This window comes from Carassius auratus, unplaced genomic scaffold (genome assembly GCF_003368295.1).
Source record: "Carassius auratus strain Wakin unplaced genomic scaffold, ASM336829v1 scaf_tig00215397, whole genome shotgun sequence".
Lineage (NCBI taxonomy): Eukaryota > Metazoa > Chordata > Actinopteri > Cypriniformes > Cyprinidae > Carassius > Carassius auratus.
In genome coordinates, this window is record NW_020528065.1 from 1 (window position 1) to 50719 (window position 50719).

General features: G+C 37.0%; 3 protein-coding genes across 4 annotated transcripts; 2 read left to right on the forward strand and 1 right to left on the reverse strand.

Annotated features, from left to right (window-relative positions):
- Window positions 1-1255: 1255 nt before the first annotated feature.
- LOC113094482 (semaphorin-4G-like) lies at window positions 1256-18450 on the reverse strand. 2 transcript variants are annotated; one of them, XM_026260092.1, is made up of 9 exons: window positions 18203-18450; window positions 14526-14827; window positions 6105-6256; window positions 5956-6018; window positions 4605-4703; window positions 4395-4485; window positions 4202-4315; window positions 3705-3859; window positions 1256-1423 (listed from the first exon to the last, which is right to left on the reverse strand). In XM_026260092.1, the coding sequence occupies exons 2-9, from the start codon at window positions 14653-14655 to the stop codon at window positions 1256-1258; spliced, it is 972 nt and encodes a 323-aa protein (XP_026115877.1). In that variant the 5' UTR covers window positions 14656-14827; window positions 18203-18450. The 2 variants fall into 2 exon arrangements, with proteins under 2 accessions (XP_026115877.1, XP_026115878.1); XM_026260093.1 differs by having other exon boundaries at window positions 14526-14865.
- Window positions 18451-19715: 1265 nt separating this feature from the next.
- On the forward strand, window positions 19716-29652 carry LOC113094478 (transmembrane protein 180-like). Its single transcript, XM_026260088.1, has 9 exons — window positions 19716-19864; window positions 23160-23414; window positions 24099-24178; window positions 24262-24711; window positions 25547-25667; window positions 25780-25876; window positions 26494-26665; window positions 27393-27586; window positions 28233-29652. Exons 2-9 carry the CDS (start codon window positions 23250-23252, stop codon window positions 28466-28468), a joined length of 1515 nt encoding a protein of 504 aa, XP_026115873.1. The 5' UTR covers window positions 19716-19864; window positions 23160-23249; the 3' UTR covers window positions 28469-29652.
- Window positions 29653-31227: 1575 nt separating this feature from the next.
- Window positions 31228-41580, forward strand: LOC113094477 (E3 ubiquitin-protein ligase TRIM8-like). The gene is made up of 6 exons (XM_026260087.1): window positions 31228-33055; window positions 37252-37347; window positions 37682-37915; window positions 39149-39180; window positions 39296-39411; window positions 39540-41580. The coding sequence occupies exons 1-6, from the start codon at window positions 32483-32485 to the stop codon at window positions 40178-40180; spliced, it is 1692 nt and encodes a 563-aa protein (XP_026115872.1). The 5' UTR covers window positions 31228-32482; the 3' UTR covers window positions 40181-41580.
- The last annotated feature ends 9139 nt before the right edge of the window (window positions 41581-50719 follow it).

A 50719-nucleotide genomic window follows, 5' to 3' on the forward strand; every position in this document is an offset into this window, starting at 1 on the left:
GGTTCTGGAACTTTCCCAGTGTATTCCACTCCATTTTGGTGTCCTGTAGTTCCATGTACGGCCCGTCAAAAGCTGTCTGGACATCTTTGAGTGAATAGTGACACACTGCAGACATCTTAACATTTCTCCTGGCAGTGAGAAAGAGAATGACATAAGAATGATGAGAAGTAGGTTTTCGTTTATAGTCAGAAAGAAAATGTGAGTAATTTTTATTGATCACAGCACATGGTGGAATTTTAAATGCCATTTTCTTTTCACTACATTTATAATAATGATAGTAGGAACAGTTTTATTTTGTTCCAATTATGTTACATTCATTGAACCTGTATCCTTATGGAGAAAAGTAGAGCTTATAAAGCACACAAAAACAAACCCATTGCATTTTTCTTCTTTTCAGCTGAGGGACATAACTCTAACATTAAAAAAAAAATGTTATTACTCCCTTCAGGCTGATAAAAGGGTTTGCCAACTCAGTGCTCGGTCCTGTTTACTACCCGGAAACTGGTTTGATGGGAGAATTTGGTCACCAACTAGTCTGTAGACATTTAAAAGACAATTTAATGTAGCATGGCATACTCTCTGCTACTCTCCTCTCTCTCTCTCTCTCTCTCTCTCTCTATCCCGATTCTGCCAATTCAAATATTGGCCCAGGGCCCTGTGTACTATTGTGAGTGTCCCTGCTATAGCGAGAAAAACACATGGGAATATTTAGAGATGGCTCTCATGCTAAAATCCTTTAGTCATAAAAAATGTTGAGAATGAAGATAACAGGGTCACATGCTAGAGGATTAATGCTACTTCAGTTCACATCTCATTTAATGAGACTGCAGCACCCCCTCTCACTGTAAAACATTTCAACCCACTAAAACTGAAGGCTATTGTTTAACTGCAGCCTTAAACTTAAAATCTATCTATCTATCTATCTATCTATCTATCTATCTATCTATCTATCTATCTATCTATCTATCTATCTATCTATCTATCTATCTATCTATCTATCTATCTATCTATCTATCTATCTATCTATCCCTTGCCTTCCTAGATCAATCCTAGATTACATTTCTATTTGATTTATTTTAAATTATATTTCACTACATTCAAGTTCAAATTGCAATTCTGCACCCTGTTTGTTACCATTATTCAAATTCAGCAACTGAATTGGAATTTAAAAGGCATTCACAACTCAATTCTGAATGGTACACAGCCTTTCGCAGGTTCACAAATTCAATCTCAATGAATTTTCTCACCACTCGAGTCAAAAAACACCATACAAGACACTGTCGTGTACGCTGCTTCCCTCGACGACAAAAACGCTGCGGAGCACGTTGAAATAAAGCTCATAATCAGGAATGGCGCACACCAGTCTGGCCTTGAGAAAGGACGTCCACTTCCTCTGAAGAGACCTCTGCCCTCCAATGTCCCCCTGTGAACGGAAAACGAAAACAAAGCAACTGATACGAAAATCTAAGCAAATTACATATAAAATTATGGCTCATATTTATTAACTCAATAGTGTAGTAGGAATGACACGATATACATAATATGCGTATAGTCTGCAGTTCTTTTTAACTCCTCAGGAACATGAGTCACACTAAAGTAGCTGTAAAAATATTAACAAATAATGAACACAATATAGCCCCATCTTACAATCTAATGGGATGTGACATAATTGAGTTTAAATGATAATTACAATTATATAGCTTTGCATCACACCACCCCTGTCAACTTTCAAATCTGAGGTATACTGAGAAGGAAAAAAATATTATCTGGGGAATTTCTACCAAACCACCCCATGGCTTTTTGCATAATGCACATATTCCCTTGAGAGTAGTTCACTTGCATCAAGCACTTGAAATGACACAGTTGTGGGCACAAAAAGCTGTCCTAAATGTGCAAACAGCGTTCTGCTCAAAAACATGCTCCATCTGACTTTAGTAGTTACATGAGGACCTTCAGGCTAATTGTGGTGTCAGTTCACATTCAGGCGAGGGGAAGAAAGACCAGAACGGAGGACGGCTCAAATTTAAGAGTAAAGAAAATAGAGCCTTTTGTACAGCTTCTCCATAACAAAAGTTATTAGCGATGTTGTCACATGATCTAAGTATCAGATATGTGTTTCACTGAAAAATGATAGAATGTCCTTCTTTTTATTTCTAAAAATGTACACTGTAATACATACAAAATATAGGGATATATAGTATGTATGTATAGACAAACAATGTCAAATTTGAAATGTAGAGAAACAGATTACAAAGGAAAAAACGGAGCTAATGTACAATGTTACATAATGTATGCTCATGATGGCTGAGGAAGACATCTGGGGCAAATAATCATTTCCCTCCTGCTCTTTATTGCAATTATCACAGCAAGGCATGCTTTGTTAATTTGACAGGAAATATTTTCTTAATTAATATGGAATGGATTTATGATGTGTAAACACTGAAAAGCAATATTCAGAGTAGCTTACATATAATTGCTATTTAGACTTTATTTGTGAAAAACACATTTCTTCGACATAAATTTTTTTAAGGGTCATAGCATGGTGATTTATAGGGACACTTAGTATTAATAGTTTGTTGCTGTACTTAATTAGTAATTCGATTAACTTTTATTGTTGTTTTGTGCACTAATCTCTATAAGGGTGATTACTGTTCCCCTTGGTGAACCTGCTTAATTAAAAGAATTTCTCACCCACTGAACACAAGTCAACAGAAGATTTTAATGTATAGCAAGTAAGGGTTGGCTAGATTTTTAAGATTTTTTCTTTTTTCTTGATTGAACTTACAACAAAACTTTTGTTTATTGGGGTGAGACAATTAAAATGCTAACAAAGTTTATCACGACTACTACTAATTTTATTTAGTGAACCTAAAGGCTGTGAACTACTTACTAAAACCTTTAGAATTTTTTTCAGTGACGGTCAAGACATTTACAAGATTAGTAATGCTATTTCAAATAATACCGTTAATGTTTCCATGTGACACTGAAGACACTGGAGTAATGGCTGCTGAAAATTCAGATTTGCAATTACTGGAATAAATTACATTTTATAATACATTGAAAAATAGCAAATCACAATTCTACTGTGATTTTCACCATTCAGTCTTGGTGAACATAAGAGGCTTCTTTCAAAAACATTAAAAATACAACCACAAACTTCTGAACAGTAGTCTATAAGCATGGATGTGTACATGTGTGTGATCGGCCATATAGGTGTGTGTGTGTGTGTGAGTGTGCATGCAGTGTGGCCTACTTTGGACTGGAGCTTCTTTCTCTCCTAACTCAGTACGTCAAACAGTAAGGGACCTGACCTGCTTCACAGAGCCGTTAAGTCTTAGCTGCAGAGTGAAAGCAGGTGTGAAATAAATGAAGATATAACGGTGAGGGGAAAATGCTGGGTGGTTTATCCGATCAAAATGAAGACACTAAATGAGATGAGAGTAATGCAGGTGGGAGAGCATGTGTGGGAGAAGGAAAGCGAATGAGAGAGATAGTTTGGGTAGTGGGGCTCTATCTGCCCGGCAACAGTGGCAAACCGTAGAAACTCCAGGAATGTGTGGCGACATGAGGTCAGGCTGCCACTGTCATAATTTTAGCTTATTTGAATTGTCCTTAGGAGTGAAAATGTCTTGTTAATGCAAATTTGAATACCAGATTTGAAAAATACAAATCTGTTCCTCTTCAAAATATATCTCAAACATTACCTTACACACACGGGCCACCCTGGCCACATTGGTCTGGCTGGAGTAAGCTGTCGGTTCTATGTTCCTCTCCGTGAAGAAGAAGTAGAGTTTATCATCATCCCCGATTGAGCTGTTGATGCTCTCTCGGAGTAACGCTGAGCCGACAAAATTTGACTCTACGAGAAAGCACAACAGCATTAACTGCTGCCCACACCACAATGGACCAATTATGGGCCTTACAGATCTTATTGTGTGTCTGGGAAGTACAATGTTTATTGATTAAAATAGCGTGACTCTTTTGGGATCTTGCGTTTTAACTGAATCAAAACATTTTGCCTAAAAGTAGTGAATTGTTAGTGATGCTTACTAAGGCAGGAGTGCTATTACTTTTTTGATTCTTTGAGTAAAAAATGGCTATGACTTTTTGACCATCAAATAGCAATGTGTTAAAAACCACAAGTAAAAAAGCACATTAGTAACCATTCTTATTCTTCTTTTCCAAAACATTTTCAACTAACCCAGCAGCCAACTTGTTGGGGAATCTTCTGTCCGTAAATTGGGGAAGGGAAAGTTGCGTCGTATATCAGGGATGTTACGAAACTCATATTGGGAGGCAGAGTACATCTCACCATCTGAAACAGCAAATCTTATAGGTCACACTAGATGAAACCTGCAAGTTATGGAATAAGCTTATGAATCCAAGTCATTTACCTGTTATGAAACCAGTGTAGCCCTTTGTAGGGTCATAAGGACATTTCTCCTTTCCCTCCTCAAAACGCACAAAGGTAAAGCGTGCCACATCCTGAGCAAAACATGAAGATTTATAAGCACCATGCTCAATCTTTTGCTAGAATATAAAACATTTATGATCAAAATTTCTTTGCAATATGAAGTTCAGAATGAGAGAGGTAAACATCTCACTATGTAAGCACAGCGTGGTCTGAAGGCATGCGTCCCGCAGGTGTACAGGTGAGAGTCATTGTATCTGTCCAGGAACCGCACATGATTGTAGCATTCAGTCTGTGATAAAAAAAGGAAGAATTTATTATATATATATCTTTATATTTCAAAAACAAAAACAAACAAAAAACGCAGACTGCTGTGTAGAAAACCAATAGCCAATAGTCAAAAATGTTTATTATTGTTTAAGAGTCCTATTTTGATGCCCCTCATCAGAATACTCCATTTGAACAGTCGTGGCGGATTGTAGATTCGGGAGTAAAATGCCCACTGGTATGATTGGCTAACAGATGTTTGACAGCCTGCGTCCTTCACATATGGCCGCTGCTGTGATTTAGGTTAAAATGCATAAATACTCAGTACATATCAAACTGAACAAACAGATCCAGCAATAGTAACCACGTAATAAAACAGTTACTCATACTTGTGTGGTGCGACATTACTGTCAGATCCAATATAGCTGGCACAGCATCATCTTTTAGTTTCAATGTTTCTGAAAATCTTGTCAAATTGTGCCCTTGTTTGTAAATGAATCCGCAGTGAAATGAAGTGAACAAAGGACCAAGTTGTGACTGACACAGTCTGGATCTTCATTTAAAAAAAAGTAAATTCACTCTTTCCTAACGTTGGAATCAGAAGGAAGGCAATGCAAAGACTGTTTTTCCACAACTTGGCGCTATAAGGCACCTTGTTGTCTTCAGAGCCATATTTATGGTTTGAATTTTGCACAGATCTGCATTCGCCCCTCTTTTTATTTGAATCAGTGCATGAATCAGTGGGTGGGGCTAAAACCGGCAGTGATTTTTGATTTCTCATTTCAGCTAGTTGCAAAGGCAACATATCAAAAGAAACTTTGTGATTCTTATTATTTATATCGGTAAAACCGTTTACCGGTACTTTTAGATTCCAGTTTATGCTCTCATAAAGCAGCATTTTTGGATTATATTGGATAATATTTTCCTCTCACTCTCACTTCTTTACACTAAAACCACCATCAGTTTTGCTTTTGTCAAGAAAATCAATGTTCATCTTGTTTTGTGTCAAATGTGCACAAGAACCTTTGAGTATGTCACATATGGTTTCCTAGATGTTATCTACAGTATGTATCACAAAAAAGTATACCTCTTCATTCTTTAGATGTGGTTTACCATTTATATATCCATTTGGAAGAAACATTTATCCAAAACAGCTTAAAAGTGAATTCAGGCTAATCAATTTTTCCAGTATTTGTTCCTTGGGAATCATTCACATGACATTGAGTTGAGCTGTGGGATTTATGGGAGGATATCCTACACATCGAGAATGGCAATACCTGATTGTTCTTTCCTTTGCTCAGGCACTGCCTCTTCTGTTCTGCAGATGCTGCCCATTCAAGCTGTTATACAGACATGAACAACAACTATGATCAGCCCAGCTGCATTAGAAAGAGGAATGAAACATATTGAAAATATTGTGACTCACAGAAACAGAGATACTGGTGTCAGAGATGTTAGAGGTGTCCAGTTTGTAAATGGCCTCTCTGGCCCCAACATACAACAACCCTGGTCCATCCTCCAGTAACAGAGAACTGTAGTTCACTGCAGCTCCACGGAAATGATTACAACCCAGCAGCCCTGCGAATGGAGAAAGAGACCCAGTTAGAAAAACAGGGACAAACATGACTAAATCGTGTCAACAACATAGAGACCCACTCATAGCTCTACACTCATTTGTCTATTATTGGAACTATTTGAACAGGGATGAACAGATGGAGAGCTAAATCATTATCAGCAAGCTATGAATAAACTGAATGGCTATAAAGAAAACATGACCATGAAAACAGAATAATAAAGCTTCATTCAGCAGCATGAGAAAGTATGGAATGAACTGCATTAATGTGACATAGCTTGGCCACAAACTAAGATCAGACTTCACTGTAAAAAAAATGACAGTATGCTGGCACAATAAAAAGAGTCAGAGAAAGCAAAAAAGGTGCAGTAAAAAGTACTGAATTTAACACTTCCTGTTTTCATGTGCAATCATAAAGTGTCTTTCTGAGACATTGACATATTTGGGTGGTTTGCTTCCTCAAATTAGGGCATAAAGTAAACCCAGACACATTCTGAAGAATAAAGGACTTGCACTGCGTGCTGAGATTTCCTGCCACATACTGAGAGATGGGTGGGCTATGCTGATGAGACTTGGCAGTATTAGGCCAAATATCAACCATGGTACCCTCAAATGCCCCTTTCTTACCTCTCAAAACTCCCATCCCCCCAAACACAGTGCTAAAGTCAGCATCAGCAACACTCTACAGTAAATCCAGCATGCAAGCATGGAATACCAAGGTATTTGGGACTAGAAATTTAAAGAGAATTGTGCCCCATCATATTTTCCATTATATTTTTTTAAACAAAGTACAAAAAGAAAAAATTGTTTAAAGACTTAACACCGGAATAGCATACCAAAATACTCAGAGAGATGCCGCTACTAAATCATCAGCACAAAACAAATAGTGTGACTAGTATATTCCTGATTACAGAATGAATAGCACTGATTGGTGAATCAAAAGCATACAGAGAGTCTCTTTCAAGGAAAATCTGATTTTTGCAGCATCTATGAATGCTTTTATTTGAAAGGGGAAATCCTGAAATCTCAAAAACTGCTTGCCATACTTACATTTAGAGAATATTTCAAATTAGCAACAAACTCTTAAATAAATTGTCCCATAAATGTTGTTTCTTATGCTTAAATAGCATTAAAAAAAGCTTCTATTTTAAGTTGGTCCAGCGAACGCACTTGTGCAGCCCTAAGTTTCTGTTTCTATAACAACCATAGCCTCTAACAGCAACTGCATGACATGATGACTATTCACAGCTGATTGGCTCTTTTTCTGTAAGGCGTCACTTTTTCCACCATATTGCCAGTAGCACTTTTTCCCATTCATAATAACATGAGTGCACTGTTTTGGTATATCTACAGTTTCTAATACAGAGCAACCAGTGTTTTCATTTTCCAAATGAATGACTCTTATGAGACGATTCTTCTTAATGAACCAAAACCATATATTTATCAAAAGCATACAGTGCAACCAGTGTGGTCCAGTTTCCAACTATAGCTTCCAACTAACTCGGACTTACATAAATATAGTTACAGACTGGTAATTTATATAACATTGCATGAAGATGCACATTATGAGCTATGATCATTAATACTAGTAACTTTTAAAACAGCACAACAAGCAGTACTCGTCTAGTGTCTGAGCTAGCATGAAAATAAGTGACAGTATAAACCAAAAAGTTAAGGTCATGAGGCTCTAAACTGTCAATCAAGGAAAGGTCGGAACAGACCTACGGGTTGCTGTGCATGGGGGATGGCCAGAGGCTAAAATTACTCATAACAGGAAAGAAAATATTAAGTTATGCAAACACGATTCAAGACTTCAGGCTAAGTGACGACATTCTGTGTGTGTTGTTAATCCTTGTGTCTCACTGTGTAGATAGAGAAAGATAGTGACTGTAACACACACACAGTGATGAGTGCAGATCTGACGATAAACCGAGGGATCACACAAAAGCCTTTGAGCTCAAAGCACACTATGTGTCCTTGGACCATGTACACACACAGCCACTTACACACACACACACACATCCACAGAAATACCACTACTACTTTTATAATCACTTATCAGAACTTAGGTTAAGCAAAAAAGCAGAAATTTTAATATACATTTCCAGCAATAATTAGAAAGCCTTATATTATGAACATTTGACACGTTTGTCTCTGGAATATTTGATTTTGGTCAAATATATTTTTAGCTTGTTTTCATATGAAGAACTTGATGCTGATTGTACTGCTTTTTTATTTTTGAGATGGATTTCTTTGATTAGAAGTGCTATACAAATAAGATAATCTTAGGCTTAAAAAAACTAATTTACTCTAGGATAACATACACACTATGTATAAATAAAATACATTTTCATCTGTCTAATTATTTGCAGCACTGCATGATCACAATTTCTAATAATTCATACCATAACGGCTAATAAGGGTCTTATGAAAAATAGCCTCTGGTCTGCTAGTGCCCTTCCACACCAGCCTATAAAAACAGACCGACTCTGTGCATCACTGAGGGAACAAATCCATGAGCAGAGTCAACACAGCGCCCAAGGCCTCCTGTTGTATTCTTGCAGTGTGTGTGGTTTGTTTACTGTTCCCTAGAATGAACACTGGAACCAAGTTTCAACCACACAACCATCGTGCCAAGCTGGTAATATGCCAAATTGCACATGCAATGTCTGTATGAACTTGCATTCTTCTTATATTCAAGTATAATTGACAATGAAGATATGACATATGAAAAAATGACAGTGTGTGGGTGGCTGTGTTTGGCTCAAGGACACACTACAAGGGTTAAGTGTTGTAGCTCTCACCTCATGCTACAAACACATGCATCTTTGTAGCATCTGTGTATGTGTGTGTGTGTGTGTGTGACTTGACTGTTGACTCACTCCAACCATGGTCCAAACAAACTTGGGCGGGCAGCCGCGGTGCTCATGTGTCCAATCCGAATTGTGTTTGCTAGGGGGCTAGCGCTGACTAAATAAAAACTGACACTGGGTGAGAACAGTCAGCTTCAGACGTGATCAACATTACACAACCGCAGTCATGCTTCGTTATATTAAATATATCTAATCTTATTAGTAATTTCACAGTACCACTACATACCGCTTTATTAATAACAGAGATCTGCATTGTACTGTGTACCAAAATAAAGTAATATAAGCACAGATCTTTCTTCGGAAACTTGAGTTTTATATTTGAAAACATTAAAGTCCACTATACTTGATTAAATGACTTTACATTTAATAGATGTTTTTCGTCTCAATTCATTGAAAGTGAGATAATTATAGATCTGTTTCAGTAATCTTTTGATAAACACTCTGTCAAAAAAGCAGTAATGGTCATTGATTGGTTCCAATCCTTGGCAGAGAATTGATCAGAGTGGGCGGGGCTATCAGAGGAGATACGATACCTCAAAAATAAAATTGAGAATAATAACAGAATGCAGGGATTTTGAGATGAGTTTTAAAATGTTGGCAATTTTTCAACAGTTGCTGCATCCAAATATGCTAACTTCCATGGCCAAAAACAGTACGTATGTCCAAGTACATAGTATGCAGAAAAACATCAGGTGAAAAGTACATAATTTACCTACTACTTCCACTAACATTCTGTAGTTTGCATTCAGTGGATACTTTACCAACCCATGATGCCAGGGAAGAGGAGTTGTGAATGGCTGTGAAGCGACACAACTGACGCTGGTAAGTGTGTCTGAATTTAATTAATACTAACTTACTAACTTACTAACTAGGGGTGTAACGAGATCTCGTGGCACGCAAGATCTGACTGTTCTCCCGAGAACGCGTTGATATCCTCCCAGATCTTTCAAATATATTTGCATTACACTTGCCCTTTCACCAGTGGTGGTATGTAAGATATTTTATGTTCACTCAGGCAAGTGGACTCATGATAAGTGGGAAAATTACACAGTTTAGTCTTTATCCAGTCATAAAAACAGAATTCACAGCTTTACGCGGAATCTCATGGAATTTTCCAACTTTAAATTAATTAATCATTTAAAAGTAAAGACAGATCATTACACTTAATTCAAATCACGATATGTACCTATAAATATATAGCTGCTAAATTAAATTTAAATATGAATCCTGCGTGTTCTGCGTGTCTCTGTTAATGAATGGCGCAGACACGAGTTTCATTTACTACACAGAAGCATGCCTGATGCTTGTGGTGATTTCAGCATCTGCGTCTCTCTAAATGAGGATGGAAACACAGGAACAACGTCTCCAAAACTGCTCTGAGAGTGACTTCATGAGCATTTTACCGTTTGATTTGAGTAAAACTAGCATCACTTACACAGAATTGTAAAGGTATTGGCGGCAACCCGTCAAAATAAGAGTCCGGTCACGTTACTATTTTTCAGTAAAATGTACATAGCCAGCTATGTAATCTACTGCTATGCAGTTACTTCTACTACTACAAAAATGAAACACAACATTTTTTCCGTGGTTTAATTTTAAAAGTAAATCCCCTTTGTTGGTAAAAATAATTTTTCAATAATTAAATGATTAAATGACAGTTAAATGTGAAAATGTATATGTTTCATGATCAATTAGACATGCTTTTTAATTGATACAATTTTATTTAACTATTAAAAATGAGTTGAGAAAAATTAAAACTGAAAAAAGCAATAAAGAAAAATCAAAATCGAAATTAATTGTGAAAAAAAAAAATAATAATAATAATTTAGGAAAAATTAAATGGATTTCATAGGGCCCTAATTATCCCTCAGCCTTGCTGCGCCCCCCAGTTTGGGTACCACTGCTTTATTACTTTAAATACATACATTAATCATGTTAATTATATATACTTTTTTTTTATTAAAGTGGAAATCAGTTTACAAAATAATAAACTTGAATGAGTGGTTCACTTCCACTTTAAAGGGATATTTGTGTTGTTTATTTTTATTTATACTATTTAAAATTTTTGTGCAATTAATTTTCAGTTGAGTTTGTGGCAAAGCCTTCTGCAGTGTTTACATAGTGATTATTACGTATTACATGTTTAATTTCAAAAAGTTGATTTCAAAATGTTGCTGGTTTTCTATTCCTCCCTGTATATTTCCTCATTGATGATTTCTTAAAAAAAAAAAAAATCTTGTCTTGTCTCTCGTGAACCCAGTCTTGTGTCCAGTCTCGTCTCGTAAGATAAGTGTCTCGTCACCCCTAATACTAACCAAATTCTGTCTTATTAAGAACATATTCTTTTAAAGGTTACCAAGTTAGTTTCAATTCAAATATTGTACTAACAAGACAGTATGCAGTTTCAGACATAGCTAGTGTCTTAAAAAAAGTGAAACATCTAGTGTTAGCATGCTAATTAACAGTAGTAAAACAAAATAATATAAGAAAAACATCTAGATAAAAATAGCCGATTAGTCAACCATCGTGACTCATAGTTATGACGTAATACGTAAAATACAAAAAGAACTTCAAAGAAGGAGACAGATGTTTTTTAATGTTGTTTCTTGTCAGGGAAATTTGTTTTTCGGTTGGAAAGGAAATCAAAACTGGTTTGAAAAACGACCAGGAAGCATATGTGTGGGGAAAAAACAAAAACAAGTAATTCTTTCCCAGAACAAAAAATCCATCTCAGACACACTGAACCCTTTTTGCATAATGTAAAATGTAATCTGTAGCATAGTGCCAATGTAAGCAACCCCAAATGTGTGTATATTATTGATGTTATTTCTGTATTAAAAGAAAGAAGTAGATGGCACCGCTCAAATCCTGTCACCAAGACAACAGCAACCCCCACGCAGATAAAACCCCCTCCGTCAGAGGGCTGGATTCCGTGGTTTTGGTTTATCCTGCCTACCTTTTATGAATCCCAGAGGAAAGCGTTTACTCTCAAAGCATGTTTAAAACAAACAGTGAATGTTAGATGTGTATTTTAAGTCCCTTTTCTGTAAACCTCAGGGTTTTCAAGAAATATTACCTTTCTACTCGAACAGTAAATATAGATCTAGCTTTTTTCCACAGCAGTTGCCTCGACTGAAATCTGTCCTGACCTTACACGATAACTCACATACTGTGATTTTGTTTAGAAAACTTTCAACAGAAACACACCTTCTGACCAACGAATTTCCAAGACTGCTTTAGTTGTTTGCAATAGCTGGATAAGGATTTATTTTATAGAGATTATTCTCACAAAGGATTAAATATATATATAAAACATACACATGTTTTAGAAAGAAACAAATGCTTTTATTCTGCAATGGTGCATTAAATTATATAATAAAATTTAAATTAATAAAAAATAATCTATAATAATATTGATTTTTTTAAATATAATATTATATTAAAAATAGTTCCATTGCTGTTAAAATAGAAAACAGCTCATTTAAATTAAAAGGTATTCTTTATGTATGTGTGTGTGTGTGTTTAACTTATCTATTTTAACAAATTAATTAATTAAAATTACTGTACATGGAACATCTTAAGTTATTATACATTCAATATACAGCCATGCAGCAGACAGATACAAAAATCTCTAAAGACCCTAGATGCACTTTTCTCCTTGTCCTGCTACCCCAGATGAATTACACATGTATACATATTTCATTTCAGAGTTACTTCAGGTCTGCTAAGCAGTACTAAAACCCTCGAGAAAACACACCATGTACTCAAACCCACTACAGCAAACCATTACAACAAGTCAGCACCTTATGTTACACCCACAAAATTATCTCTTCTTGAATTCAACATTGTAGCTCTCTCCCCGAATATACATATTGTAAGACAAAAGCTTGATTTAGCGGAGATTCAACACCCTTACATACATGTCTGTACACTCCTACTTCTTCTTCTGTATGCTCTAGCTCTGTCTCTCATCCCAAGAGAGCCTAAATATAGGTCAAGGACTAGAGTCAACCAGGGCAAGGAAAAAAATACAATAATGAATGCAAATTAAAATGAAAAGATCTGCAGTGTCTGAGCACAAATGAACCGTATGAGCCATTATGCAGCAGCAAACTTTAGCAACACTTCAGTTTAAGCACCTGAGTGGGTAAAGATGTCATAACCTTCTCAATCATTTTACAAGTATGTCAATTATCTTACATGCAATTAAGCAAAAAAAAAAAATGCTTTCCCATTTCAAATTCTCATCATGCATAGGCTAATTCCACCTGAAAATGTGAACACTGGCTCTATGGTGCTAGCAAAACATTGCTCTATTTGTTCGAGCATCCTGACCAGCCAGAAATAGTGGCTGGCTTAAACCATGGTGTGAGTCTGTGGTGATAAATACACATTTATCTTCATCAGTGCAGTCAGAGGGCAAATCTACTCTTATGAGAACATTCAGCTTTAGAAAAAGCTTGGGCTTTATTCCAAATTGCAGACATTATTCATCAATGACGGCTATTAATGTTCAACTACAGTTATTGGGAACCCATTTGGTGCACAAAGCATAAAGACAACAAGCTTTGACAGATTTAGGAGCATCGGTGAGGTCTGGTGCTGATAAAGACCGGTTTAATGAGTTTGTTCAGGCCTCTCAAGGTTTTCACACAAACCGTTTTACTAGTTACTGACTTCTTTGAAACACCACACACACCTTTGGCATGTAGTAGCCACTATATCTCAAGGATACAGTTTAAAACCGATTTTTTGCTGAATAAGAGTTCAGCATTTATATGAAATAGAATGCTTTTGTAACATTGTAAATGTCTTCTGTCACTTTTGATAAATTTAAAGCATCCTTGCCAAATTAAAGTGTTAATTTCTTTCCAAAAAAAGACACATACCTGTACACGATCAAATTTGTCACACACTGAGAGCCCACGTGGTAGTCCAGGCTAACCTCACAGAAGTGAATGTGACCTAACCTTACTTTATATTCTCACGGCATCTGCTGTGTGAATCTTATGAACTGGGCCAGGACAAGTGAGAAGGGCTGTTTAATAATATCCAGAGAACTTCCATAGCCTCCAGCACTACAGGCAAAGTAGTGCCAAACACGCCAGTGAATGAAGCGAATATACCTGATACTTTTAATGACTATGGAAAATAAGTAGGCTAAATTGTAAAGTTAATGCTCTCATGATGTGAAATTCAATGTATAAAACTTAAACAAATCATATTTTAGGATAAAATAATAAGCTGTTAGACCATACCAGTTGCATACTATGTAACACTACAATCAGATATTAAGTAATTATATGATATGAGGAAATTGAAAAATCTAGAACTCACAAAAAGCATTCTCAATTCAGTTCTAAATAATGCACAACACTGAAATACATGTAAAGAGTCTTACCTTTAACATGTACAGTTGTCCTGGGGGTGACATCCACATCAAGAACCGGTCCAAATGGAAAACCCCAAATGACTGGTATTAGGTATCCAAGCACAATCAGCATGAAGCCGAGCTGTTTGGTCTGCCGCATGATCAACAGGATGTACTGAGGTTCTGCTGAGATCCAGGCAGGTTCCTCCAGCAGTACTTTGCTGAAGATAATGTTGTTGTGTAATTGATGCTGATTCACTAGAACAAGCTCCCGCTTCCAGCAGTGCAGTCATGGGCTGCTAACTCATCCTTGCTCTGTCAAAGGTTTCCCGCTGCATTGGCAAGAAAAAATGAGTGAGTCTCTTCCTTCCTGAGACACACATCAAGAGCAGATGGCTTGATGAGAAAACACGTCATACACAAATGCATCCACTAAACATTTGATAGTGCAATGTACATCTACTGTATCACATGCTATTATCAAACTACACAGAGTTATGAAAAAGCCTAAGGCAATCGCATAAAAATGTGCAAGACTATTAACATTCCTGTAGCTGGTACAGCGTGGTGCTTGTTTTTTGGGAAGAACACAACCTGATGAAATACATACAAAAACGTTGGATAAAACTGCAACAAATGTAAAAGAAACAAACTTCACTTTCCAAGAACATGAAGAATATAAGATAGCAATAAATGCTTAATATTAAAGAGCTGACTTCGAATAAAACAAAACAAAGCTTTCGCTTGGTCACGCTGAGGTCTAGTCAGTCATTTTCAACAGAAAAATTGCTGAAAATGTACTCATCCCCATGCCATCCAAGATGTAGATGAGATGAGATGGAGAAATTTTGCATTGCATCACTTACTCACCAATGGATCCTCTGCTGTGAATGGGTGCCGTCAGAATGAAACTTTAAACAGATGATCACAATAATCCTACTACAGTTTTGCAACAAACAAACATATCAAGAAGATTTTAACGTTGCTTCTGGTCAAAATATGAGCTCTCTTTCCATAACATTGCTTTCTTCATCAAAAAAGTAGTTTTGTCTGAATCAGGAGAAAAATGTGCACAGATCATGCAGAATTTACAAGCAAAAATGGTTCAAAACAGTTAGACACTAAATAGATTGTGATGTGAAAGGACAACAGGGGATGGACTTTTTCACTGCTACTGCTATTATGGATTATGGAATTTCTAATTCAGCCAGAAGCGATGGTTCAAAGTTAAAACAAACTAATGTTTGATTTGTTTACTTCAAACATGCAGCTTTTCACTTCACAAGATGTTAATTGATGAACGGGAGTCATGTGGATTGCTTATGAATGACTGTATTATTTTTATAGGCTGTTTGGACTCTCATTCTGATGGCACCCATCCACTACAGAGGATCCATTGTTGAGCAACTGATGTAATGCTGAATGTAAACTTAATTCCATCTTGGATGGCATGAGTGTTCAGCAGATTTTCATCTTTGGGTGAACTATTCCTTCAGAATATTTTTTTTTCTGGCATGATGCACTATGTGGAGGATGCACATTTTTTTTGGCTCTGGAGAACTGCCTCAAAAGCAATTTTTGTAGCTTTTGATTCACTTTATAGTGAGAAAACCTCATTTCAAAACACTTGGTGAGCCACAAAAATTCTTTGTATGAGGTATTGCTTAAATGTGTTGTCTAGAAACACCATTATTTGATGGTGGAATGGATATGGATGCAGTGGATATAGATACAATAGATGCAGCCACTATATACACCATTGAAGTGAATATAAATGGTTTTGCTTTGCTCCAATTTCTTGTCCCCCACTTGAAGGCTGCTTGGTTCATGCATATCACTTCATCTATTCAGACATATACTGTACCATAAACGCAAAAGCATTAACACCTCTCCTGTTACAATAAGCACCCTGCTCGGGGTAGTATGGACAAGAGACACGTCAACCTGATCACATCACAGGCTGGGAAAGTAAATTTGCCTGCATAATACTGTAGTAGATAGTACATAGAGAAGCATCAAGCGCAGAGTGTCATAAAGGGATCATTTCTGATATAGCCATCTGTCAGTTGAACAATATAAATACTATATATCCAGTCTGACATTTCCACAGATGGTGAAGAAATACCTCCAATCACACAAATGTGGGATCTTATGGCATATCTCACTAATTCTCCATCTGCACTTAATCTAGTCTAGCTGCACTGACAGAGTCGTGAGAGATTTTGACTTAATAAGAATTTTCAAGTCTAATTTCCAATACTGATTACTGCATTCTGAAATGCTACTTATAATTATGCATGTCAAAACAGTTCATGCATCCATTCCATCAGACATTATAACTAATTCCCCTATGTAGGCTGTACAATAGGTTTCTCCTGTATGCTGAGATAAGTAAAATAACATGTTTGATTTGACAATGGAAAGAATGAATCATTCAAGAATTCATTAGGCCTTCTGAGTGCGTTAGGGACAAGATTACTGTTAGACCAAGTTACTGTTACTTTGATGCCATTAATGAGCACATTATCTGTCTTACTTTGGTTAATTAAATCAAATAACAATGGCACTGTTTCTGAAGACGTTTTCATGGTTTGTTTGTCAAACTAATGCTTATAAGAGTTAAGATAACCCTCAAAAGAACAAGACAACGGTGTAATCACTTCTGATAACATGGACTAACTAATAATAAATATTACCCACTCCTACCATACTCTGGCACGGATATGCAATTTGACTTGTATTATTATAAAGTATATAAAAAAATAATCATTTAATACAGCACAGGCAAAAAGGACATAAACAGTATTAATCCAACCTCTAGTCCAACTAAATACAACACAAATCAAATGCATGCTAAAAATGTATTAAGTCTACATTTTATAAATAATTAATATTAATTTAGCAGGGTTGTATTTATTAAGTTTTATCAGAATCAGAATCAGAATCAGAATGAGCTTTATTGCCAGGTATGTTTACACATACGAGGAATTTGTTTTCGTGACAGAAGCTCCACAGTACAACAGAATGACAGCGACGTAACATAAAACACATAATAAAAAAATAAAAAATACAAATAAGTAGATAGTGAATGACAATATACAAACTGACAATTGTAGGCAGGTATATTACAAAATGCAGTTATGTATGTACATGTGTATTATGTGCAAAATGTAAGTGTATACTAAGTATCTGTGTTAGATAAATAAAGTGTATGTGTATATAAATATAAAGTGTAGTGTAGTGTGTTCGCAGTTTATATAAGTAGACTTCCTAATAAAAATGCTACATTGAAGCAAATCTGAATTATATGCATTTTTCACCCCCTGTCAACTTCCAGTAAAAAGAAGAAGCTCAAACTGCTTTCTGTGATGCCTCTGATAAATCACTCAGAACCGTTCACTTTATACATATCAGGTTTCAGAGCACTAGATTTGTTGGTGCAAAGCATACACCTGCAAAACACATTTACTGGATAGATAGATCACACATAGATCTAGATTAGATTGCACACCACTGCAGTATTTTTAAAGGGCACTTCTGGCACTCATTCCCAGTCACCTTCACCTGCGTGTAGCGATCCCAGCAGGCTCCGCTTACATTACAACAGATTATGCGCAAAGATACCTACTAATGACAACTACACAGATGTAATAAAAAAGCGTTTGCAAAATGTTAAGGATACATCGCAAGCTCTGTAGTTAAATTACCTGACTGTTTCAGAACAAGTAAGCATCAGTCATCCTGTGTTTCCACTGGATTCCGTGTTGTGCTGCTAATGATGCCTTTGCTTCAGTGATCTGACTGTGTACTGCGCTGCATGCTTGCACGCTCCTCAGAGCAGTCCCAGGTGAAGCCAAGCCACGCCTCTCTGGGTAATATTCATGAGAGACCACGCCCAACCGCTTTGTGTCGCAATGTCACTTCACTAATGCATAGGTTTACATGATCTTATATTATTAAAGTTTTTGAGAATGCAACGGACTTGTGCATTCATCAGAGATTTATGTACGACCGTTGCGACACAGATACAGCCGTTTCATTTGTATCGGTTGCCATCTAGAGGTTAATATAAAAAATGCAGCATGTAAGGGCACGCCGGGGCTAGTTGTCACATGGGAGGCAGGACGTAATGGCTGTATTTCAGTGACAAGTCATTACTTGTTTTTTCTAGCAGCGATTTTTTTTCTTAAATTAATGTTAGATTCCATTTTCTTGCCCTTTAAAAAAAAGTCCTCTATAAAATAATATCAATGTACTCTAAAATAATACAATCTTATTTGTGCTTATTTGGATAGGCCTATATATAAAAAAAAATTACACAATAGATATATTTTGCTTGAAGGGTATATTTCAATGTTCCTGTTTTGGAATTGTTTCAAGTGTTTACAATTTTACTATGGAAAATAATTTAAAATATTGTCGAGTTATACATACATTTAATAAATAATACATAAGCCTATATTTTAATGTGGAAAATGTCTGACTCTATTTTCTTCATATTTATGGTATTTTTTATGGTTTAACATAAAAATACCAAATAATGTGACAATATAAATATATATATTAGTCATGACTGTAAAGTATATGTTATTATTCTTTATACTACAATACAAAGCTAAATTCATACTGTTTAATTGAAATTAATGCTATATATAATCATGATAATTTATCATTATATAATATAATTAAAATATAATTTGGTTTGGCTGAAAAAGGCCTCTGTAAGGCCTGAGCTTTACTTTACTTCTATCTTTATTTATGAAATTTCTTATTACGTAAATAAAAAATAGGGTAACACTTTATTTTAATCTGTTCTTGTAACACGTATTACATGCACTCACTATAATAAATTAGGCTATAAATATTCATAATTACATGCAAGTAACCCTAAACCAAACCCTAATCCTAACCATAAAGTACAGTTAATTAATATAACTTAGTGCTTAAATGCAAAATTACACTGTAAAAATGACACCTTAAGATAAAGTTTTACCAAAATTAGCTTTAGTTTCTCGCATGCCCATACAATATAAAAAAACGTGGCCATTATCAGCTTGGAATAGTGCATTCATGTTTGCATTTCCTCCTTATTTATTTTACAGACTTTACTGCTATTGAAAATTGTGTGCCATTTAAATGGCCACAACAACGTAGCATCAATATTCCCAGGTTACTAAATCAGTGTGTGGCTGTCTATGTGTAGATGGCAACTGGATGATGATGAGGAGGAGGAGCAGGGAAGACTCATGACGTCACGGGCTTCCTCGTCCAACACACGACACGTTTCGATGTAACTGTGAAACCTAGAAACGTTTACAGCGCCTGTTTTGATCATCAGGTGATTGCAGCTTTGATATCAGACTCACATGGTAAGTGTCTAAAAGCCTATATGTCTAAAATCTCCGACTCGACAGTTCGTCTGTTTTCTGATCAGCTGGTTGAGTGGGTTCGTCTGTGGGCTGTGACTTGGTAACTTACACGTCGCATTGCTTGATATGAAAGCGGATAGCCTGCTAGCGAGCTTAATTTAGAGCAGGATTAGTAGTTTAAAAGGTTAATTTAGGTTTAAAGTGTCACGTCGCGGCTCGAACTCATAGTTTAATAAAATATTAGTGATTTTCCTTCAGCTATAATGATCTTCTGATCAAATTCAAACACTCGCAGTTAAGCGAGGTGAATTACTATGAGTAGAGTCGCTAATGTCAGCGGCTAGCACAGCTCTGCTAGTGAAATATTGTGTCATTATGGTAGTGAAAATGTAACAACGTATCATTCAAGGCGAAGACATTCGGTTATGGAATGTGTTTTTAAACATGTTCTGGAATATTAAATGAAATATCGAAGCATAACCGTCGAGTTGAAGCAGCCATTCCAACGTTTTCAGTTTCTCTTTTTTAACCGCTCTGTGTTTTAAGTGTTTTGAATCGGTAATGTATTTATGCCTCTATTGAATATTTACTTACAGGTTCAGGAGTCTGACAGTGTGATCAATGGCTCTTTGAATCATGCTTCAGGGGTAATTGTTTATTAGGAGAAGATGGAGTACGTGCGATGAGTTGCATACATTAATGTTATTTTACATTAATAAAACACATATTTTGGTGAACAGCTTTAAATAGATATATCAAGGAAAGGCTTAATTCTACTTAATTATAGGTTATGACAAATAATAATAATGTTATGTGTTTTTGATACATGGAAATATAAAATAGTGGTCGTGTTAGTTATGGGATTTTAAAGGAATTATTGTGCCCTTTAAGATCCATCACTCTACTCAACTATAGCTGATGACAAATAATATGTGTGGCATGTTTTTTTATATATGGTAATATTAAATAATTAAGAAATTGTATTATTCCACATTAATTGTTGTGCCCTTGAATTAATAAATACACATAAAATAGTGCCAATGCTCTGATGACATTTAAAAAAAGGCTTCATTCTACTCAATTATAGGGTATGACATAATATCTGACATATACATACACACACACACACACTCACACATGTTTGTTTTTGTGAAAAGTGGGGACATCCCATAGGCGTAATGGTATTTATACTGTAGAGACTGTATATTCTATCGCCCTTCACAAACCCTACACCTAACCCTAACCCTCACAGAAAACTTTGTGCATTTTTACTTTCTCAAAAAAACGAATTCTGTGTGATTTATAAGTGTTTTGAAAAATGGGGACATGGGTTATGTCCTCATAAGTCACCCTCTCCTTGTAATACCTGTGTCATACCCATGTCATTATACAGAGTTGTGTCCTGATATGTCACAAAAACAAGAGCACACACACACACACACACACACACACACACACACATATATATATATCTCCTATGTGGCTCTAATGGTTATTCTAACTTTGCTACATAACTTTACATCTTCTGACTGAAAACAATACAGACAAACAGAGTTCTCTGAAAGCTATTTAGCTGTTGGTTTTAGTGCTAAAGCATTTGTGTATAAAGGGTGTGAATGTTCGATGTTTCGGGCAAATAAATGACTTTTCCATCTATGTGAGAATAGTTCCCACGCATCCTGATGCTCTGGAGAACAGACACAGGTGGACAACCTGTCACCGTAACAAAGCGCTGCCAAAACGTTGGTCTTTTGCTCCGTGGCACTTGATCTCTTGTCGGATCAAAGATTGCTGAATCGTATCGGCTGGGAAGCAGCCACCTGTCCTTTAGAAATGAGATGAGATTAGATGAGATGAGAATCAATGCATGCAACGCGATCCAGTGACATGTGTTTTGCTTCTCCGCTTAGATCAGATGGAAATCAGGCCTGGAGTAACAAGTTCACTCATATGTTTATGGTACTTTAACTGTGCAGAACTGTAATTCATTGTTCTCTCAAAGAGCTGGGGGGCAAGGTTATTTTAAAGTTGTTTTAACTATAAGAGGAGGGTGTTTTCAACGAATCCCAGGACTTGTGTGAGCTTGCTAAGCATGTGAACATCAGATGTGCCAGCCAGAAAGCATTGTAATTTACTTTTTGCTCTGCCATGTGTGCCAGGTCAAGTTGGTGATATTTGCAAAAGGTTGTCTGTCACGGATGTCCAATGTTAAAGAAATAAAGGATTCTCTGTGCATGAGGAAATTCACATGACTCTGGCACAATACAGTCTGCTCCACCCTTCTATTGGAAAGTGTTCAATATTTGATAGGAATCGCAGGCCCCAGCCTACACGAATGCTGCTCAGGTTACATCTCTCATCAGACCCCAGAGGAATCTCTGGACTGAGTAACAATGTTTGTTATTGTCATGGTTGAAGCTGGGATGAGATCATCCAGCTCATTAAAATCTAAAGTTCATGTGCAATTACACTTCTCCGTGGGATTTATGGTGACTTTTCTGCTAGGAATGGTTTTACAGGCACAGTGTGGAGGTGTGACCCGGAAAGTACTGAAGAATTGCTCACATGACACTCTATGAAGCAGTCCAGGCTGTTTTTGTTATTATGAATATGGAAAATGGGCTGCCTTCTTCCCAAATTCCCCATAACACTCTTCATGGGAAAATAAGTAACCTTTTTTTTAAGAGAGAGCCTATTTTTTTATACTGGTATTTTCTGATTCATTTTTGATTTGAGAATAGACTTGTTTTGAAACGAATTAAACATGTTTTAGTATTTCATACCAAAAAACCATAATTTGCTTGACTAACCTTGTAAAAGTTGTGATTTTAAGCATCTTTGGTGATGTTTTTCCCCTGACTTTCCCCGACATTGTTCTTATTTTAGCTCCGAAGGTTTCTGTCTTATCTGGCTTTAGCTTGTTTTTCCAGATTCATATCCAGCAAAAGTGCTGAATCATTAAAACAAAGCAAAAGCTGCTTGATAATGTGCAAGTGAACATTGCAAGTGAACGACGCCTTGCTTGCCATCCCAAAGAAGTTAAAAATCACTCTCCTGGACCTTTTCCTGGACTGTGCCCAGCTGGTGGAATGACCTCCCAATCTTAATTCATATTTTCAAGAAACATCTAAAGACTCATGTTTTTCGCCAGCACTTAGCCAACTAATATTAGCACTTTTCTTTCTTTTCATATATATTCCAGTCTAAAAACAGCCGACAGACATTACCCAGACTCATATTTTACACAATAATAGACTGCATGTGTTTGAACTGGTTGGTTTGTGTTTGTTTGCAGGGGTGGATAAAGTGATGAGCCCCCCCTGCCCGGCCTGTGGGACCTGTAGAGCGCTGCGTGGGCAGGAAGAGCGGAGAGAAGTAGTAAAGGATGGGAAAGAGGGTATGGGGCCTCTGCCAGGGCGTCTCAACGGCTGTGCTTTATGGCTCCCTGGCTCTGTTCGTCTCCATTCTCCACAATGTCTTCTTACTGTATTATGTGGAGACCTTTGTGTCTGTTTACAAGATTGACAAGTTGTCGTTTTGGGTGGGAGAGGTAGGTTTGTTTAATGGCTTCTTCAATTACTTAAGATTCTTAAATTGTAAAAAAAAATTCTTAAAAATGTGTATGTTAGATCTATTATTATTATTTTAAAATTATATATATATATATATATATATATATATATATATATATATATATATATATAATATTATTATTATTATATATTTTTTTTTTTTTTTTTTTTTAAATGTTTACCATTCCTAAGTTTGGGGTCACTAAGGTTTTTATTTATTTATTTTTTTAAGAAAGAAGACTTTTTAGGAAACGATTAATTAATTAATCTAGAGTGATGGTAAAAATGTTTTACACAATTTGACAATAGCTTTTAACATTAATAATAATAAGAAATGTTACTTGAGCTCCAAATCAGCATTTTAGAATAATTTGTGGAGGATCATGTGACACTGAAGACTGGAGTAATGATGCTGAAAATTCAGCTTTGCCATCACAATCAAACAATATGTAAAAAATAGAAATCAGTTATTTTTAAATTGTAATAATTTTTCTAAATATTTCTATTTTTACTGTGTTCTTGATCAAATAAATGAGAGAATATGAGACTTAAAAAAAATAACAGACCCCAAATGTTTGAAATTCTTATTCATTATATTCGACTAAAATGCTGCTGTTTTTAACATTTTCTTTTCTGTTTGTTATATCATTTCTTTATCCCAGACTGTGTTTCTGATATGGAATAGCCTGAACGACCCTCTTTTTGGCTGGCTGAGTGACCGCTCATTCCTGAGCTCTCCTCAGTAAGATTATTCACTCTCTTCAAATTGGAAATCCATATTTCAGTAGGTACATGTCTCATTTAAATCTTTGTTTGACTGTTCAGGTCTGGGTCCCAGATCACGTCCCCTGAGGTGGTCCTGAAGCGTCTGCAGGCACTCTCCCGTAGCGGGCCTCTCTTTGCCCTTTCGTTCCTTTCCTTCTGGGTTGCCTGGACCTGGCCTGGACTGCAGTTCCTCATCTGCCTGTGCCTTTACGATGGCTTCCTCACGGTGGTCGACCTCAACCACAACGCTCTCCTGGCCGACCTGGCCGTGTCAGCACATGACCGCACACGCCTCAACTTCCACAGTTCCTTGTTCAGTGCGATGGGCTCTCTGTCCGTCTTCCTCTCTTACTCCTTCTGGAACAAGGAAAACTTCTACTCCTTCAGGCTCTTCTGCGTGACTCTAGCCACTCTCTCAATGCTAGGCTTTTTTGTGGTTTCACGTCTCCTGCGGCACCGGTTTCAGAACGAAGTCCAGCTACGCAAGGACGAGAGCCAAGCACTCACTGAGTAAGAGCATAATTTTTTTTTTTTTTTTGCGTGCTAAATGTTACTTGTCGTTTAGCAGTTACTTTTCATCGGAAGCAATTTATACCACACTAATTGCAGGGCCGGTCCCCGTGGAGCAACCTGGGGTTAAATGCCTCACTCATGGGAGGAATGTTGAGAGCGCTGGATGTGAACATTCAGTATTTGTGTTACCAGTACATCTTCTCAAAGGAATATTTTACCCATCATTTACCACATATTAATCACATACCTATATTATTTTATAAGACAGAATATTCAAGAAAATTACGATTATTTGTACAAAAAAGAACCATATAATTACCTTATTTTCCAGACTGTAAGTCGCACTTTTTTTCATAGTTTGGCTGGTCCTGCGACTTATAGTCAGGTGCGACTTATTTATCAAAATTAATTTGACCTGAACCGAGAGAGATGAACCGAGAGAAAACATTACCGTCTCCAGCCGCGAGAGGGCGCTCTAGACTGCTCAGTGCTCCTGTAGTCTTCCACTGAAGACATAGAGCGCCCTCTCGCGGCTGTAGACGGTAATGTTTTCTCTTGGTGCTTGGTTCTTAATAAATGCGATTTATAGTCCAGTGCGATTTATATGTTTTTTTCCTCGTCATGACGTATTTTTGGACTGATGCGACTTATACTCAGGTGAGACTTATAGTCTGAAAATACGGTAGTGTATTACAGCCTACACCATCTTCACATAATGCCACATATGAATATTTGGCCAAGATACAGATTAATAATCTGGAATCTGAAGGTTTTCTTCTCTTCTCTTTTGTTGCCTCCCATTTGATTATTCATCCTCATGACGTCCTCATAGACTGAGTGTCGGTCAGGCTCCTTTTACCTCACCTGAAAAGCCAGTCACTCTTGGGAAGTATCTAAAGCAGCTGTCACACCACAAGAACTTTATGTGGTTTGTTTCTATGAACCTTGTACAGGTAAATATGAGCAAACATGCACATAAGACCAAGCTAAAGTGGTATATCCTGTTATCATTCAGTTAGAGAACCAATTATATGTGTTTTTTTCCCTTTACCCCACCATCTGCAGGTATTCCACTGCCATTTCAACAACAATTTCTTTCCTCTATTTTTGGAGCACCTCCTGTCAGACCATATCTCTGCCTCAACCGGATCCTTCCTGCTGGGTAAGACCAAACCAAATCATTCACGTGAACGCAGCAACGCCGGCTATGTAATATCATCTTTTTGAAAGAAGTCTCTTAAGCTCACCAAGGCTGCATTTATTCGATGAAAAATACAATAAAACAGTAATATTATGAAAAACTATCACAAGTTCAAACAACTGTTTTGTGATTTAATATATTATTAAATGTCATTTATTCCTGAAAACTGAATTTTCAGCAGCCGTTACTAAAGTTTGCAGTATCACATGATTCTCGGGGGTCAAGAAACATAACTTATTATCAAGGGGACATTTTTTTTTAAATAGAGCTGAATAAATAAGCTTTCCATTGATGTATGGTTTGTTAGGATAGGAAAATATATTTGAAAATCTGGAATCTGAGGGTGCAAAAAATATATACATTATATATACATATACATATATACATCTTTGCTTAATATCCTAATGATTTTTGGCATAAGAGAAAAATGGATCATTTTCACCCATTAAGTGTATTTTTGGCTATTTGCTACAAATGTACCGTGCTACTTATGACTGGTTTTGTGGTCCAGGATAACCATGAAAACCGTGATTTATATTTTAAATACAATTTTCTTATTTTATTTTCCTGTGACACAGGCATTTCTTACATTGCACCTCATCTGAACAATCTCTACTTTTTGACGCTGTGCCGAAGACTGGGTGTCTATCAGGTTGTCCGCGGGCTCTTCCTCCTGAAGTTGGGTCTCAGTGTAGTCATGCTCTTAGCCGGAGCGGACCACGTCTACCTGCTCTGCATCTTTATTGCTAGGTGAGAAATGAACGTTCCACGAGCCCTTCAGCCTCAGACTGCAGGTGTTCTGCCTCTTATGTGATATGAAATTCAAAACATTATGAACCTTTCAGTTATTGGATTTTGTTTAAAAGGAGCAGGTGTGCTTTTGTTTGCTAGCTAATCCATGTTGGTTCAAGACTTAAAACGAAGGACTTTTATCCATGCTAACAGACAGAAAACACACGTCTTCTCTGTATTGTTACTGTGAACTGCATGACATTGCCAAACAGGGAGAATATATCATCTTGAATTTTGGATAATGAAAAATCTGTTTTGTCCTTATATGTACGAAATATTTTGTCATGTCATATTCATTCACTTTAGACCATTTAAACTAATTTTAGTAAAATTTCTTCAGTTTTTTTTAGCAATAACAAATAATCTAAGTGGTGATAATGTGCAAAATTATACATATTTTAAAGCATATAAATATTTATTCATTTAAACAAGCACCATTTAAAAAAAAAAAAATACAGTTTACAGTTAAGTAAAATTGCTTAATTACGGTACGTGCATGACTTTATGTGCTAGTCTATAACTTTGACAAAAAATCACAAAACCAACATCACATTTTCAGTTGTTGACACTAATTGATTAATAAAAGGATTTTTGTTAGACTCAGAACAGATTTAGATGATCTTTCCTCATCATTTGTTTTTATCTATGTTTATAATTTTGTTGCATTGCTGGAATCTCTCCACAGTAATCGTGTCTTCACTGAGGGCACTTGTAAACTGCTGAACCTGGTGATCACAGACTTGGTGGATGAGGACTTTGTGTTGAACCGCCGACAACAAGCAGCTTCCGCCCTGCTCTTTGGGATGGTTGCCTTGGTAACCAAGCCTGGCCAGACCTTTGCCCCTCTTCTTGGTACCTGGCTGCTGTGTCTCTACACAGGTGTGTGTGCAGTTAATAAATATGCATTACACGTAACATTCACATCTAATCATTTAGCAGATGCGTTTTCTAAAGTGACTTACAAATGAGGGAAAACGAAGCAAATTTTTCATATTTCATTTTTCTATAATGTTTCAGGAGCCAACAATGAAGAATCTGTCTCATAAATCCTGCATTGTATTTCTTGTTTGACGCAATATATTACAATTTAAATATATTTAAATTAATTTGATACATTTTAAATGCATGTGTGTTATTATATATATATATATATATATATATATATATATATATATATATATATATATATATATATATATATATATATATATATATATATATATATATATATATATATATATATATAAATTATCTTTAGTTGTTTATTTTATATTTAAAAAAATGTATGCAGTATATAACTGTGATGGCAAAGCTGGATTGTCAGCCTCATTACTCCAGTCTTCAATGTCACATGATTCTTTAAAAAACAATTCTAATATGCTGATATGTTGTTAAAGAATGTTTCTTATTCCTATCAGTGTTGAAAAAGGTTGCGCTGCTTTATATTTTTGTGGAAACCTTGATAACACTTGTTTCAGGATTCAAAAAGTGCATTTGTGTCTCATCATCCCCTATCATTTTCCAGGATATGACATCTTTGAGAGGAACTCAGTAGCAGAAGTACCGATTGCTGCTGCTGCGGTCCCTGTGCCACTGCGTCAGGGTTGTTTTTATCTGCTGGTGTTCGTGCCCATTTCCTGTGCCCTTCTGCAGCTGTTGGCGTGGTCTCGCTTCACACTGCATGGGCAAAGACTACAAAACATTAAGACCCTAAGGCAAGGTGCCCAACACAGCCACCTTATTGATGTCAAGGCTATCTAATGTTCTTGTATGCATAAGAAAGATGAGTCGTGGACACTCCCCAAGGCCAGGCGTGCTGCCAACAGACCATGAGTGGAGAATAGTGATGCCAAATACTGCAAGAGACACTCAAGAGAGAATGTATGGTCCCATACAATTGAAACCTGCCTTAATTTACTATGTTAGCTAAATGTTAGGTATTTATATTGAGTATGTGACCAAAAATGAATGGCCAGTTTAAACAATCTTGTGGTTTGGGACCATATTGAACCGTACTGCCCCCAAACCGCCTGTTCTGAAGTTTCAGTGTATAGTTATATGGGTTTATAATCGAGCCAAATCCAATCAAATCTCCCTAGCCTGTATGTTTTAACTTTATCAAAAAAACACACTTTGTTCTGAGAAAGGGCATGTTTTCAGTAAGTTCAGCAGCATTCCAGGGTACATGATACAGAATTGCTTTGGGTATCTATGGTGTTTCTTTTATACTGTCAGGACTTTTACATTTTCTTTTTAATTCGGCAAGATATAAAAAAAAAATTAAGATATGAAGTTGTTTTGTGGCCAGTAACATCTTTTCTTCTTTTTTTTCTTTTTTTTTTTTTTACATTTTTAAATTCATTCAGTTACTCATTGCTATCAGTGATTAATATTACTGAAAAAGTATGAATATTATAGTTCACATGAACGTAAATGCAGACTGTGTGTTGTACTAGCATGTATAACTACCTTATTTTTGTACCAAATGTCCAGTTTCACTTTATTTTTGTGTTTTAGAGGCAGAGTTGTCAAGATGGTAATTAATTCCTAAAAGTTTTGTACAAGAGTTTTCCAAATTAAAATTTGTATTGCCAAATTTATATTCATAAACTTTTAGTAAAAACACAATTTTTGACACATTCGTGAAATTGCATTTTCTGAATGATCAGTAAGAAGAAAGAAAGAAGACACGTCTTAATATTTTAGACCTTATATGGTTAGTTTTTTGTTCGTCAACTACTGGTTGGGGCGCAATAAGCATCTGATATGTTATTCATATTTCATGGTTATTTATTGTAGGAGACATTTTAGTTATTTGAGAAATTTTTCACATTTTACACAAATGTGTGTAAGTCTGAGCTGTGGCTTTGGCTGTATAAGTTATTATAGTGTTGTAGACCATTGTTCGAATAATTTTGCTTGCAAATAAATGTTTTATAATAGTACTGGTATGTTTTGCTTTGCTGAATTAATGCTTTGAGGCAAATTTGTAGTTACTGGTTCAGCATTAACCCATTTTAAACTAAAAAAATATATAATAATTTGTATAGGCCTACAACCAAGATAAATAAGTATAGACCTGGTGTAGAATATAAATACCTGAATGATCCAACAAAATTGAGGCACCACATGACTAGCTAGGAGCAGGTTTCAAATTACTTTGTATAACTGGTTCCCATGAAGACACAGCATACAGAACAAAAAGCCTCTAGAGCCTTCAGCTTTCTGTGTGTAGAAGAATGTGTAATAACATTTACAGTACGAGCAACTGCTCGTCAACTTAAAAACACTTATTAGAGATTCTGAATGTGACTTCTTTTTTCCTGTACCGTCTACGTCACATGTCGAGTAGTTTGAGTAGTTTCCTATGTGGGAAGGACTGGATTATGTCAGCGAATTTAACAACTTCATGTCATTACAGCTCGAATAAGAAATCCCCGTGATCCCCCATCTCACCCATCCCTTGAACCGAGCATGTTTTTGGTGATGACGAAGTTCCTCTTAAAAGGGCAACAACAACGGATGTAAGCTGTTCAATGAAACCTATTCACTCATTTGTAATGGGAAAGTAGAGCTGGTATGATTTGAAATTGTTGATCTTTCTGTGATAATCAAGGTCCAAATGAAACCAGCCTTTTAACAAATCTAAATGTGCAAAATAACACACTTTTTTGATAAATGTGGCTTATTAATAAAACTGGGTCCATATTTGTGTATCTATAAAACTATCTTCACATCACTCAAAACAGATCCAGTAATGTTTTGTTCATGAACAAATCACTGATTTGAACAAATGTTTTGAATTAATCATTCTGGTTCACTTCCAAGCACTGAATTATCATTTTTGTTCACTGAAGCCTGTGACGGCTTTCCTGTTTTTTTCTTGCTATAATATGAACCAATAGATTGGAAGACACGCAAATGTTTATAAAAAAATAATAAAACTGAATGATGTACTCACAGCTGGTTGCGTAACTTGCAGAAAATATCACTACTAGAAGCAACATTAAAACTAAAATTAAAATAATAATAAAATTAAAATGACAAGCACAAAACTAAATTACTAAAAAGTAAAAAAAAAAAATTAAAAAAAATCTAATTTATATACTGTGCATTAATAATAATAATTAAAAAAAATAATATATATATATATATATATATATATATATATATATATATATATATATATATAAATATATATATATATATATATATATATATATATATATATATATATATATATATATATATATAAAATGAATAATTATTAGTTAGTTTATTAATTATTATTGGTAGTTAATAGTCAGTGAATCATTGATTTTAGTGAACGATTCAAAGGATTCAAGTCACTGGGATATTTCAAAATGCCCACTAATCTTCACGTTATTCCGGTTATTTCCCCGATGTGGATGCCCTTTTAAACAAAGCCCCGCCTCGTTGCTCGAAGCTCCTCCTTTTGGCATGTCAAAGCTGTGATGGAGTCACGTAATTGGCGGAGTGGTCTCTGGGAGGGGAGGAGCGAGTGTGAAGCCGTGTGTGTATTGAAACTCTCTTTTTCTGTCCCTGCATTCCAACCCTCATCAAAGCCTGAACGAGAGAAGAGGAGAAAACCATAAATAATACCATGGTGAGATCGGCCCGTTCTGAGGATCGACCCATGGATGCACGCTCTCAGCAATCGGCCTCGATAGGACTCGGAAGGAACGAAGAAACGCACGCCTGTGATCCACTTTTGATTTCTTTTAAGCACTAAAGCGGAGAGGCTTGATGGGAGCCAAACAGAGACGGTTTCTTTTTCATTTTTAAAGAGGGACGCAAGATGGCAGATGACAGACTCCAATTGTGAGAATCACTCCGTTTCGCTTTAAAATCTGAAAGACTTTCTGTTCATTTTGGAGGTGTAAATTATCGGAATAAGACTTAATTTTTTCCTCGCCTGAAGAGATATCAAAGTAAAGGCACTCGGCAGTCCAGTTTCTCTAGACTTGGTTACATACCAGTGTATGTTCTCTCTATGTTCCTTTGTTATAATGAGGGATGCGCTGAGTCTACACATATGTGTAAGAATTGACCGATTGGTCTAGTTAAGATCGTTGTTTTCTATGAAATTCAAATATATAACGCCGCGGGGATGTGCGATATGAATATTTTAATGTAAAGTGTACCGCACGTCTGTATGGAGATCTAGCAGAACCATTATAATCCTCTTTGGGAATAAAATCCATGTCAGTGTGATGCTATGTCAACATAGCAGCGGACAGAAACAACAAAAGCCTTGTCGTGAGAATAATAATTTACTTTCAACAGCTTTTATTAGTCTCTCACTAGAAGCTGTTCTCGAAAAACAGCCTGTCAACGTGTTTTTAACCTAGTATAGAGGAGCTGTCAGCAGACTGGATTATTCATAGTCGTCGTACATAACTAGTGGGCGCAGGAATTGGCCATACATGTAACGTTAGAATATGAACTAGCGTGTTGGCATTTAAAGTCACAAGACAGAATAAGTCCACTTTAGTGCTGTGGTAACAAAATTCTCGCCGCCGCCTACAGTTGACACGAACGAACGAAGAAGTGGGTGGTGTAATGATGTTGCCTTGAGCTAAAGTGTGCTCAAAGTGTATTTTCCTAGAGTATTCGTACTCTCATTGGCACAAAGTTGAGGTCTGTGGGATAAAACAAGGTCCTTGTGGTTCCCTTCCCACACCACCCATTTCAGGTATCGAAAAAGTAAGACCTATTTTATGCAGTTTTTACCTTGACTTGTGAGCATTAAAGATGGCTGAGAACTGGAAGAACTGTCTGGAAGAGGAGCTCATATGCCCTATTTGTTTGAACGTGTTCTCGGAGCCGGTTCAGCTCCCTTGCAAACACAACTTCTGCCGCATGTGTATCAACGAGGCCTGGTCTAAAGATACAGGAATGGTCCGGTGTCCCGAATGCAACCATGCCTACAGCCAAAAACCAGCTCTGGAGAAGAACCACAAACTGTCCAACATTGTGGAGAAGTTTAACGCGTTAAACGTTGAGAAGACGCCAGCAGTTTTGCACTGCATTCTGTGTCGACGCGGCCCTCCGCTTCAAGCCCAGAAGGTTTGCCTCAGGTGCAATGCGCCCTGCTGCCATTCCCACGTACAGACCCATCTCCAACAACCTTCTTCCAATGCTGGACACTTACTGGTGGACACTGAGGATGTGCGGGCCTGGAGCTGTCCACAGCACGACGAGTACAGACTATACCATTGTGAAACCGAGCATGTGGCCGTCTGCCAGTACTGCTGCTTCTCCAGATGTGCTACCAACCACGGCCACGCGGTGTGCGATATAGAAGTCAGACGTAATGATATCAGAGTAAGTGGCCTCAACTTCTTGTCTTATGTTGTACATTCTGTTGTTTTGCTTCCAACTAATGGTCGTGGTTCACTTCTGGATCTGGCGGAGACGACGATGAGGTTTATCGATGTAGATGCTAACTATTCTGTCCCCTTCCCCCTTTTTTTCTTCCATTTTGAATGATAAACAATTGGGTAGAGCTGCAAACAATACCCAAGCTCTCCTTTGGGCTTATCTTCCCAGCACAGGTGCATCCTTGCGTGGCGTTTTGGGGAGGGGGAGGACTGCGACTGGAGAAAATAATGATGAGTCTTATTTTCTGTGGCACAGATGAGGGAAAAGGCCAGATTTGGATTTCATTTACCCCTAACAACCCCTTGCATTTTCCAGGCTTGCTGCAACAAAACAACCTGGGTTTTCTTGTTTAAAATAATCAGCATTGCACAATGCTCTAGATGTTTTTATAGCCTTTTCATAACCCTAAAACCAAAATTAACAGGCAGAATGGAAACTGCTCTGATATTATATTAAATATCTCAAAAACAAATCTGTTTAGTAACTGCCGGATGTGTGACATATGAAGCTTTTTCCCATTTGCAGTAGCTTTATGTGTGTAAGAAGAAAAGCAGTGTGCCTCCGATTTGATTGATGTGCATGCTGTCAGCATAATTTCCAGTCATGTTGATTATATAAATCATATGCCATCAGTTGTCTCAGGCATTTCTGTGACAGGACATGTTAGCAATGACCAATCAATCTACAAAATGAACCCTGGCTGTGTCGTAGCCCAAGCTACTTGAAACTGAAACCATGCCCGTTTGGGATGTTTTGGGATTTCCAGAGCTCTTTTCACAGGTAGTCCTTGTTTGTGAATGTTAAGTTTACCATCTTTGATGGACACCATTTGTCCTTCCACGTTCATCTGCTACAAGGCAGAATGGCTCTGTCTGGAGCTGTAGCTCAGGGCAAGGTTGCTATTGCCTCGTTCACTCTGACCTTGGCAGTAGAGACGCTGGTTTGAAATGACAGGGATTTTGAGCACCCTACCCCCATTCCCCCTTGAGAGAGGTCCGTCCTGGATGGCAAGGCAGCACCGCTGCCATGAGGTATTAGGTTCCACCCTCCAGGCTTCTGCCGGCAGCCCGAGCTCATCAGTCACTACAATTAGGCCATGGTCTTAGATCCTAGAGCTTCAAAGACATTCTCTGTCTCCATGCGGTTTTCTGCTTCTTGACCTTTCTTCTGTGCCTGATTGTTGATGTAGATATACACCAATTTATAATCTGTAAAGGAGTAGATGTTGTCAGAAACCAAACATGTATTTTTGTCTATTGTGAAGCACATCGCCAAATTTTGGTGACAGTATTTTCACCAAAGATTAAAGAGATAGTTCACTCAAAATTTAAAGTGTCATAAATGATTCACCCTCATCATGTCACATCTTGTGCAGAACAAAAATATATATTTTGAAGAACCTTTTTACCTCTGCAATAAAATTCAGTGGTGTCCAAAACAAAACTGGACTTTCCAACTGACTTTCACTGTGTGGACAAAAACCCATTAAGATGTATTTTAGGACGCCTGTTTTCACCAAATTTCTATTTTTGGTGAACTATCCCTATTAACTCTTACCACAATAAGTGACTTAATAGGGAAATGGCTCCATATGGCTTTAAATTATGTACTACTGCTGTAAAAAAATATGCAAGATAGATCTCCTGCTGTGCTAAAATGAATATTGCACATCGTACTGTAAATATGGATCATTTTTGGTAATGCAGAGAGGTTAGTGTAGTCTGTATGAGTCCGATTCACTGCCAAATCCAATTCCTTGGATCCGAATCTTGATAATGGATTTACGCCACAAGAAAATCGGTTGATGCACAACCGAGATACATGAAAACAAGTCCGTTTACCCAGTACCACGTGATTGTGGATCCAATTTGTCATATGCTCAACAAACAAAATCTGTTGAAAGGAAAAGGTTTGGCTGCGCGTATCATCGGCAGTGATTGATGTAGTTCATTTGGCACAGAGGGTACAGTCAGCTGTTATAAGCATCTGTCAGACGGTGTGATTGAAGATCATTAGTTTGCAGCGCATCCCTCTCTGGGTCTTGCGTTTGTCCTGTACTGCTGCATTCTGAAGACTGACATTGATTCCCTTTGTTTTTTACTCTTTGTAGCTGATATGAATCAGAATTATATAACAGCATTACTCTCAAGTGTGAAGAAAAATACCAAAATTGGCTTCTTTTGCATGTACGAGAATTCCTGTTTTGTTTAATCTTTCCTCCCGCATGTGAGGTTATTAAAATTTGACGTCATGCTACTGAATTAGACCTGCCCTCAGTCAACTTTGGCAGCGCGAGCCCTGTTCTTTGCCTGTAGGCTCTTGAGCATAAAGTGGCTTGATGTGGTTGAGGTTTGTCCTCTTTCTACAGGAAGCAGTTTTATCTGTGAGCTAGCCTGCATTCATTACGGAGCTTTGCTCCAAAATACACACTCACAGGGTCAACACGATTTGTCTCTGCCTTGGATGCAGACAAAGACAAAATGGGGAAAGACGGTGTGAAATGAGCCTTCCTTCTTTCTCGTGGCTCTCCTCTATGCTGTCTTTCCTTCTCCTCCTCCTTTTTCCTCCCTTATATTCCCCTCAGAATATACAGATATGAAAAAAGAGCTTTGTTGCCATGACAGCACCCCCACCTTCTTTTTGGTGTCTGCCTCTCGCACAAGGCGTTGGTTTAATTAAAACTAATTTGGTTTGTTCCTTAGGTACCACTGAACTTCTGTCAGGCGTCGCAAGTCATTTGTTGATTGTGTTTTTTTCTTCCCCCTTTGTTTGCCATTGAATATGAAAGGAAAATAATTGAAATTCCTCTTCAGCCACCAGCCCTTCTCCGCGGGGCCCTGACAGTTGCATTCATGGAAAAGAAAGGAACAGGAAGTTAGCAAAGTTACATTTGTGCCATCACAACAGAACTGACTTTGTATCTTTTGGTCTCAGTGCTGCATTTTCATATTATTTATGTAGATTTTAAAAGAAAAGAATATGCTAGTTAACCAGAATACTAGATTGTTCAGTGGTTATCTATGTCATTGTCTTAGCAATAAAAAAGACTTAAATAGATTTTTTGGTACCCAGAATTCTTAGTTCATCATTTAACCTGAATTTATATTACAACATTAGACATGTAGAACACTGATTCTCATATCAATATTACATTGATAGCTGCTTATTGTTTATATATGATCTTTGGGCTGAACTAAATAGTGTAGATTTATTCTTTTTACTGGTGATATATAATTAAGTAACATTGTGAATATTTTGATTTATTAAATACCCATCAAAAGTTTCCTTAGAAACATGTCATTACAGTAGTTTTGTGATTCTTCCTTGCCTTTTCAGTATGATATTAAGACATGCTTTAAATAGTGTCTCTGATTAAACTTCTAGAATGGCATAAGATTTTGTAATTTTTTTTTTTTTTTTATGTAAGTGACTGAAAACTACAATTTAATTTGCTCTACCAATTGATAAATCTTGCTGTTTGAAATGGTTGTTGTTTTGAAGTATGCAAATGAAACCGATTAAATATCATTCTTCGTAGCATTCTGTTCTTATGAAATGCACATTTCATGCACTAATTTGTTATTACACACTGTCATGCATACAGAGGAAGTTCCTTTGTCCTGAAAGCCATAAACATTTTCACCAAATTGCCATTTCCACTCCACCTCAGGTCATGTAATTTCATAATATTCTGGAAACGGCAGTGGTGGAGATGACATTGTTAAAGTGAGGAATGAAATTGGCTTGGGTAATTTCATAGCTAGCATTCTATGTGTCCAAAATATTCAAATAATGTTTACACATTTTGCATAATTGCATACAAATTGCATTGCAGATTGGAAAGGACATTCAAAAATTGGCATTTACCTTGCTTTTTTTCCCATACAGTTTATATTTTATCTCAAGCATGGTCTTTACTGACAATATTCTTTTAAAACTAGGAGCAGTTTGTTGCAAAATGGTTGATTGTGGTGGAAAATGGTTTCTAATTATTCCACTGTTTTTATTTTTATGGAATGTTTATGTATTTATAATGGTTTAGAGTCATCAGCTGATTAGGATCATCCTCGCATGGGCAGATATTAAAATTTAGTCCAATCAAAACAGCATTGCCCTAATCTTATCTTTTTGTATTTCAGCAAATGCTGATTAAACAGCAGGATCGAATCGAGGACCGGGTTCAGGACATAGAAGAGCAGCTCTACAAACTAGAATCTGACAAATGTCTCATGGAAGTAAGTGTGAAATGTTCATACTGTACACTGCTCAATCACATTATTATTATTAGTAGAACAACTGCATCCTTTACTTTGCAAGCTTCGGAATTAAACACTTAGCTTTTTAATACAAGACACTCTTCCTATTACTGTGATTAATGACCACATTAGTACATTCGTACAGGTCTGAGATAAAGGTTATGCCTAGTTCTTGTACCATAACAAATCCAGTTCCTCAGAGGCTTTTCCTAATCATCCATATCAGATGCGGTCTCTGCTTAGCCTTAGTTGTTAAGACAGAACAAGACTTGCATAATAAGTTATGGTTTTGTGCTGATCTGTGGAACCTCAGGACAAAGTGCAGCACCTGAAGGAGGAGGTGCAGCTGCAGTATCAGAAAATGCAGCAGCTCTTGGAGGAGGATCTGGGGAAGACCCTGGAGGTCCTGGATAAAGCCCATTCCAAGTTCTGCCAGGAAAACTCGGCGCAGGCCCTGCAGCTTCACCAGAAACAGCAAGAGGCTAAGAAACTGCTCAGCTCCATCCAGATGGTTTTCGATAAGGCAGAGGACATCGGTTTTATGAAGGTGACCTGACTTTTATTGCTGTTGTCGATACTACACAGCCTGTGTTTGTTATTAATGGTGACATTTAACCGTGTTTTAAAGCGCCTTTGCCTTTAGTTGTGGTGAGGATGATGAAGAGTATTTTTCTGCCAGGCTGTTATGAGTGAACTCAGATTTATTGTGAGCTATAACAGTGTAATAGTATACAAAGATGCCAGAAAAATTACTATTTTTGGCCCTGTGTATAATGGTCATCCATTTTTCATGTGCTGGATACACAGTTCACCTCTCTGGAATTCAGGATATATTAAGTATGAATGATATTTTCTAGGTTGGGTTTTGTTTTTCAGATTTATAGATATAAAGTCAGATTCAGCTATGTGTTAGTGTTCAGCTAAACTATGTGATTTCAGAACTATTAATGTTTAGGAAATGTTTGGAAATGGGGGAAACAAATACCAGTTAGCATAATTACTAATTCTATTGGGGAGGGAGAGATGCTATAAACCAGAGATACTAAAACAAAGAGATGCTATAAATTTGACTTTTTTTTCCCCACAAAGAAACTCCTTTGTTATTCTAATGAAGCTGTCCGTCTGCTGCAGGCAGACATGCATTTATCATCATCTTGTCCTTGAATTGCTTGTTCACTGCAGTCTTATTTTAGCTTCTTGCATTCAGTTGACTTGCAAAAAAAAATCAGTTCTGGAATTGGTTTTGCAAAAACCCACACACAACACTGGTGGGCGGGGCCTGCTTGCTGTCTGTATCGATATTTGTCATTTTTCATTACCACTATAAAGCTTTAAATAAAGTTCTGATGCTTATACACAGAAAATTTCCATATATAGTATTTTATCCCAGAGAGTCTTTTTTACAAAGTGCAAATAATGATACTATTGGCACTCTAATTATAATATAATATAATGCAGTATAAAAACAAGTTAGTATATTTAAATGACATACTACATGTATAATTATGATAGTAAATATATTATTTTCTTCTTCTCTAGTAAAATTTACTATTATTATATTATAGCATTTTTTTTTAAATGTTTTACCTGTTATAAATAGAGACAGTGAGAGTGGGTATAGGAAACAATGTCTGTGTGAAAATACATATTTTACATTTACATAGTTACTCTGTTTGTATTGTTGTTGTTTTATCGTTATCTTTTTTTTTTATTAGCTGTATTTTATGTGCAGGAACTCTGTTATTGAAATTATGTATAATATATTTTTATTTTTTTTTAGAACACAAAATCTGTGAAAATACTAATGGACAGGTGAGTCACTGCAGAGTTTTCATACATGAATCATTATCATAGCGTTCATTAGTCATCATTCCTGTCCTGTCATTGTGTTGTGGATAGACATTAACTCTAATTTTTTGGCCTCTAGGTCTCAGTCGTATGTGGGCAGCACATTGTCATCGTACAAAGTGGGCAGCCTCAACTCCAAACTCTTTCTGTCTGAAATCTCTAAAAGAGAGAAGAACCTCTGCAAGATGCTGGAAGGTATACATGGAAAAAAAATACATATGTTCAAGTATTAATTATATAAAACCTTTTGAAGTTGTATCCACTGTTTTTTTAAAATAATGGACCAGTTTCTGTAATTATTTTATCATCCTTCTCATTTCCAGCTCCGTTCAGCGCTCCAGCAAACTTTTTCCAGAGTATTCCGGCGTACCTTTGCGAGAAGCGCAGACACTCAGTGGCGTTCCCCGAAGGCAGCGGCAGCAGCCGAGCTGGCGCTAGCTTCATGGACTCATCCTCATCAGGCCCTGCGGCTGCCAAGCAGCCGTGCCTGAGTCTCACTCAGGGCTCTGCCCCAGGCGAAGGTCAGTCCTCCCAGCATGCTCTAGGGCCGTGTGGCTCCACCCAACACGTAGGAAGCAGCAGCTCAGCCTCCGGCTCTCAACCCTTACCGCACTCTGCCTCGGTGTTCCCGCACTCCCATTACCCAAACGGCAGCTCCTCCCAGCTGCCCCAGTATGGAGCGCGGAAGATCCTGATGTGCACGGTTGATAACTGTTACTGCTCAGGGGTGCCCTCCGTGTCCAACCACCGCGGACATCCACCCTACCCTCGATCCAGCTCTTTCCCCTGGCCAGTGAGCTCGCAGGAGTACTCCCACGCCCCTCTGCCCTCGGCCCCGGCCATGTCCCAGTCTCTCCAGAGCCTGTCCATGCGTGACTGGATCGACGCCTCTCAGTCGCACAGGCACACTGACTTCTACAGCCTCTACGGCCAGTCTTCCACCAAGCATTACGTCACCAGTTAACCCCTGCTCCAGTGACTGCTGCCAGTCACCAGATGGGGCATCCTTTTCCACTGAGAGATGTCTTAAAGAGATGCATGTGGGGCATTTTTATACGCAGACCTCATCAATCATTTAGAATGAACTGCTGAAGTCCGAGAGCAGCGAAAAAGAAAGTTAATATCACAAAGTCAAGCATAGCTTTGCACATTATTTAGGCACTAATGGTGTTGTGATTATGTACGATGAACGCAAGTTTCTCTTCTAAAAAAATAACACTTGATGCTTGCAAGAGATGCAGAAATGGAGGATGTTGTCATTTGTTGAATCATCAATAATGTTGCACTTTCTTTGTAAGACCCAAATTTCGCAATTACCGTTGACTCATAAGGCGAAACGATGGAAGTCAGCAGTAAAACCATTAAGTTGGCTCTTAATGAAACTTAAGATGATTTACTGTTGAGAGAATTGAAGCCCACGATGTTTTATTAACTTCACATGGTTGTCGTTTGTTAGAACACCCATGTGCAGTCTGTATAGTTTCCCAGCCTTCCATATTTCAACTTTCATTTGGTTTAAATTGGAGTCTGTGGTCATTTTATTTGTCACAAATAGCACAAGCACATGTTAATTTGAACCGTTTTTAACCAACCCGGAAACTGGAACAGCACAGCATTGTCATCGCCGCCATTGTTCGCCATTTCGCTTGACCTTCCCTACTGATTGCAGCTTTTTAATGGAAATGCCCTTCACCTCGGTTCGCAGTCCTCTCCTTAGGCTTCCAAATTAACAGAGAAAGCACCTCCACCCACAGCCTTCAATCTGGTCCCCATCCAGACAGTGCTGTGTCTCTCTCACACCCTTCAAAGCCACAGAAACACCCCCCTGTACATCCTGTATGTTAAATGCAGGATGCATTGGTTTCGCATTCTTTCGTTTACCCGTGGCCTCTCATTATATCTGACTCTTCAGCGGCTTCAGCGCAAAAATGTCAGCCGAAGACGAAACGGCCTGTGTTCAGAGGGTCATGGTGCACTTGATGCCTCCGCATTTACTGTCAATGCTGTAATTGTTCTTCCTCGTGTTTCATGCCGTTTCCGGCTCCAAGCAACGGAGCCTCTGGCTTCCTGTTTGTTACTGAGTGCATGTGGAAAAGAGTTTATGAGCACTCGTAGAAAAATAATAAAACTGCTAGCAGTAATAAAATTACTTTTGAAACAGGGATTACGTTTTTTTTGGTTTCTTTTTTTTATTTAGTTTTTTTAGATCTACTTAAGAGAAACTGACCAATGAGCGTTATGAAACTAACTGAATTCTTGGGATAAAATGGAGGGATTTTCTGTTGTAAATATTTTGTGAAATGAAAAAGAAAGACTTGTAATTTGGAAAGATCCTTGTTCAAATAAATGCTAATTTCAAGTTTATGAAGTTCTTTTTTCAGTTTCTTTGTTTTTGTGCTGTATAATCAATCTTAACCTTAAGTTCTTTATGCAGACTCAGAAAATTAATTCTACCATTGCTAACATCACTATAGTAAAACTTACATCAGACACTCTTTATTAGCATAAATGTAGATATGAATAGATAGATGTGAATAAATTTGAAAAATGAGCACTGTTTTTTATTTTTCAGAAAGCCTGTGAAGCTATTTTCAATGTGTTGGAAAAAGATTTAGGTGGTTAAAACTAAAACCCATGAAATAAAATGAAAGCGAAAACGCAAATGTGTAAGTCAAAATGCACTTTGCCTCAGTTTTATTGATTTCTAGACAAGAAATTTAGGTCAGGGTTGGCTAGATTCTCATTGTTTTCATCTCTCAACCGACAGTGACCCACTCACTCTTGATATGACTAACATTATGAGAACTACAGTGCTTCCAGAAGAACCGTTTTAAATGCATGTTTCTCTGCTACAGCTTTAAAAGCTCAGTGTGAGGTTTTATGCATATAGGGATTCACTAGCTTGAGCACAATGTAGACACAGCCACCTGTCAGTGCATTTACAATGGCGTGTGAAAAATTGGAGGCAAATAGTGAAAAAAATATGGGTGTGATCTGCATATGCTGACATTTGCTGTTTCTGCTAAGCCAGTGGAAATAATTAATGTATTTCTTGCAACTGACATAAATGAAGGCCTGTTCAGTTTTTTTTTTTCGTGCATGTATACGTGAAGAAAACCAAAGATTTATTAACAATCTGAGTGACTAAAGCCAAGTGATCTGAATTGGATGCCTGCCTCTGACATGTGGCTACATGTGAAACAAGGTGCTGTGAGTATGTGTGTGTGTGTGTGTGTGTGTGCGTATCTGCAAAAGTAAGTCTTTGGTGATGTTTGTATAACCTGTGAGTGAGCAGGGTTTCGTCTCCCCCTCCTTGGGTTTTCTTTCTTAAAAGAATGTCAGATGCCTTACTCTACATAGCAGCTCAGCATTTTTAGTGCATCACAAGGCAAACAGAAAAGAAAGCCAAAGATATTTGTAGGCTGGAGCACAGCATAGACCAACAAAAAAGATATAAAAAAACATCTGGCTTCTCTGTGCACAATTTATCAATGCACTGCACAAAAACAGCTTCTGTATGAAAAGACTGTATATAACTGTGTTTGCTAGTGAAGAGCACAGCTGTCACACTGATGAAGAACTTCTGAATGTGATACAAGGTAAAATGAAGGCCAATGCCTGCGTGTTAATATGAGCATATTAATTGCATGACATTTGATTAGTTTAGGGGAGTAACTGGCAAAAAGTAACACCATTATTCTAACTTAGCTGCGTTTTTATTAGCATGACAGCAGAACAGCTGTTTTTTAAATATTCATCCAGCAAGTAATTTGTTCCCCCCAAAAAGAACAGTTTTTTTAATGTTTTTTTTTTTAAATATATCCTGTAGATAATCAAAATGGCACTTTTGTAGCTAGCTAAGCTAGCAGGCTAACTGGTAAACCATATATTTGGCCAGTGTCACAGATGCACTATACAGCCTACACTGAGCACTTAAACTGTGCACATGTGATCTACTGTGTAGTTTGTAAATTTTATAAAGTTATTTACAGATGTCATCCACCATCAGTCCTCTGCTAAGTAAATAAAGCTACACCAACATGGCATAATGGTGTGTAAAATACATTATGTAACTTGGCAGCAAGTAGATGACAGGCTAATGGGCGTGGTATTTAAAGCTGGCATATCTGGTTAATTGGTTCGCATATAAATGGAAAAAAAAGAAACTAGCCTAATCTGCAACTGCAAACTACTCTTGCTACTCCAACCATGCATTCATATAGCAGAAAAAGCAAGAGTAGTATGTTGCTATGTGGTTCCAGTTTCAGATGTTAGACCATGTATATCTTTAGTTATATGATTTGTGATGATTTAAAAGACATTAATTGCTATATTTACATAGTTAAGATTACATTTTTCAAACAACGTTGCTATTTATTATGATAGTATTGCATTAAATGCCTTCATTGTGGTTAGCTTCTTTACTTTAGTAGCTTAGCTTGTAGTAGCTAACTGCTTTTCAAGTAGTTAGGTTGACTACTGTCAGTACAGTAGCTTGCATCTTCAGACACTTTTTATGCTTTTTATGTTGTCAAGGTGACTGAATGTATCTTTCAGTTATATAGTTCCGTACTTCTGGGGGGGGGGGGTGGGATTGAACTATCCCTTTTAAGAACCTTCGGATTATAAATCGCACCTTAGTATAAGTCGCATCAGTCCAAAAATACGTCATGACAAGAAAAAAAAAAACATATGAGTCGCATTGGACTATAAGTCGCATTTATTTAGAACCAAGAACCAAGAGAAAACATTACCGTTTACAGCCGCGAGAGGGCGCTCTATGCTGCTCAGTATAGGCTACAGGAAAATTGAGCAGCATAGAGCGCCCTCTCGTGGCTGTATAAATTAATTAATTAAAAAAATGTATAAAAAAAATAATAATAATAATTTTGATAAATAAGTCGCACCTGACTATAAGTCGCAGGACCAGCCAAACTATGAAAATAGTGTGACTTATAGTCCGGAAAATAAGGTATATACTTCATACCAAGAATGATAACTCTGAAAATAATTATTTTAATTCCCACACGGACGATGCTCAATCTCTGAAAATCTGTGTGGATTATGATTGGCTGTAAATGTTTTATCATACATTTGCTAGAAGAAAAAAAAACATTGTGAAAGTGATTCCAGCAACATTGTTCCTCTGTTTCGTTATCACTATAACTGTGGTGTGGATTTCCCTCTCATACAAGCTGAAAGATTATTTAAGCTTTATAGTTTTAATTATCATTAGGGCCAGTTCACACCAAAAACGATAACTACATAGACATCCACAGAGTTATAGTTTCGTCATCTGCTGTTTTAACTGCTCAAACTCTTTAAAGTCAGGTGGATTCAAATTGGCTCTCAATGATTTATGGAAAAAATTGGAAATAAAAATCACTGAAAGTGATTCCAACAGTATGGTTCCTATAGAACATGTTGGTATCATTAAGCTGTGGAGTGGACTTAACATGGAATTACAATGATTATTAAAACTTTATCATGATCATCTGCCTTTCAGTGTTTGTAGCAGTGATCTATCATAGACGACAGCCTTTTTTTCCCCTGGGTGTGGCACTCTGAAATATTTCACATCAGTTTTAATGCCTTACGCTTTCTTTGGTTCAAGTTCTCATTTGGGTTTTATGGTTTTATATTCAGTAGCTGCTTTTGAGGCTTCTATTAGAAGGTCTCAGAGGAAACTAGATGTCTATTAGATTAATGGAAAGTTTAGGAAATAATACCCTCTTTTCTCTCTAAACCGGTTTTCACAGTCCAAAATACCACAGCAGTCCACTGCCACTGTGATTTGTGTGTGTTGGCTCCCACTGTTGTTGTGAGCTCCCTTAGCTGTGCTTACGAGAAAGAAACAAACCGTAGTGAAACTGTTTTACAGGAGGAAACTTTGCCCACGAAGCCAAGAATATCTTTGCGCACTGGGCTGTTTTAACTGTGTCTCAGAGTGCAGGCACAGGTTGTTTTCCAGAAAGTCCAGCTGAGCTCAGGTTTACTTGTGGACCCTGGCCTCCAGCATGTACCTTTTTTTTGCTGATGCCTGCCTGAAGACAGTCTTCTTCATCGCGTGCCCTTTTTCAGCCCTCAACGGTGCTGAAGGAGGGAGTGTGTGTCATATCTTGTTGAAATGCCTTTGGTCATATTTCAGAGGAATCCGTCTCTGCTGGCAACATGAAATTATTCGCCTAGCCCCTGCGGTGAATTGCTTGCAGTGTGTGTGTGTGTGTGTGTGTGTGGAAGGGCATTAGCGAAAGAGATTTTATGACCTCTGGGCATTTCTCCATATGAATGAATCTATGTTTATGTCAATGAGGCAGTTTTTGTCTCTGGGAAGAAAAAATGTTAGTTAGAGGATGACTGCTTCCTTCTGAACGATCAAGCTTGTCATACCACCTCGTCTGCCGTCTGCCCACTTATGCTGGGAATGTGTTGTTGGAGTCTGGAAGAATGACGGGGGAGTGGGTCGTCATGACGGGAGAGGCTGAGAAAGCCGCTCTGATGTCTCACGGACGTGACAGCGGATCTGATGAAAGTGAGTTTGCCAGATGTCTTAACTGGCGATTTGCTAGCTCCAGGACAGATGTCTAAGCCCATTGAAGCTAATGATTTCAGACGTGATTTAATAGAAGTGGTAATGACATTAATCAAAGAGATGCTTTTGGTTCGGCAGAAATGTGCAGTGATAACAGTGCAATGTTAAAAGGCTGTACATTTCTGCAAGGAGGGGGCCACCAGCTGCAAAGAATGGAAGATGCAACTCAGTTTTGCCTGTTTTGTGAACACGGCATTCACAAGCAATTTTATTTCCATTTTATTAACTTATTTTACATTAAATAATATTCAGTTATAAAATATTGTAGTATATATATATATATATATATATATATATATATATATATATATATATATATATATATATATATATATGACAACAAAATGTAATAATTATTTCCTAAATTACTTCGGTATTGTTGTTGTACAATATCTACTGTTATTTCAGTATTATGTTTTATTTTTATATTTGAATTTTATTTTTGTTATGTGCTCAAATAATTTATTTCAGTATAACTTTATGTTTCAGTATTTTAGTTTTCATTTTAGTACTTCAACTATTTTTATTTTATTAATTTCAGTCACTAAGACAGCATTTGTAATTGTACGTTTTTCTTAGAGTGTTTTCCATCTAATATTTCCATTTGAATTATTTTTAATGCTTTTACTTTTAGTTAACATTAACAGTGCTGACCAAAATTAAATTGCTGGGTATCATCTTAAAATATTGAATCTTCATAATGTTATTTTTCACAACCCATATGCAAATTTGTTTTCATCACTGTCACTATATTAATATCATGATTTCTGTCCAGAATCAGAAATAAATAGTTATATTATTCAATGTGATAATTGTGGAAAACATTAAACATGCTGCATTATTATAAGTGTTAACAAATTTGATCTTTTTATTTTTTTTGTGCTTGTATAATGGCATCACTACAACAGACTAACCAACTTGTCGATGCAGCATTATGTCAAATACTGTATGTCTAAGTGTGACCTCAAAAGAGGAACACAGGCCCCAGGGCAACATTTGGGACAGGCCAAGGAAAGTCATTTCTGAGGCGGAGCAAGCTGTTAAATTTTGATGAAAGATTATGAAAATAATATGCACTGATGAATCATGCAATATAAGACCAAGAATGTGTATTAAGAATGCAAACAGAGTCAATTTTGATTTCATATTGACTTAAAGACTCAATTAATACCAGTGTTTTTAAACCTTTAGTTCAAAACAGAAGAATGCCAGTTGTTTTTTTTGCCTAATTTTCCTTTTGAGAAGGATTTGGCAATGCTCAGCCTGTCATGAATACTTAATAGATCTTCCTGTTTTTTGTCTGTGACCCTGGCTGGATTAATGTCTTGGCTATTGCTTACAGAGGCTGTTTTCCCTCTCAGTTGGTAATAAATGTTACTGTTGTTTGATGTGAATGGACAGGGATTAGTTACTTCCAGCACAGGGAGGGGTTATGCTTTTTTACAGATCTCCAAGAGATTGGATGTTTGAGTTTTGTATTGCATTTGTTCCATGTAACTTCTCATTGTCACTGTAGATGTTTTTACATTTATTTATGGCATGGACATTTTGTGAGTGTGCTCCATTAATATCATACCTGTGTGGCAGCACTGTGCCGTCTGTTTTCTCCTGTATTTTTGTCTGTCGAAAGAATGAACAGCAGGATGGTGCTGATGAGCTCCACTCCATTGTGTGTGTCAGTGGAGATGCTGGGAACCCTGTGACCCAGATCATCCCTCCACACAGGCCCACTGTAATTTAACACCAGCGCCATCACCCCCCCCTCCTCTCCTCTGCCAATCCTCACTGGGCCCAATGATCTGACACAGACACCTGTGTGTCTCTCCTGGCGTTGCTTTTATTTCTTTCTCTCTCCCGCCTCTCCTCCCGCTGCATCTCTTTCATCATTCCTCTCCCTCTGTCTGTTTGACAGCCTCAGTGATGCTAAAGGGGGTGAACTAGTCAGAAAACTAAGAGAAATAAAAAGTGAGCTCAAACCCGTTCGCATGTTCTGCAGGTTTAAGACACATGGTCATTATAATAAATACTTAAGAAAGCTATAACACATATGACCTAACGGGTTTCCTGAGAATGAGCTTTTTCGTGGCAGGATACAAGAAATTTCCAGTAATAAGCAATTCGCCTATCCACACAGAACGCGAAAACGCTGTGAAGCTGCAAACAGCCAATCAGAACATATTTTATCTTTAATGTTATGTGTGGGATTTTGAGTCAGCATGATGCTCTAGTAATAGTGTGCATTAGAGCTCACTTTTTACTGAGCTCTAATGCACACTATAATTTACTAAAACGCCCCACTCTTATGGGAAAATAAGCTGCATAGGGTTCTCAAAAAGTCTTTATTATATCATAGCAGGGGTGCACATGAGTGAAAATTGTGACATTTCATTCTTTCACTGATGTGCCTCACTTGGCAGTGCATATACTTACATAAAATCAAGCTTGTTGATTTTAGGTTTCAAAAAGATGTACCGGTAAATGCAAATATTAGCATTGTATTTTTATATAATTGTTTTTTAATAAACACTTTTTATTGTAAAATTAATAGTATCATCAAAGTTTATTTTTTGTTTTTTTATATTTTTTATTATTACTATTATTATTTTGTTTTTTTTATAGTTACAGCGGGCAAAATAAGTATTGAACGTCACCATTTTTCTCAGTAAATATATTTCTAATGGTACTGATGACATCAGATGTCGGTAACAACTCAAGCAATCCATACCTACAAAGAAAACAATACAAATAAGTTCAGAAATGTAGTTCTGTGTTATAAAATGGAATGACTGGTGGGCAAAGTATTGAACACGCTTACTGAAATTTCTTTAATACTTCATACAAAAGCCTTTGTTGGTAATGACAGCTTCTCCTGTATGGAGAAACTAGTCGCATATTGTATTCAAGTCAGGTGATTGGCTGGGCCATTCTAGCAGCTTTACTTTCTTTCTCTGAAACCAATTGAGAGTTTCTTTGGCTAGTGTGTTTGGGATCCTTGTCTCGTTGTCGTCTCGCCCTCATTGCATCTTTATCATCCTTCTCCCTCATTTTTCTATTCATCCTTTCTTCAATTATATGAATTTTGCTAGTGCTACACCATGTTTGGGGTGATGTGCAGTGCCATCTGACCTCCAAACATGGTGTGTATTATGGCATTCAAAGAGTAAAATTTTTGTCTTATCTGACCAGACTATATTCTTCTAGTATTTTACAGGCTTGTCTAAATATTGTGCAGTAAACTTTAAACGAGCTTCAACATGCTTTTTTTCTTCAGAAATGGCTACCAGCAACTTTTTGGTAACCAACTCTATTCAGAATATCGTCTTTTGTGTTTAACAGAAGAAAGAAATTCATACAGTTTCGGAACAACAAGAGGGTGAGTAAATAATGACAGCTTTTGCATTTTGGGGTGTATTACCCCTTTAAGTCAAAAACAGTTCAACTTTTCAAAGCACATCTTCAGTCCTCTGCGTTCGATATGCTTCCGCTGCGTCTAGCTGCTTTTGAATGAGAGAACGCGCTCTGTGAGAATGGCTCCTAAGGCCTCGGGGTGGTTCTATTCATGCAGCAGCTGCAAAACAGCTGCCCGATTCCCATCAAAATGCACAGTTAAAAAAAGGAACAAGAAATGTACTGTGCTAACTCCTCCCCCTCACCCCACACACACTCACACACTTATGTATGTTGGCATGCAGTCAGGAAAAACAGCTATCGACCATCCAGAAAAGTGTACAGACCTACAGAACGTTTCATGTGTTTCCAGAATGATAACGCTGTCATTAGGTGCACCTCTGAATCTGCCGAGATGATCCCGATGATTTACCGTACCATGTCCCGTGTGGAAAAGCTTGACTGCTCTGTGCAGGAAGTAGAGATCTGTGTGGGTGTTGGGCCTTTTGTGTCTGGCTGAGGTGCATAATTATGTCTCCTTCACTGCACCCCTCTGACAGCCAGTATTTTAATGGCACTCAATAACAGAGGTGCTACTGTCTGAACTGACGATTAAACCGCTGTGTGTGTAGTCTCTGTCCACAAATCTATATTATACATATAAATATATATGTGGATACAGATATAGATATAAATAGATAGTAATACATTGAAATGTATGATAATTTTATACATTTAGAGGTGTTACAGGCAATATGTTAAATCTGTTCAAAGGAATGAACCCAAGTCTTTCATTGACAAGATAATATCTGAGCATGTTTAAATCTTCAGAATAGAAATAAATGAAGCCAAATGAGAAGAGTGTATCCCATCAATGAGATAAAAATCAATGTTGCCCTTTTATTTGTGCAACTTTAAAGGCACATTCAAGTCTCTCTGAGTTGCTATGGTTACGTAGACTGCAGGATGTTATTGCAAGAAAGCTGGTCTGAGCCTCTTGATCTTAGATAAGGTGTGATCGGCCACTAATCCAACCCTGGACTACTGCATTTCTGTCATAGGAGCATCAGCTAACTGAGGAGTTTAGAACAGGCATGTGGTTTAAGTTATGGGAAATATCAAGGTCAGCCTGTCATTATGGTAAAATGGGTGATCAGGACCAATAATGCCAGTTTTTCAATGTTTTTTTTGTGATAAAGAAACTGCATTATTCCACATTAAATAAATTCACTATCAGTGGAAAGTTATATACAGTATATAAGATAATTTCAGATAATTTTATTAGCTTCTTTGTAGAGGCCACAAAAAAAAAAAAAAAAACACTATTATATATATATATATATATATATATATATATATATATATATATATATATATATATATATATATATATATATGAAGAGTTCAGATGCAAAAGTCTCTAAGTGTCATCTAAAATTAGGATTTTTATCAGGCATCTATATTTATGTTCAGTTATTTCGCTTTAATAGCCTGGAAAAGGCTATTATATATATAGTCTATATA

Excerpts from the sequence above, each read along its gene's own strand:
- LOC113094482 (XM_026260092.1), bottom strand. The coding sequence starts at position 14,655 with ATGCGGCAGACCAAACAGCTCGGCTTCATGCTGATTGTGCTTGGATAC. Across the intron at positions 6,019-6,104 it reads ACACCAGTATCTCTGTTTCT|CTTGAATGGGCAGCATCTGC; the intron begins GTGAGTCACAAT and ends TCTGTATAACAG. Across the intron at positions 4,704-5,955 it reads GCAAAGGAAAGAACAATCAG|ACTGAATGCTACAATCATGT; the intron begins GTATTGCCATTC and ends TTTTTATCACAG.
- LOC113094478 (XM_026260088.1), top strand. The coding sequence starts at position 23,250 with ATGGGAAAGAGGGTATGGGGCCTCTGCCAGGGCGTCTCAACGGCTGTG. Across the intron at positions 25,877-26,493 it reads AACCGGATCCTTCCTGCTGG|GCATTTCTTACATTGCACCT; the intron begins GTAAGACCAAAC and ends CCTGTGACACAG. Across the intron at positions 27,587-28,232 it reads GCTGCTGTGTCTCTACACAG|GATATGACATCTTTGAGAGG; the intron begins GTGTGTGTGCAG and ends ATCATTTTCCAG.
- LOC113094477 (XM_026260087.1), top strand. The coding sequence starts at position 32,483 with ATGGCTGAGAACTGGAAGAACTGTCTGGAAGAGGAGCTCATATGCCCT. Across the intron at positions 33,056-37,251 it reads TCAGACGTAATGATATCAGA|CAAATGCTGATTAAACAGCA; the intron begins GTAAGTGGCCTC and ends TTTGTATTTCAG. Across the intron at positions 39,412-39,539 it reads CCTCTGCAAGATGCTGGAAG|CTCCGTTCAGCGCTCCAGCA; the intron begins GTATACATGGAA and ends TCTCATTTCCAG.